Source organism: Gymnodraco acuticeps, unplaced genomic scaffold (assembly GCF_902827175.1).
Source record: "Gymnodraco acuticeps unplaced genomic scaffold, fGymAcu1.1, whole genome shotgun sequence".
NCBI classification, from domain to species: domain Eukaryota; kingdom Metazoa; phylum Chordata; class Actinopteri; order Perciformes; family Bathydraconidae; genus Gymnodraco; species Gymnodraco acuticeps.
This window is the reverse complement of record NW_022991265.1, coordinates 1-61,055: the sequence shown is the minus strand read 5'-3', so window position 1 is coordinate 61,055 and position 61,055 is coordinate 1. Positions and strand designations below refer to the sequence as shown.

General features: G+C 42.9%; 1 protein-coding gene across 7 annotated transcripts; it reads right to left on the bottom strand.

Annotated features, from left to right (window-relative positions):
- Positions 1 to 17,186: 17,186 nt before the first annotated feature.
- Positions 17,187 to 59,647, bottom strand: LOC117562053 (NACHT, LRR and PYD domains-containing protein 12-like). Of its 7 annotated transcripts, XM_034239821.1 has the most exons (13): positions 58,641 to 59,646; positions 58,458 to 58,557; positions 44,645 to 44,924; positions 37,818 to 39,579; positions 37,558 to 37,731; positions 37,042 to 37,215; positions 36,508 to 36,681; positions 34,382 to 34,555; positions 32,718 to 32,891; positions 32,181 to 32,354; positions 31,860 to 32,033; positions 19,544 to 19,590; positions 17,187 to 18,290 (listed from the first exon to the last, which is right to left on the bottom strand). In XM_034239821.1, exons 1-13 carry the CDS (start codon positions 58,763 to 58,765, stop codon positions 17,731 to 17,733), a joined length of 4,092 nt encoding a protein of 1,363 aa, XP_034095712.1. In that variant the 5' UTR covers positions 58,766 to 59,646; the 3' UTR covers positions 17,187 to 17,730. The 7 variants fall into 7 exon arrangements, with proteins under 7 accessions (XP_034095712.1, XP_034095713.1, XP_034095714.1 ...); XM_034239822.1 differs by lacking the exon at positions 37,042 to 37,215 and having other exon boundaries at positions 58,641 to 59,647; XM_034239823.1 differs by lacking the exons at positions 34,382 to 34,555; positions 36,508 to 36,681.
- Between the last annotated feature and the right edge of the window lie 1,408 nt (positions 59,648 to 61,055).

Genomic DNA, 61,055 nt, shown 5'->3' with positions numbered 1-61,055 from the left:
AAGTGCATGTTTCAGGCTTATCAATTAATGTAATGTTATCAATTAACAAAGGAGGGGTCACAAACATAAGACCAGCTGTTAAATAAAGCTCTTCTGACCTTAGCTGGCATGTGGGTATATATATTAATGCTGCCCATTATGGGCACACGCTATTTTCACCCATTTATTAATTATATGTTTTAAATTTGAGTGTTTCCTATCCCCTAAACCTCCAGGGATGTACACAGTTTAATACTGGCAACTTCTTATTATGGGAAATACGAAAACGTCTTTTAAAACTACAACTCCCAGTAGAGACGTGCCATAGATAGAGAACATGTTGCGAAACACAATAGCTAGCATGTGTAGTTCTGGGGACGGGTAGGGGAGGGAGTGGGGACGGGGTGGGGGAGGGGGGGGGACGCGGTTGTAGAAATACTACGTCCTACGTTGTGGACCAACGTAGTTATTACACGTTTTTTTGTGAGACTGGGTTGGTAGGCCGTGAACTTTCACAGCGACCGCAATCGCCGCCGCAAACACCCGCCGTTGCGAGTCTCTACCTAACAGTCCACTACCTTCCAGGTTCGATTCTGGCCTGAGGTCCAAAAAATGTATTTTAAATAAATAATAATCGCGTCCATTCGCGACCCACCTATCACATTTCTGCGCCCCACACTTTGAGAAACGCTGCTTTAATGTAACAAGGGGAAACGGCTTCAACTGTTTCTAAACATAAGATTTATTACAAGGCTCATTGTAATAAATCTGCTGATGGTATGTGATGCCGGAGTTGTTCAACCACTGATGCCCCTTTTACACCGACGCGGTTCCCGTTCTAGCTCCGTGCTAGAGCTTTTCTGGTTCGGAACCGGTTTTTATTTTCAGCCCCGTTTTGTTCACACCGCCGAGAGCCTGACTGGTGCTGCCGCATGACGTCACCGTTTACGTCGCTGATTTTCTCTCCAACGGCGTCGGGTCAATGATCGTGTTGCTTTTAATCATACGAAGCCAGATTAAATTAAATAACTACTTCTCAACCCTTATACTTTTCTCCAGAGTGCCGTGGTTCATTGTTTATTAATGTGTTTCAGCGGCATTTACCGACCGCTGCAGTGCTGCCCGCTGTTTGGCATCACAACACTGTTATGAAAGTTTCTCTGGTATAAAATGGGTGATGTTAGCATAGCAACCAAAGCTAAACTGACTATCTTGACTATCAATCAACCAATCAATCAATGTTTATTTATATAGCCCAATATCACAAATGTTACATTTATCTCAGTGGTCTTCACAGTGTGTACAGAATATCAGTATGACAATACGATACCCTCTGTCCTTAGACCCTCACATCGTACAAGGGAAAACCCACAGTTTAAAGGGAAAAATGGGAGAAACCTCAGGGAGAGCAACAGAGGAGGGATCCCTCTCCCAGGACGGACAGACGTGCAATAGATGCCGGGTGTAAATTGAAAAGATAATACATTTGCAACATAGGTAGTGTTGAGAGTTTTCATAGTATATTTAATACTTAAAACGAAAGTTAGTTATAATCAAATATAATCAATTATATTCTTGTATAACCCACAATAAAAATGCTTCATATTTTAGGTTTTTCTATAGTTACAGTATAAACAAAACCAAGTGGTTTGTTAAGTTGAGTGTAAGGCCTATAAGAGTTATGGGTGTCTCTGATAAGAGAGTAGGCCGTTTTTTCCCTCTCCTCTGACAGCAGTTCACAGGGAGGGGGGCTCCTGACTGAAGGAAAAATACATTGAGGGCCTCAAAAAGGTGGCTATGTCATAGCCATAGAATATGTCTGTTCATGTCCTGTTTTCTACACAAACATGGGAAGGTGTGTCTTAGGCCATAGCCAATAGAAGATGTTGGTTGGGAATAGAGGAGGTGTTTGTTTTTTGGGGTTTCGATCTGGTTTTTTGAGCATAAAGAGACTGGTTTTTTGAGAGAGCGCGAGAGAGAGAGGGGGGTTTGCCCTGGTATACTCTCTCCCGGTAGGATTTGTCCTTCAGAGCTGGGTTAATAGCTCTCGGTAAGGTCCTCTCACACTTGGTAAATATCTCTCAAATTTCTTGGTTGTTGGCTGAGTGGAATGATTTGATGAGAGATGTGTTTGTGAATATTAGAACCGCCACCTGTGAGGACCTTCCTCCGAATTAATGCGGACAGGAATGGGTTTTTGAGTGTTATTCCCGCCGTCTGTGTCGGGAAAAGTGTATGAATATTAGAACCGCCACCTGTGAGGACCTTCCACCGAATTAATGCGGATAGGAACGGGTTTTTGAATGTTATTAATGTCTGTGTCGGAAAAAAGGTATGAAACTGATATGAATTGATTTGGTGAATGAAAAGTTGAATGCGCTTCTTATTGTCACCGGTCTTTTTATGAGGAAATACCTCTAAATTCTATCGGGAGAATTTTAAAATGTCACAACTGAATTGGGCAGTTGAAATTAAACATTTTGGTAATAAATGTAAGACTGTGAATTAAAGTTTCATATTTGAACATGATCACAGCACCATTTTTTTAGTATGATTATAATGTTGTAAAGAGAGAAGGTAAAAACCCTGTATTAAGTTTGGACCTATTTTTCTTCAAATAAACTGATCCTACCTTTTGGACTGGGATAATTTAAAAGACACCTGTGCTCTCCTCTCCTGCTTAAAAGGTAAGACTGCACCCTGCCACTCACACTTAGGTAGGAGCACACTCCATTTACTGATATCAAAATCCTTCGGGATCCCTTAAACAGATTAAAAAAGAGTTGTCTGAATTGAAACAGCAGTTAATTGAACCTGGTTCTTCGGGGGGTTAATAGAGGTGAGATCTTGCTGACGTTGGTGGATCTGAGCCAAGCAGTAAACCTACATAGACTCAATAACTTCGGTCAGGTCAATTAGTAGGTCAGAGTAATTTACCGGAATAAATTATCAGGACCTCGCCGACTCTAAACAGTAGTCCAAATGTTTGGAAATGCATGTGTGTATAATAGGAAGATGAATCCACGAGGATATCCATCCAGGACCTATGATCCAGGACTCAAGATCCAGGGCTCGCGATCCATGACACAGGACCGCAGGATCATCCATGACTCCGGATCCCGGCGTATATAGACACCAAAAAGAAAGAAATGTGGGGAAGCTGGGTTAATCGGAACATGAGAGTACACAGGTATAGACAGAGAGAAGGAAGAAGTAAGATGTCCCCTGACAAACTAAGCCTATATCAGCAAAACTAGGGGCTGAATCTAATCAGCCCTAACTATAAGCTTTAACAAAAAGGAAGGTCTTAAGCGCACTCTTAAAAACGGATAGGGTGTCTGCCGCCCGAACACAAACTGGAAGCTGATTCCACAAATGTGGAGCTTGATAAGAAAAGGCTCTGGCTCCCATTGCACTTTTAGAGACTCTAGGAACAACTAACAGTAGTTATACACATACCACTCTCGTCTCATTAGTATGCATAGAAAGTGACAGGTCACACCTCTCCCTACTTATTAAGCCCCGCCCACTTCCGACTAAGCCCCGCCCCTCCATAAGCCCCGCCCCTTCCACCGGAAGTCCCGCCCCACTTCCGGTTTTCAAAATAAAATGTAAAAATATTTTTAAAATGATAAAAATAAAAATGCTGCCCCTACCGGTCGCCCCCGCTTCCGGTTTTCAAAATAAAATAACATGACATTTAACAACCATGAGAAAAATAAAATGCTGCCCCTGCCGGTTTTCAAAATAAAATTTGAAAATAATTTGAAAATGATAAAAATAAAAAATGCTGCCCCTACCGGTCACCCCCGCTTCCGGCAAAATAACATGAAATGTAACAACCAGGAGAAAATAAAATGCTGCCCCTACGGTTTTACAAAATAATAATTTTATAATGAATCACATATGCATAGGATCAATGTCTCTGCCACCTAGTCACTTCCTGTGCGCCTGTATACAGCAGTATTGACTGCAACTTACAAATACTTGCAAATAACATGAAATGTACAACCATATATTTTAAAAGTAATGTCTCAGCTCTAAAGAGCAAGGTCCCGCCACCTAACCACTTCCTGTGCCCCTGTATACAGCAGTATTGACTGTAACTTACAAATACTTGCATATAACATGAAATATACAACCATATATTTTAAAAGTAATGTCTCAGCTCTAAAGAGCAAGGTCCCGCCACCTAACCACTTCCTGTGCCCCTGTATACAGCAGTATTGACTGTAACTTACAAATACTTGCAAATAACAAGAAATATACAACCATATATTTTTAAAAGTACTGTCAATCTCACTAACTCTCTCTCTCTCTCTGCTATTCTCTGCCGTGAAAAGTTTGGTGAAACAGTCTGAAGACAAGCTAGGACACGTCATAAACCCCCCCCCGACATCCTCTGCAGGCAAATGGTAGGGCGATGGGGAGGGGGGAACACACACACACACACACACACACACACACACACACACACACACACACACACACACACACACACACACACACACACACACACACACACACACACACACACACACACACACACACACACACACACACACACACACACACACACCACTCACTCACACACACACACACACACACACACCACTCAACCCCTCTTCCGTTCAGGATGTTTCTTTTCAAGTTTTTGTGAAACTGCTAAAGAAGTATTTGTTTTGCAAAAGAGGTTATTTTCAAAAGATCTTATTTAGGTTTTAATAGTGATACCTAAGGGTATTCTCTTTCAGTATATGGATTTGTGAACTAATGTGTAATTACTTTTATTAACTATAATTGCACAGGATCATTCTAAGAAGAGTGAGAGGGCTAATGAGCCAGCACCATACCTCCTCTATGCATTTTCTTGACCTGTATCTGATCATGAAAAACTTGACTCTTTTTAAAAAAGTTATTTTTCATCTATCATTTTCAACCATGCAACAAGAGATCAAATTTAAGAATAAGTAATAGTTTGTCACGATTTTACGGGAAATAGTCAGTGCGCAATGTCACATCTTAAAGACAGCTTTAACTGGATAAATGGTTAGTCTTTTTTCAAAACATACCGTACGTTCTGCATGTTAGTATATTTGGTCAATCGATTAGACCCTACTGCCCTAGACGCATGCCCTCAATAGGGAAGTCACGCTTTGGGAAGAGGTGTTTCATTTCACAGATCCACCTTGATTTGTTGTTGTGAGGGGTGAAGGAAGAGGGACGGGGGAGGAAAATTCAGAGGATGAAAAAGCAGAAAACATAACTTGTTTTTGTAAAACGGTCAGCACGTCAGTTTCAAGAAAGACGTTTGCATACATAAAAAGTGTATCTTACAGTTCCTTTTGTGAGAGAATTACACACAAATCTGCAGAGTGTCACTAAAAAGTTGTAACACAGGGACTGACATTCTGTATGGGGTTTCACACGGACACAAAGTCTACTTCATTATCTACTTTGTCAGCTTTTATACACAAAAGTGTATCTTTCAGTAACTTTCTCAGAGAATTTAAGCATAAATCTGTCAAAGATTCTTAACGAAATCTACTTCATTATCTACTTTTCAGCTTTTATACACAAAAGTGTATCCTTCAGTAACTTTCTCAGAGAATTTAAGCACGTCAGTTTCAAGAAAGACGACAATAATTAGTAGTTAGACATTTTGGAGAAATGTTCTCTGTCGTTCTTAATGCAAAAACAAATCATCTCTACTCCCTTTGGGTGAAGTCCAGGAATGTTCTCGGGGGGAGTGGACACTTGCTGTTACATGGCATAAAGCTTCTGCAGTGTGCCAATAAATGTATAGTTTCCCTAAAGCTCCATACATTTACACATATTGACTAATGACTCAGCACATGAGGGGTAAATACAAAACAAATCTAAATATCACCAATTATTCCAGAATGTGACTAGAATAGAGTCTAGAGAATGGACCCAGGCTTTGTCTTCAGCCATCAACTAAATAAGGGCGTGCTTTTTTTTTTTGAATCACCAGTATGTTACTCACCATTGAAGACAGTGTTGAGGGGGCAAGCAAAGTGTACTCAGCGGCAGATTGCATGGAAGCAGAAAGGCCTGGCTCAGACACCATGTCTCCAAAGGTTGACGGGGAACTTCCAACCAGTTCCATCACCTGTTTAGCTTGAGGGAATTTAAACACCATTAAAAATATGGATTACAGAAAAACAATATATGTAGTAAATCGGGTAATCATTAATAAGGGGAAAATGTGCAAGTCTAACCTGAGTCTGGCATGAGCACTTGATCAATAAGGTGGATGACAATGTCCTTCTTGAGCACCATCTTGATGCCATTGACTGTTAAACTCTCGCCATCACAGCCTTGAAATCAAAGTAACGCTTCTAAAAACATATATTTTAGAAAAGTAATGTTAGTCATGTCAAGTTATCAAGACTGCTGTGTTTCATCGAAACAGTGTACAGAGCAGAAAGGGGAACATTTGTCGCCACATTAACATACCGACTCCTCTATCAGTTTTTGCATACATAAAAAGTGTATCTTACAGTTCCTTTTGTGAGAGAATTACACACAAATCTGCAGAGTGTCACTAAAAAGTTTTACACAGGGACTGACATTCTGTATGAGGGTTTCACACCTGAGCTGCTGGGGGGAGGGCGTTGAAAAGGGGGTGAGTATGTTTGGCTCTCTGGTGTGTTAAGAGTCACAGTCTTAAAGAAAAATCTGGTCAGAAAAAGTACTTAACTTTCTACCAGTTGTAAATTGTCTTACATATAAAAAAGTAAGAGACTTACTGTTTCCTTTGTGAGAGAATTACACATAAATCTGCAGAGTGTCTGTAAAAAGTCTCAAAATCACAAACTGCAGACGCCTCAAGGAGAGACTTGAAAAGATCCATGCCGAGTGGGGGGAGAAGAAGAAGACTAATAACCAGCAGTTGACTGAAGCCAGGGACTTTTTTCTTTAAAGTAAAATAAAAATGGGAAACTACTATGCAAAACGCTCTGTATATATTGATCAGAATGTAGTCAATACCCTTTTAATAAGTGTGGTGATGAGGACGATTGAAAACAGAACGAGTAGTGACCCCTGTGTAAACAGAATGGCTCCTGGTCATTGGGAAACGATTGTAAACGAAACATTTAAAGTGGTCCTGGAATCTTCATTTCCGAAACATTCTGTAACATTATCTCAGAAATGAAACAAACATCAAAAGTGTATCATGTGCTCTCAGTGTATGCTCTGTTTGTAGATGTAATGCATCTCTGTGCAGAAAGCAGCATACACATGAATATTCTGACTGAAGTGAAAAAACTCCATCACGATATCTCCAGTCATATGGGGAACTCTAAGCTGGAGACGGTCCTGCGGATGTTGCAATCAGTATAACTATTTGATTTTTGGGTGTGAAAAATAAAAAAGTGTTTTTTACATTTAAAAACTGTTGTCTTCATTATAGCAAGGGGGGAGCGTGTCTCATACATGTGTATTACAGTCCTTCTTTTTGTGTTTTTCAGTGTTTTTCTGTGTGTCTGTACACACACAAAGCACAAATCATTTCAAACAAACCCTGAATCAAATTTAGAGAGGACCATTAAGAGTCAGAATCTTAACAAAATCTATGGACACAAAGTACTTCATTATCTACTTTTCAGCTTTTATACACAAAAGTGTATCTTTCAGTAACTTTCTCAGAGAATTTAAGCATAAATCTGTCAAATGTTTCAAAAACAGCCTTGTTTCACTGAAATAGCCTCAAAATCACAAACTGCCATTAAGAGTCAGATGCTTTTACGGAATCTAATAAAACAGAGTATTTTCTACAGATGACTCCTCCCACTCAACGCAATAAGTACCATCCCACTCAGCAAATCATATAAAACTAAGGACCCCCACTAAGACGACCGTTGAAAGTAGCCATGAATCTGAGAAAAACCAAGTCTGATATAGCCTCCCCTTCTTATCACCAGGATAACGGATATGGGCTTAATGACTGGATGTTACAAAGTAAGGGAGAGGATGTTCCCGAAGAAGAGCCCTCCTCTATATCATATCCATGTAAGGTCTTTAGGACAAAAGAGGACCACGATAACATGACATATGAAGAATATCTTTCTTTAAAAGAGGGTATTATAGATAACCTTTATAGAAACAGTATATCTCATACCACTCGCCAAGATCGCAAACGACAATTAGCAGAAAAGAAAAGAAAAAGTAAAGAAAAACGAAGAAAAATGAAAAGGAGAAGAAAAATGAAAAGGAAACGCAGAATGCGAATGAAAAGAAAAGGACGGAAAACCAAAAAGACAAAACGAAGGAAGGTGAAAAGAAAAAGGAACAAAGTGAAGAAATGTAATGGTGTTGTTGAGTCATTACCGGATCATAATAATCTTATAGATCATCTACCGCTAACCGACTGCTGCGAATGTGTTGAACAAATACCAAAAGCAATGGCAGAGCTTTGCTTCAATATAATGAGAGAAAAAGCACGATACTGTGGAATTGCCCAAATTGGTGACAGTGCCAGAACATGCATTAAAAGAATGTTGGAGGATTTCTATTCTAGTATCGGTTGTCATTACATCGAGGGATATGCCAAAACGTGTGACGACATAGACAAAGCTTTTGAAGACAATTATATGGTACCTGTCCTTACAGCTAAACAAATCCTACGCCAGGTATTCAACAGACCACAAGAAGCACAAGAAGCCCCAGAAAGGATTACATTCAGAGCTAATAACGGTGAAACCGAAGAAGAAGCAAAGCAGATTATAATCGTTGCGGGTGAAAGGATAGAGAATTTGCATGTGATGTTAATGCATTTATCTGATATAAAAAATGCATTTGTTTACTTCCAAGAGACCCCTAAACATCTACTGGGGCAATGTGAATTGAACGATAAACCGATCACTGTCAATGAAAGGCGGAGAGAAGCAGCAGTGCAAATCGTTAAGTCTATTACCTTGTATGCACTACGGCATTAACTTGGTCAAATGTAATGTGTTTTTATGAAAGTGTGTTGAATGTTGTGTTTTCAATTAAACAACCATTACAAAATGAAAATATGTTTATTTATTTTTTTGCTCTCATATATAGTAATAGTATTGTAAACGAAACATTTATAATAAATCTTCGACAGGCTGCCACACAGCCTACAGTCCGTCACCCCGACCCTCAGTATGTGCACTAAAGAATGGGCAAAGATTACGGCTTTTTTCGGTTTTCTAACCTCCATTAGGCGTCTAAAAAGAGTTGGTTTTACTGAGGCACCATTTTTTGCACGTAATGGATGTCCTGTGGTGCTGGTCAGTCAGAGTTGAATAGGCCTGCGTCAGGGGTTCACACCAAAAGCCATAAGGAGTCTTTTTGTCATTGATGAGCGAGGTCATCTCTCTCCTCCACTGGCCAATAAACTTTCACATTCTCCACTTTTTTATGATTTTGTTTAGCTCACGGACCCCAAACAAAAGTGCAAAGAATTGAATTAATCACAGGGAAATGAATAAAGGATTAATTTGCATTGATTTTTGCTCCACCACAAATGGAGTCATTTTCTTGACCATAAGGACCTGAGATGTGCACCAACCTGGTGACCAAATACAAGAAGCATCTGACCTATGTGCTGTCCAACAAGGGTTTCTCCACCAAGTACTAAGACATGTTTTGCAAGGGGATCAAATACTTATTTCCTCCACTATATTTGACTCTTCACTTGCTGTAACAAATATGCATTTCCTCTCTGTGGGACGAATAAGGGTATTCTGATAATTCCTCATACATACTCCTTTAAACCATTTTTTAAAAGTTAAGACATTCAATGGTAACCTTGTTAACAGAAGTGGCAATAACAGAGTGATTTATTTATTATGCACTTTTTTTTCCTGCAGGTGTGGCTTGAGGAAGGAACACAACGGCGGAGGAAAATGCCACAATGTCAATGGGGGTACATGAGCCAACCACCTTAGGTATAAAGGCAGGGTTGGGCGTCAGCAACACTCTCGTTTGCCCCGGGGCAAACTGAGTGCACGAAGGATGTACAGGCAATAAGGCTGTAAAACTCCTGAGCTCTGTGAAGTGTTTTTACTTATCTTTTTTATGTCTTGAGTATATTGTATGTTGCATTATTGGAGAAGCTTAGGACCCAGGGTTAGGTTTAGGGTTTTCATTGCCTAAACAACGCTGTTGTGCATACAGTATGTCAATACAACTTGGTATGTTGAATTGAAACTTGTGTCCAACAGTATAATCAACCAGTGCTGCTATAAGCTGCCATCACGTCTCCCCCTGCCACGGAGCTTATAGCAGCACTGGTTGATTATACTGTTGGACACAAGTTTCAATTCAACATACCAAGTTGTATTGACATACTGTATGCACAACAGCGTTGTTTAGGCAATGAAAACCCTAAACCTAACCCTGGGTCCTAAGCTTCTCCAATAATGCAACATACAATATACTCAAGACATAAAAAAGATAAGTAAAAACACTTCACAGAGCTCAGGAGTTTTACAGCCTTATTGCCTGTACATCCTTCGTGCACTCAGTTTGCCCCGGGGCAAACGAGAGTGTTGCTGACGCCCAACCCTGCCTTTATACCTAAGGTGGTTGGCTCATGTACCCCCATTGACATTGTGGCATTTTCCTCCGCCGTTGTGTTCCTTCCTCAAGCCACACCTGCAGGAAAAAAAAGTGCATAATAAATAAATCACTCTGTTATTGCCACTTCTGTTAACAAGGTTACCATTGAATGTCTTAACTTTTAAAAAATGGTTTAAAGGAGTATGTATGAGGAATTATCAGAATACCCTTATTCGTCCCACAGAGAGGAAATGCATATTTGTTACAGCAAGTGAAGAGTCAAATATAGTGGAGGAAATAAGTATTTGATCCCCTTGCAAAACATGTCTTAGTACTTGGTGGAGAAACCCTTGTTGGACAGCACATAGGTCAGATGCTTCTTGTATTTGGTCACCAGGTTGGTGCACATCTCAGGTCCTTATGGTCAAGAAAATGACTCCATTTGTGGTGGAGCAAAAATCAATGCAAATTAATCCTTTATTCATTTCCCTGTGATTAATTCAATTCTTTGCACTTTTGTTTGGGGTCCGTGAGCTAAACAAAATCATAAAAAAGTGGAGAATGTGAAAGTTTATTGGCCAGTGGAGGAGAGAGATGACCTCGCTCATCAATGACAAAAAGACTCCTTATGGCTTTTGGTGTGAACCCCTGACGCAGGCCTATTCAACTCTGACTGACCAGCACCACAGGACATCCATTACGTGCAAAAAATGGTGCCTCAGTAAAACCAACTCTTTTTTAGACGCCTAATGGAGGTTAGAAAACCGAAAAAGCCGTAATCTTTGCCCATTCTTTAGTGCACATACTGAGGGTCGGGGTGACGGACTGTAGGCTGTGTGGCAGCCTGTCGAAGATTTATTATAAATGTTTCGTTTACAATACTATTACTATATATGAGAGCAAAAAAATAAATAAACATATTTTCATTTTGTAATGGTTGTTTAATTGAAAACACAACATTCAACACACTTTCATAAAAACACATTACATTTGACCAAGTTAATGCCGTAGTGCATACAAGGTAATAGACTTAACGATTTGCACTGCTGCTTCTCTCCGCCTTTCATTGACAGTGATCGGTTTATCGTTCAATTCACATTGCCCCAGTAGATGTTTAGGGGTCTCTTGGAAGTAAACAAATGCATTTTTTATATCAGATAAATGCATTAACATCACATGCAAATTCTCTATCCTTTCACCCGCAACGATTATAATCTGCTTTGCTTCTTCTTCGGTTTCACCGTTATTAGCTCTGAATGTAATCTTTCTGGGGCTTCTTGTGCTTCTTGTGGTCTGTTGAATACCTGGCGTAGGATTTGTTTAGCTGTAAGGACAGGTACCATATAATTGTCTTCAAAAGCTTTGTCTATGTCGTCACACGTTTTGGCATATCCTTCGATGTAATGACAACCGATACTAGAATAGAAATCCTCCAACATTCTTTTAATGCATGTTCTGGCACTGTCACCAATTTGGGCAATTCCACAGTATCGTGCTTTTTCTCTCATTATATTGAAGCAAAGCTCTGCCATTGCTTTTGGTATTTGTTCAACACATTCGCAGCAGTCGGTTAGCGGTAGATGATCTATAAGATTATTATGATCCGGTAATGACTCAACAACACCATTACATTTCTTCACTTTGTTCCTTTTTCTTTTCACCTTCCTTCGTTTTGTCTTTTTGGTTTTCCGTCCTTTTCTTTTCATTCGCATTCTGCGTTTGCTTTTCATTTTTCTTCTCCTTTTCATTTTTCTTCGTTTTTCTTTACTTTTTCTTTTCTTTTCTGCTAATTGTCGTTTGCGATCTTGGCGAGTGGTATGAGATATACTGTTTCTATAAAGGTTATCTATAATACCCTCTTTTAAAGAAAGATATTCTTCATATGTCATGTTATCGTGGTCCTCTTTTGTCCTAAAGACCTTACATGGATATGATATAGAGGAGGGCTCTTCTTCGGGAACATCCTCCCCCTTACTTTGTAACATCCAGTCATTAAGCCCATATCCGTTATCCTGGTGATAATAAGGGGAGGCTGTATCAGACTTGGTTTTTCTCAGATTCATGGCTACTTTCAACGGTCGTCTTAGTGGGGGTCCTTAGTTTTATATGATTTGCTGAGTGGGATGGTACTTATTGCGTTGAGTGGGAGGAGTCATCTGTAGAAAATACTCTGTTTTATTAGATTCCGTAAAAGCATCTGACTCTTAATGGCAGTTTGTGATTTTGAGGCTATTTCAGTGAAACAAGGCTGTTTTTGAAACATTTGGCAGATTTATGCTTAAATTCTCTGAGAAAGTTACTGAAGGATACACTTTTGTGTATAAAAGCTGAAAAGTAGATAATGAAGTACTTTGTGTCCATAGATTTTGTTAAGATTCTGACTCTTAATGGTCCTCTCTAAATTTGATTCAGGGTTTGTTTGAAATGATTTGTGCTTTGTGTGTACAGACACACAGAAAAACACTGAAAAACACAAAAAGAAGGACTGTAATACACATGTATGAGACACGCTCCCCCTGGCTAGAATGAAGACAACAGTTTTTAAATGTAAAAAACACTTTTTTATTTTTCACACCCAAAAATCAAATAGTTATACTGATTGCAACATCCGCAGGACCGTCTCCAGCTTAGAATTCCCCATATGACTGGAGATATCGTGATGGAGTTTTTTCACTTCAGTCAGAATATTCATGTGTATGCTGCTTTCTGCACAGAGATGCATTCCATCTACAAACAGAGCATACACTGAGAGCACATGATACACTTTTGATGTTTGTTTCATTTCTGAGATAATGTTACAGAATGTTTCGGAAATGAAGATTCCAGGACCACTTTAAATGTTTCGTTTACAATCGTTTCCCAATGACCAGGAGCCATTCTGTTTACACAGGGGTCACTACTCGTTCTGTTTTCAATCGTCCTCATCACCACACTTATTAAAAGGGTATTGACTACATTCTGATCAATATATACAGAGCGTTTTGCATAGTAGTTTCCCATTTTTATTTTACTTTAAAGAAAAAAGTCCCTGGCTTCAGTCAACTGCTGGTTATTAGTCTTCTTCTTCTCCCCCCACTCGGCATGGATCTTTTCAAGTCTCTCCTTGAGGCGTCTGCAGTTTGTGATTTTGAGACTTTTTACAGACACTCTGCAGATTTATGTGTAATTCTCTCACAAAGGAAACAGTAAGTCTCTTACTTTTTTTATATGTAAGACAATTTACAACTGGTAGAAAGTTAAGTACTTTTTCTGACCAGATTTTTCTTTAAGACTGTGACTCTTAACACACCAGAGAGCCAAACATACTCACCCCCTTTTCAACGCCCTCCCCCCAGCAGCTCAGGTGTGAAACCCTCATACAGAATGTCAGTCCCTGTGTAAAACTTTTTAGTGACACTCTGCAGATTTGTGTGTAATTCTCTCACAAAAGGAACTGTAAGATACACTTTTTATGTATGCAAAAACTGATAGAGGAGTCGGTATGTTAATGTGGCGACAAATGTTCCCCTTTCTGCTCTGTACACTGTTTCGATGGAACACAGCAGTCTTGATAACTTGACATGACTAACATTACTTTTCTAAAATATATGTTTTTAGAAGCGTTACTTTGATTTCAAGGCTGTGATGGCGAGAGTTTAACAGTCAATGGCATCAAGATGGTGCTCAAGAAGGACATTGTCATCCACCTTATTGATCAAGTGCTCATGCCAGACTCAGGTTAGACTTGCACATTTTCCCCTTATGAATGATTACCCGATTTACTACATATATTGTTTTTCTGTAATCCATATTTTTAATGGTGTTTAAATTCCCTCAAGCTAAACAGGTGATGGAACTGGTTGGAAGTTCCCCGTCAACCTTTGGAGACATGGTGTCTGAGCCAGGCCTTTCTGCTTCCATGCAATCTGCCGCTGAGTACACTTTGCTTGCCCCCTCAACACTGTCTTCAATGGTGAGTAACATACTGGTGATTCAAAAAAAAAAGCACGCCCTTATTTAGTTGATGGCTGAAGACAAAGCCTGGGTCCATTCTCTAGACTCTATTCTAGTCACATTCTGGAATAATTGGTGATATTTAGATTTGTTTTGTATTTACCCCTCATGTGCTGAGTCATTAGTCAATATGTGTAAATGTATGGAGCTTTAGGGAAACTATACATTTATTGGCACACTGCAGAAGCTTTATGCCATGTAACAGCAAGTGTCCACTCCCCCCGAGAACATTCCTGGACTTCACCCAAAGGGAGTAGAGATGATTTGTTTTTGCATTAAGAACGACAGAGAACATTTCTCCAAAATGTCTAACTACTAATTATTGTCGTCTTTCTTGAAACTGACGTGCTTAAATTCTCTGAGAAAGTTACTGAAGGATACACTTTTGTGTATAAAAGCTGAAAAGTAGATAATGAAGTAGATTTCGTTAAGAATCTTTGACAGATTTATGCTTAAATTCTCTGAGAAAGTTACTGAAAGATACACTTTTGTGTATAAAAGCTGACAAAGTAGATAATGAAGTAGATTTCGTTAAGAATCTTTGACAGATTTATGCTTAAATTCTCTGAGAAAGTTACTGAAAGATACACTTTTGTGTATAAAAGCTGACAAAGTAGATAATGAAGTAGACTTTGTGTCCGTGTGAAACCCCATACAGAATGTCAGTCCCTGTGTTACAACTTTTTAGTGACACTCTGCAGATTTGTGTGTAATTCTCTCACAAAAGGAACTGTAAGATACACTTTTTTATGTATGCAAACGTCTTTCTTGAAACTGACGTGCTGACCGTTTTACAAAAACAAGTTATGTTTTCTGCTTTTTCATCCTCTGAATTTTCCTCCCCCGTCCCTCTTCCTTCACCCCTCACAACAACAAATCAAGGTGGATCTGTGAAATGAAACACCTCTTCCCAAAGCGTGACTTCCCTATTGAGGGCATGCGTCTAGGGCAGTAGGGTCTAATCGATTGACCAAATATACTAACATGCAGAACGTACGGTATGTTTTGAAAAAAGACTAACCATTTATCCAGTTAAAGCTGTCTTTAAGATGTGACATTGCGCACTGACTATTTCCCGTAAAATCGTGACAAACTATTACTTATTCTTAAATTTGATCTCTTGTTGCATGGTTGAAAATGATAGATGAAAAATAACTTTTTTAAAAAGAGTCAAGTTTTTCATGATCAGATACAGGTCAAGAAAATGCATAGAGGAGGTATGGTGCTGGCTCATTAGCCCTCTCACTCTTCTTAGAATGATCCTGTGCAATTATAGTTAATAAAAGTAATTACACATTAGTTCACAAATCCATATACTGAAAGAGAATACCCTTAGGTATCACTATTAAAACCTAAATAAGATCTTTTGAAAATAACCTCTTTTGCAAAACAAATACTTCTTTAGCAGTTTCACAAAAACTTGAAAAGAAACATCCTGAACGGAAGAGGGGGTGAGTGGTGTGTGTGTGTGTGTGTGTGTGTGTGTGTGTGTGTGTGTGTGTGTGTGTTGTGTGTGTGTGTGTGTGTGTGTGTGTGTGTGTGTGTGTGTGTGTGTGTGTGTTCCCCCCTCCCCATCGCCCTACCATTTGCCTGCAGAGGATGTCGGGGGGGGGGTTTGTGACGTGTCCTAGCTTGTCTTCAGACTGTTTCACCAAACTTTTCACGGCAGAGAATAGCAGAGAGAGAGAGAGAGTTAGTGAGATTGACAGTACTTTTAAAAATATATGGTTGTATATTTCTTGTTATTTGCAAGTATTTGTAAGTTACAGTCAATACTGCTGTATACAGGGGCACAGGAAGTGGTTAGGTGGCGGGACCTTGCTCTTTAGAGCTGAGACATTACTTTTAAAATATATGGTTGTATATTTCATGTTATATGCAAGTATTTGTAAGTTACAGTCAATACTGCTGTATACAGGGGCACAGGAAGTGGTTAGGTGGCGGGACCTTGCTCTTTAGAGCTGAGACATTACTTTTAAAATATATGGTTGTACATTTCATGTTATTTGCAAGTATTTGTAAGTTGCAGTCAATACTGCTGTATACAGGCGCACAGGAAGTGACTAGGTGGCAGAGACATTGATCCTATGCATATGTGATTCATTATAAAATTATTATTTTGTAAAACCGTAGGGGCAGCATTTTATTTTCTCCTGGTTGTTACATTTCATGTTATTTTGCCGGAAGCGGGGGCGACCGGTAGGGGCAGCATTTTTTATTTTTATCATTTTCAAATTATTTTCAAATTTTATTTTGAAAACCGGCAGGGGCAGCATTTTATTTTTCTCATGGTTGTTAAATGTCATGTTATTTTATTTTGAAAACCGGAAGCGGGGGCGACCGGTAGGGGCAGCATTTTTATTTTTATCATTTTAAAAATATTTTTACATTTTATTTTGAAAACCGGAAGTGGGGCGGGACTTCCGGTGGAAGGGGCGGGGCTTATGGAGGGGCGGGGCTTAGTCGGAAGTGGGCGGGGTTTAGCCGGAAGTGGGCGGGGCTTAATAAGTAGGGAGAGGTGTGACCTGTCACTTTCTATGCATACTAATGAGACGAGAGTGGTATGTGTATAACTACTTTCTCACCCACACCAAGCCATGGCACCATATCACCCCCACCCTCATCCACCTACATTGGCTGCCGGTCAAGTCCCGGATTCAATACAAAACACTCATCCTCACGTACAAGTCCCTCCATTCCCTCGCCCCCCAGTACTTATCGGACCTCCTCCATCCCTACACCCCTTCTCGGAGTCTGCGGTCCTCAGACACGGGCCTGCTCTCCATCCCCCGCTCTCACCTCCGTACTGTTGGTGACAGGGCATTCAGTGTTGCGGCCCCCACCCTCTGGAATGCACTTCCTGCCGAGATCCGTAATGCTGCCTCCCTGGACATCTTCAAATCATCGCTAAAAACACACCTGTTCACCCTGGCCTTCGGGCCCTAGCCCTTTTCTGGTCCCTTGGCTTCCTTTATTTATTTCTTTGGTTTGCCCGTTGATTGTCTGTTTGTTTTGTTTGTCCACCATGTACAGCGACCTTGGGTCCCTTGAAAGGCGCTATATAAATATCATTTATTATTATTATTTATTATTATTGCTCTTAAAACTCATTTCCCTGCTTCTCGTGGTTTCCTCTCTCCATGCTTCCCTGGTGGACTAAACGCAGGGAAACGACGCAAGTGAGGGACGCAAGGAATCCATTTAACCGACCTGAGATGCAGCCAGAGACACTGAGGAGTCATATGACCAGAGCACGAACCCAAAGCCAGCGTAGAGAGGTTCAGTGAATGTGGCTCTGAAGGTGTGGAGGTGGATCAGTGTGTCAGAGGAGACTCTGTAGAAGGAGAGAGAGCCAGCAGGGTGATCCAGATACACTGCTACTCTACCAGAGGAGGAGGAGGAGGAGGAGGAGGAGATGTCTGTTCTTCTCTTATTGTGCCTGACATAGTAACCACCATCATCAGAGCAGATCAGACTCCAGGACTGATCATTATATCCAAACTCACAGTCCCCACCGGCTCCTCTCCTGCTGATTCCTCTGTAAGTCACTGATATGAGAACCCTTCCGCTCCACTCGACCTCCCAGTAGCAGCGATCAGTCAGAGCTTCTCTGCACATCAGCTGAGGCCAGGAGTCAAACCTCTCTGGATGATCAGGATATGGCTGCCTCTCCACTCTCACATATATCACCTTCCTGTTGTCCTCAGACAGTATGAGGTTTCTGTGTGCTGTGTTTGAGTCCAAGGTGAGTCCACAGGAATCTGATGAGAGACACAGACAGCAGTTTATCATCAGACTCACCTGAAGGCTTTACTCTCTGTTAGTGATCTTTCTATAAAGCTTCAAGATCAGTCATGTTCTAATGAATAAATACCACCTCCATCATCTTAGTCTTTAGAGAGAAGCTGACCTGGGGCGGTTCTAGGGGGGCAGGGGGGGCCAGTGCCCCCCTAACACTGACTTTGGACCCCCCTGTGGCCCCCCTAAAAATAAAAATAAATGAAAGTTTATGATTAAACGATTTCTTGGCTGACTGAATAGGCGGAAGTAACGATATTTGTCATTCTAGTCGGACCCATTAGAGCAGGGGTCTCCAACACGTCGATCACGAGCTACCGGTATCTCGCAAGCCCTCAATAGCCCCCACTTTACAAATATGTTTTTTTTTAACGCAAGCCGTCATCGCCACGGAGGAGCACACAGCCTCTGTGAGAGAGAGAGAGAGAGAGAGAGAGAGAGAGAGAGACGAGAGAGAGAGAGAGAGAGAGAGAGACGAGGAGAGAGAGAGAGGAGAGAGAGAGAGAGAGAAGATCGAGATGATTAGAGAGATCCTATCGAGATCGCTCTCTCTATAGAAGAGCATAGCGATCCTCTAGACTCTCAGATCGCTCTCTATATAGAGAGAGAGAGAGCAAACCCTTTATCTATTTTATGTGTTGTAAAAAATCAAGAAATCATTCCAATGTGTACTATACTATAGGACAGTAATAAAAAAAACAGTTTGAAAGGGGAGTGATTAGTAAAATATGCATAAATAAAAAGAAAGAATGCTAACTAGGTAACATAAGATAAGAATAAACAAGTTTAAATGATTTGTTATTGGTTGTGATCATATTCTAAAGATGTTTGGATTATTGAAAAGTATACGGCTCCCTTTCATCTGAGTGTTGAGAGCTGTTTCCATAAATTCATTTTGTGCTCAAAGTGCTCCAGATTGATGCTTTTCACTTCAAAATTTTAAAAAAAAAATCATCCCGGGGCTGCATGCCCCCGGACCCCCCTAGAGAAGGTTCACCCCCAAATAAAGCAAGTTAAAATAATGAAATTGAATACATTGTCTTTCAGTAAACACTGCAAACGGGTCCCGCAGACACAAACAGCACACAAAGGTAAGCGTATAATAATGTGTAATGAAACAAATACCAATAACTGCATTTATTGTGCCCCCCTCAGGAAATAACTGGCCCCCCCAGTCAAATTGATCTAGAACCGCCACTGAAGGATCCACACTTACACTTCCTCACACCTGGTTTCAACCTCTGCTCTCCACCATGGTCCAGCCTGGAGGAAGAAACACATATAACAGCATATTGTTAGAATAACGTATTTATCAATGTTCATAATAATAATAAATAATCCTATGTGTCCGAAGGGAGCAGGAGGAAGCAGATGCTTATTGATCCCCCTTACTTACTGCTGATCAGTGTTGGGCAAGTTACTTCCAAAATGTAAGACATTACATATTACTTATTATTGTCTTTATTAAGTAATAAGTTTGTGAAGCTGACCGTTGAGCGGCCCGACCAAGCAAGGAGGCAGAACATCCAAAAATATAACCCGACGTGGGCATTTATTAAAATCATGTGCACAAAGTTCACAGCCTCAATCCTGCTGTTCTCCTTGAACACATCCTGCAGCCACAAGGATCACTCACACACCCAGTTACAAGGAAACAGCACCTAAATACACACACAGACTAACAAGACACAGGTGAGGGGGGAGGAGACAACACAGGGCACCAGGTGCACACAATCAGCAGCCCCAGACATGGGGAAGTGATATGTCAACTTCACACAATTAATGCAACTTAACGTCATGATTAATACACACTCAACATATTATTTGCACCCTGATTACTCTCAACCGCTGTCACCCTTACACCAGCATAACTCCTCTCGGCGCTCTCGCTAACTCCCCTATCTTTCCAGGCGGAGCCGAGGACCCGACCGGCACCTGCCAGACGACATTCCAATCAATACGGTTTAATCAGTTAATAAATACTACCTCAATAATTAGTATAACTTTTGTGCAAATATGTAATACCAACTGTACTGTGCAATGACGCTAATAAAGTGCAAACTGTTCACTAAAGTGCTGAGTTACAAGGCCGTCAGTCCACAGTGACAAAGTTACCTTCGTCACAAAGTTACATTACAATATTACTGTCTCTGAAATGTAATGAGTTACACTACTGTTTATTGTAACAGGTAATATATTACCCACATTTCATTAGTAATGCGTTACATTACTTTGTTAGAGCAAAAAGTAATACATTACTGTAACGCGTTACACCCAACACTGCTGCTGATCAATGATTATCCTTTCAATCATTTCTGCAAGTTATTCCTACTTACATATTTACAATCATTTCCTCTTCTATCTCCTTTCTTTATTAGTTTCTGTTTACAGCATTGCACTATAGTTTGTTACGGTGAGTGAAGCAAGCAGGACCCAAATGCAGATAACGCTGAAAAATGCCTTTATTTCAAGGATAAATTCAAATAACTTGGACAAAACAGAACTCTCCCCGGTGAACTCCGTCACCAACAAAAGACGAATCAACACTGAACACAGGAAGAGACTAAATACAGGGAGGGGTAATCACGAGACGAGACACAGGGGAGGAGAAACACAAGGGCCACAGGTGAACACAATCAGACAATTAGACACCAGGGAAACTAACGACAGGAGGAAGACACAGGAAGAAGGACCAGACAATATACAAGGAGGAAAACACCCATAACCAGACATACAAAACTACAAACGTGACATAACATGAGAATCCTGACATAGTTCTTCAAGTCTTTATTCTTCCTCTTCCTCTTCATATTTCAGCCAATATTTTGGCTCACAATAACTTCAGCATACTTTCAGCTAAAGAAACCATTCAAACTATTCAGCCTGTTCAGCACATGATGGGAAACTTTCAACGTTTTCAAAATATGTTATACTTTTTGAAATATTCTGCTTTTTAAACTCTTTTTTGGAACTCAATGGGAGGAACCTTCAAATCCTCTTTTACCTTGCGCCAAATGCTTCTCCTTCCACATACTTTCAGCTAGAGACTTCATTCCAACTTTAAAATGATCACAAGACCTTCAGCTATACAACTTTTCTTTCAGATTTTTTATATATTTTACACTTTTTGACTTATCAACGTTTAGGTACATTTTCAGGCCGTTTTCGATTTTATACTGGGTGTATATGGGACGACTCTTCAGAGCTAGAGTGCGTGACATCATCACTCAGAGCCAAAATATAAACTCTATTCAAATAATTTCAAAAGATTAGCATAATTAGTCTGGCCTGCTCAATTGCCTTCATCATATCATCACCCTTCTGGCCCAAAAGTGATCTGAGTGACAACAAGTCCACCTAGCTCCCAATAGACTCCCATGTTACATTTTTCCGGATCTTTCTTCAGAACAGAGAGAAGTAAACTTTAGACAAACTGCTCCCATCTTCACATTTACCACACAAAACCTAAAAAACAAACATATATTGGGGTTCCCTTTACTACTTCCCTGATGGCTCCCACAGGATTGTTGACATCCTCGTGGATTCATCTTCCTATTATACACACATGCATTTCCAAACATTTGGTCTACCTATGTTGCAAATGTATTATCTTTTCAATTTACACACGGCATCTATTGCACGTCTGTCCGTCCTGGGAGAGGGATCCCTCCTCTGTTGCTCTCCCTGAGGTTTCTCCCATGTTCCCTTTCAACTGTGGGTTTTCTCCGGAAGTTTTTCCTTGTACGATGTGAGGGTCTAAGGACAGAGGGTGTCGTATTGTCATACTGATATTCTGTACAAACTGTAAAGTCCACTGAGACAAATGTAACATTTGTGATATTGGGCTATATAAATAAACATTGATTGATTGATTGATTCCCTGATGCTCATGGTCTGCTCATTTTTTTATAGGAGCCATAGTTTTTGAACATGTGGCAAAATTGTAAGATATAATCGTCAATGCATTCTTAACCTGTTAAGCCCTGAGCCTGTTTTTCAGGTATCAGGCTCGAAAATGACATTCCCAGAACAAATGACCATATCTTCTAAAAGGGTTACATTTTTATCAAAGTAATGATAAACCTGTGAGTTGGACGTAGAAAAGTCAGAATCAATATAGATGTTTTTATTTTAAAGTAAATTCAGATCCAACGTAGAACATATAATAAGTACCCTGTATCAAGATTAATGCGAAACAAGTGACATTTGATCTTTTTAGAGGTTTAGCAAAAAAAAAACTCCACCTCTGAGGTGATTTGGGTGGAAATGGGGGTTTTACCGTTTCTCTGGAACCCATTGGTCGATTTTGCTGATTGACATCTCTTTCTGACCGTTAGAGCCAATAGAATCGAAGGGGAATTTCCTCACACACACACGGTAAAAAAAAAGGTGGGGGCTTTGCACATGCAGTTTTGCATCAGAGCGAACCTATCTCCTAATTATTGACCACTATTGCGGTAAGCATGTTGTAACTTCCGGTTGTTGTCATCTCCGAGTATCCCGTGTGCCCGTTCTGTTGCTGATAGCTTATTATCTTAACTTAATCGATCGTTTTAAAACTCTTGATCACGACAACTGCCTGACGTTGTAATCACACGTTACTACAGCTTAAGCACTCACAACTCTCCTTCTCTTAGCGACTGTAACTCCACAGTTGCCTACACTCTTTTCGGGTTTGCTAACGGTAGCTACTTTAGCTTGATAGCTAGCCATGGCTCTTTCCCCACTCTCGGGTGCTATTTCCTGCTCTTCCTGTCTCATGTTTGGTTACTTCCCTACCTCCTTTACTGGTACCGGTACATGTGTTAAATGTAGTATAGTTGTTAGGTTGGAGGCGGGAATCATAGCCATAGAAGCCCGGCTCCGCATCTTAGAAAGTAACTCAGCTACAGTAAAGCCCATGTTAGCCGGTGCGGACCGGCAAAAGGTAGCTCCTATTAGCCGTCCCCCGGCAACTCCCGAGCAGCAGGGAGACTGGGTGACTGTTCAGAAGGGGCATAACGCGAAACCCGCAGGTCCCCACCAACCCGTTCACGTATCTAACAGATATTCCCCACTCAGCGAGACACCCGCTGAGAAGCCAACTCTGGTTATTGGTAGCTCTATTATGAGACACGTGAAATTAGAGACCGAAGCCTCCACAGTCACATGCATTCCGGGGGCCAGAGCGGGCGACGTTGAGGCGCATCTTAAACTGCTGGCTAAAAATAAACGTAAATACAGTAGGATTGTTATTCACGTCGGTGGTAATGATGTTCGTATACGCCGATCAGAATGCACCAAACTTAATGTGGAGTCGGTGTGTAGTTATGCTAAGACAATGTCGGACACCGTAATCTTCTCTGGTCCCCTCCCCAATCTGATCAATGATGACATGTATAGCCGCATGTCATCATTTCAGCGCTGGTTGTCTTGGTGGTGCCCAGCAAACAATGTGGGCTTCGTAAATAATTGGACAGCCTTCTGGGGAAAACCTGGTCTGATTAAGAGAGACGGCATTCATCCTACTTTGGAAGGTGCCGATCTCATTTCGGCAAACATTTCAGGGCTTTGTGGACTTAATCCATGACAAACTGGAGTTGAGACCAGGAGGCGGAGTCGCAGTCTTACACGCTTCTCTGCGCTCTCTCCTAGGCAGTCATCCATAGGAATCCCGAACCCAATAAAATACCCAATATTAGCGGTGTGTGTGTCTGCCCAAGGACAAGTTAAGGTAAAACCTAATAGAGGTGTCATACATAATAACCTAATCAAAGTAAATGTAACAACTACTACAGTGCAACAAAACAGGAATATTAAATGTGGTCTCTTAAACATAAGATCTCTAGCATCTAAAGCAATATTGGTAAATGATTTAATATCAGATTATAATATTGATATATGCTGTCTCACTGAAACTTGGTTGAGACATGAAGAATATGTCAGCATAAATGAGGCCACTCCACCCAGCCATATCAATACTCATATTGCCCGAGGCACGGGCCGAGGAGGTGGAGTTGCAGCAATCTTTGACTCAAGTTTACTTATCAATACTAAACCAAAATTAAATTATACCTCCTTTGAAAGTCTCGTTTTTAGTCTTACGCATCCGACCTGGAAAACTTTGCAGCCAATCTTATTTGTTACAGTGTACCGTGCACCAGGTCCTTATTCAGAATTCTTATCTGAATTCTCTGAGTTTTTATCAACTTTGGTTCTTAAAACAGATAAAGTAATTATCGTAGGTGACTTTAATATTCATGTTGACGATGATAAAAATAGCCTTACTGTTGCATTTAACTCTATATTAGATTCTGTTGGTTTTTGTCAGAGTGTAAATAAACCAACCCACTGCTATAATCACACTCTCGACCTTGTTCTGACTTATGGTATTGAAATTGAGCAACTATTAGTCGAACCGCATAATCCTGCTTTATCCGACCATTTCTTAGTAACTTTTGAAGTACTGTTACGAGACTACAAAGCATTAGTCAAAAGCTCCTGCAGCAGAAACCTATCTGTTAGTGCTATAGCCACATTTAAGGAAGAGATTCCACCAATACTTAACTCGATAGCATGTCTGCATGTAAGGGAGGAAACTTATACAAAATGTACACCACCCCAAATTGATCATGTTGTTGATAGTGCTACAGATGCGCTGCGAATAAAATTAGACTCTGTTGCTCCTTTGAAAAAGCAGAAAATAAAACAACATAGATTAGCTCCATGGCATAATGCCCAAACCCGCAAAATAAAGCAAAAGTCGAGACAACTTGAAAGGATATGGCGTTCCACTAAACTTGAAGAATCTCGTTTAATTTGGCATATTACTCTCAATGAATATAAGAAAGCATTGCGTAAAGCGAGAGCAGCCTACTACTCTTCATTAATAGATGAGAATAAGAATAATGCAAGATTTCTTTTCAGCACTGTAGCCAGGCTGACAGAAAGCCACAGCTCGATTGAGCCTTCTATTCCCATAGCACTCAGTAGTAATGATTTTATGTGCTTTTTTAACGATAAAATTGTTACTCTTAGAAACAAAATGAATGACCTCTTGCCTTTGACCAGTATAGTGTTATCAACAGCTCCCGGAAACGTAAGTTCTAATATTACACTAGATAGTAAACTAGAATGCTTTTCAGCCATAAACCTTGAACAATTAAATTCAATGATTCTCTCTTCTAAACCATCAACGTGTATGTTAGACCCAATTCCAACTAAGCTGTTGAAGGAAGTTTTTCCATTAATTAGCACTTATTTATTAAATATTATGAATATGTCTTTATTATCAGGCTATGTTCCACAATCATTCAAAGTAGCAGTGATAAAACCGCTTCTTAAAAAGCACAACCTCGATCCAGAGGTTTTAGCCAACTATAGACCTATTTCTAATCTTCCGTTCCTCTCAAAGATTCTTGAGAAAGCGATCGCAAAACAGTTGTGTGATTACTTAAAAAACAATGATTTATTTGAAGATTTTCAGTCTGGCTTTAGAACACATCATAGCACAGAGACAGCTCTGGTTAAAGTCACAAATGACATTCTAATAGCCTCTGACAAGGGACGTGTCTCTATTCTTGTTTTGCTCGATCTCAGTGCTGCATTTGATACTATCGACCATGATATCTTATTGCAAAGACTAGAGCACTTAGTTGGCATACAGGGAACTGCTTTAGACTGGTTTAGGTCCTATCTATCTGAACGCTCTCAGTTTGTACGTGTCAATGATGAATCTTCCACGCAAACCAAAGTTAGCCATGGAGTGCCACAGGGCTCAGTGCTCGGACCTATTTTGTTCACATTATATATGCTTCCGTTAGGCAATATTATAAGGAATCATTCTGTAAACTTTCATTGTTATGCGGATGATACTCAACTATATTTATCAATCAAGCCTGATGAAATTAATCATCTAAATACAATTCAAGACTGCCTTAAGGACTTAAAAACGTGGATGACCTTAAACTTTTTGATGTTAAACACGACCAAAACTGAAGTTATTGTACTTGGCCCGAAGAATCTACGAAACAAATTATCTAAGGATATACTAACTATGGATGGCATTAATTTGGCCTCCAGTGAGACTGTAAGGAATCTTGGTGTTATATTTTATCAGGATTTATCCTTTAACGCCCACATAAAATCAATTTCAAGGACCGCCTACTTCCATCTACGTAACATTGCAAAAATCAGGCATATCTTGCCTCAAAACGATGCAGAGAAACTAGTCCATGCATTTGTTACTTCAAGGCTGGATTATTGTAACTCTTTATTATCAGGGTGTACCAAGAAGTCAGTCAAGTGGCTTCAGCTGATTCAAAATGCTGCGGCTCGTGTACTAACCAGAGTTAGGAAAAGGGACCACATTACTCCTGTTCTGGCTGCCTTACACTGGCTCCCTATAGAACACAGGATAGAATTTAAAATTCTTCTTCTCGCCTACAAAGCCCTTAATGGGCAGGCGCCATCTTACCTTAAAGAACTCATTATACCCTACTGTCCTACTAGGGCATTGCGTTCCAAGAATGCAGGGTTGTTGGTTGTTCCTAGAGTCTCTAAAAGTACAATGGGAGCCAGAGCCTTTTCTTATCAAGCTCCACATTTGTGGAATCAGCTTCCAGTTTGTGTTCGGGCGGCAGACACCCTATCCGTTTTTAAGAGTGCGCTTAAGACCTTCCTTTTTGATAAAGCTTATAGTTAGGGCTGATTAGATCCAGCCCCTAGTTTTGCTGATATAGGCTTAGTTTGTCGGGGGACATCTTACTTCTTCCTTCTCTCTGTCTATACCTGTGTACTCTCATGTTCCGATTAACCCAGCTTCCCCAAATGTCTTTCTTTTTGGTGTCTATATACGCCGGGATCCGGAGTCATGGATGATCCTGCGCTCCTCTGTCCTGGATCGCGAGCCCTGGATCGCGAGTCGTGGCTGTGGTCCTGGATCATAGGTCCTGGATGGATATCCTCGTGGATTCATCTTCCTATTATACACACATGCATTTCCAAACATTTGGACTACCTATGTTGCAAATGTATTATCTTTTCAATTTACACACGGCATCTATTGCACGTCTGTCCGTCCTGGGAGAGGGATCCCTCCTCTGTTGCTCTCCCTGAGGTTTCTCCCATGTTCCCTTTAAACTGTGGGTTTTCTCCGGAAGTTTTTCCTTGTACGATGTGAGGGTCTAAGGACAGAGGGTGTCGTATTGTCATACTGATATTTTGTACAAACTGTAAAGTCCACTGAGACAAATGTAACATTTGTGATATTGGGCTATATAAATAAACATTGATTGATTGATTGATTGATCTCTCGCTCTGACATCTGGAAACGGGAAAGCAGGTTTATTGCTTATGGATGATCAGAAATCCTTTCAAAGGGACACAGACACATTGGATGAACCTATGGATTAACTTCAGAAGCGTTTTTATCGTTTTAATGCCATTGAAGACCACTTTTGACCAGACTACGACACAGGTAAGCCATGTTAGCGTTTTTAGCTACCTAGCGCCACATGTTTTGATGTCTGTTTTTGTTTATAAAGTCGCGAGTTCTTATCATATAGTGATAATGTATGTACCCTTCGATTCTGTGTCATCTCACGATGTGAATCGATGTGTTGGATGTGCAGAAAGGATAAATAATAAGGTTTCATGAGTGAGTTTCGGTGCAGTAATCTGTTAGCATTTTTCGCTCATTGCTAATTCAGACACTCAGCGTTAGCATTGTGGGGGTTTTAAAAAAAAAAAAAAAAAAAAGAGTTTCTTCCCGTTACATGGATATAAAACATTCATAGTTTATTAAATGAACATAACCTCAGACACTGTTTCCTGCAAGATGTTGCGGGAGGGCCCCGGTACCGGGGTCTCTCAGGCTTAACAGGTTAATTGGACTCAGTGCTGCAGTTGGTAACCATGGTGTTGCTGGGCAGATCGACATCACCTAATCAGAGCAGACACGCCCACAGACAGACTGGAGGTTTGTATTATTTTTTCAACAAAAGTTAGAAATGCAAGAGGTTTATTTCTCATTCAGAACAATGGAAAGGCTCTCCTTTCACTGCACATCTCCATGGAAACCTTTGATCTCTGGGCTCACGTACACATGTGTTTGATAACGTTGTCACCATGGTAACCTTTGATCTCTGGGCTTACACACACAGGTGTTTGTAAACATTCATTCACTACTACTTACATCTGATATGTAACTCCTTCAGCCTACTTTCAGCTACAAACCATTCAACTATTAACTTATTCAGCTATTTCAGGACAATGAGGCTATACATGTTGTTGTTATACCTTTTTTTAAACCTTTTCTTTTAAATATTAAGCTTCTTCACTGTTTTTCATACTCTTCCAGTTTAACATTTCACTTTCTAGTTTTCAACAAAGTAATTGCAATGCATTTGAGCGGTAACAATTTGATTCAAATCATTTTGTCATCATCATCAGTTCAGCAACACACTTGCTTGGTCTCTGTAGCTAAAAGCAGCTACCATTCAGCTAATAACATATTCAGATTTTTCTGCATGTTCAGCTAAATTCAGCCACAAATGTTCACAGTTTACAGCATTCACAAGCATTTTCTGCAGGAAATGCATTTTCTAGCTCTCATAGTTTTCCAAAGAAGTGTTTCTGTGCATCCTTTAAAGTGAATGATATGTGTGCTTTGTTTGAACTCCTGCTCCAAACCGTTCCATAAAGTCACCCCACAGATTGTTCTGCTCTTCTCAGAGTTCTTCTGACCTTGAGTTGTTTCAAATGTAGATTTCCTCTCAGACAGGGACGTGCACAGGTACGGGCTAATGTTGCCCGGGCAACGGCCCGTTTGGCCTTTTTGGCTGACCTGCCCCTCTGGAGAGAGCGAGAGTTTGTTTTTGTTTGTTCTGTTGTGGCCGAATCAACATGATAAACCCACAATTATTGTAGCGTCTCGCTGCGGGAAACACACTTTGTCAGCGCTGTCATCTGCCGGTGCGTTAAGACCACCTCAGTGTCGGATTTTGAAAACTTGATTTTGAGTTGTCTCATGGCAGTTAGGGTATAAGGGACAAACCAGGGGACATCCTCTTGATACCGTCGGTTATTTACAAACAAACACCTAAATATAGCCTACTTGTTGTTATTGTGCTTCTGTCTTTCTGTGTCTTCTCATCTGTAAACTCCCTCAACGGGGCCGCTCGCTCTCTTTTCTTGATCGCCCTCTCACGGGTGAACAGTTCAATGTCCCGCTTCATTGTAGGATTTCTGCCATGTCTCTACCACTTTAGTTTGACCATCTCTGTTATTAAGTTATGGAATACTAAATAAATAAGTAATTGGATACCTTACTGTTAAATGTATTTGTATTATATATTTTTGGGCTAGAAAAGTGACATTTCTGGGTGATTTTGTCAGTTTATGGAGCTTAGCCCACAAATCCTGGAGGTTCCAGGCCAAGTTTGGGTGCTCATAGGCGGCCTGCCATGCGCCCCCAACCGTGGAAAGAAGAAAAAAGTGAAGAAAACGGTTAATATCTTCTTAAAATAATCAAAAATGAAGTTTTAAAAAATTGTCGAAAAAATGGCTAACTGCCCACGGGGAAGGGGCTCTAGAAATCTCAACCCTTCGGCGCCGAAGCTCCGGACACTTTTCCACTTCTCCGTCACAACTTACAACGGAGTAGGGGAAAAAACGTTTCACCAAAAATATTCATTCATACTTTTCAGACTACCGTCTGCACGAAATCGGAAACCCGGTTTTTGGGTGCACTCAGAAAAAAACTGACTGTCTGAGATCCTGGAGGAATGTATCCGCTCCATGTGCACTCTGGCTCGGATAGATTTTGTGCCTGAAGACCCCCCAGCCTGGTTCTAACAGAACTTTAACTTTGAAAATGTGCCTGTGGAGGAATGTAAGGGGAGTTTGAGTGGACTCTACCATCATTATGAGGCACTATTTTCGGATACATTTTTACCCCTTTTGCCTGGTTGTCAACAAACTTACTCTGACAAATTGTGACTCTGGAGGAACGAGAGGGGAGTTGACAGAGGACTCTACCCGCATTTGAGGCACTATTTTGGGACACTTTTTCTCATTTTCACCCCTTTTCCCTGGTCCTCACAAAAGTTAACTCTGGCAAATTTTGACTCTGGAGGAATGTGAGGGGAGTTGACAGGGGACTATACCCGCATTATGAGGCTCTATTTTCGGATTTTTTTTTTCATTTTCATGCATTTTTTCATGGATGAATTTAAAGACATTTTTTTACTTTTTGGTCTGTTTCACACAGTTCTGGCCACCGCGTTACCTGGAGGATAGGACCGAGAGATGACAGACTCTCTGGCCGCCTCACAAATCACTATTGTCGGACACTTTCTTTGCTTTACCCCGGTTCTATCATTCTTTCCTCCTTTGACCATACAACCCGTTTCCTGCTGGGGTGGTGCCTGGTGGCACCCCAAACCCTCTCATGGTCGGGGCACCATGAATTGATGCATCGGACCCAATGTTGCCATCACCAGCCCCGCGTTGGTGCGGAGGTGGGACCATCCAACCCGGTGGTAACCCAAGCCCTCCCTTGGTCTGTGCACCATGAATTGATGCATCAGACCCAATGTTGCCATCACCAGCCGCGCGTTGGTGCGGAGCAGTGTTTCCGCCAGACCAGGGCTGAGAGGGCGTCCACCCCGAGAGCGGAGGGGGGGGTTCTTGAATTTTGACTTGAGCCGTCCCTTATAGATACTGTCTTTTTACGTTAATGATCATTTGGCTTGGCTCTCTTAAAGTGCCGGCTGTTTCGGCTCTTCATGTTACCACAGTTTACCATGGAGCCTCAGTTTCGCCGCTGCGAGGCTCTCGTGCTCGCAGCTCACGCGCGTGCTCCACTAGCGTACTCCACTAGCACCGCTCATCGCGTCCAAATCGCGCACCTTCCGTGTTGTCCTGTAGCAGGCACCGCCGATGTCGGGGAAACCCCGGGCTCGGCTGCCCTGACGGCCCCTGGCTCGGCTACCCCGGGCTCGGCTACCCCAGCGGCCCCGGGCTCGGCTACCCCAGCGGCCCCGGGCTCTGCTGCCCCAGCGGACCCGGGGTCGGCTGCCCCGGGCTCAGCCGCACCCGGCGGAGCGGCGTGCCGTCTCTGTGGACATGCAACACGTTTGTGACCCGACTCCCCGCACTCAAAACACTTTACGTTCCCTGAGCTCGCATAAAGCAAATAAAAACCCTCTTCGTGCCTCACCCGGAAGGACACATAGTGTCTCAGTGGGACAATTCAGAAACATGAAAACCTGTCTCCGCAGAGACTGGACATTTTTACTTTTCATCCTTACACCCCAGAGCAACAGTACGGAGATTACTGGCAAACTTACCGAAACGCTTAATTTCCCGTTCCAGCGCCTCATTCGGGATGAACGGAGGAACGCCAGACACAGTGATCCACGTGGACCAACCGCACTCCGTGTCTCAGAGACACCGGCGGCGCCCCGAAGGATGCCATCCCCGCCGCGAGGCACGGATAAACACTAATGAAAAAGTATTAAACCGTACTTGTGCAGTCTGTGGGTCCATACCTGAGAGTGTCCAGTTTCCAGAGTGGATCGTCCAGTCCAGCAGAAAGCCGTTTCTCTCCTGAGTCTCCTGGATGATTGTAGCTCAGGTCCAGCTCTCTCAGATGGGAGGGGTTGGAGCTCAGAGCTGAAGCCAGAGAAACACAGCCTTCCTCTGTGACCAGACAGCCTGACAGACTGGAACCAGGGAATACAGTAAACTCAGTGCTTTAAAAAGTCACATGAGCAGGAAAATCATACAGAGGTGGACCATCTTCATCAACATGAACAAAAAGCTGGATGAAAATAATTGAACTGCTTGAAAATAAAATGCAGAATCCTAACCTGAGAGTCTCCAGTTCACAGTGTGGACTCTCCAGTCCAGCAGACAGCAGCTTCCCTCCTGAATCCTGCAGGTCGTTGTTACTCAGGTCCAGCTCTCTCAGACTAGAGGACTGGGAGCTGAGGACTGAGGACAGAGCTGCACAGCTTCTCTCTGACAGGTCACAGCCAGTTAACCTTGAAAGAAATTAATACATAAAAACATTCCTTTAATATTAAATGTGATTGAGCGCAAGGTTTCAATTATACAATCTCTTCTAGTTCCTTTGTAAAATGATACCATCTGTTTGTCTTTGCAAGTTTGTGTTTGACAATCAGTCAGATACATTGAGATGTAGATAAGTGACGCCTTCTGTCTTCAAATATAATCAGATTGTTATCATGGTTTTGTGGTTTATTGTTTTGAAGAACAAAAATAAACAACAAGCAAAAGGAGAATCGAAATGTATTATTATTCTAATTTGATAAAACTGGAAATGAGTCAATAGAAATGGCTGAACAAAACCAATCTGACAGTTAACATATCGGCTGAACTCTGACCTGAGAGTCTTCAGTTCACAGTGTGGACTCTCCAGTCCAGCAGACAGCAGCTTCACTCCTGAATCCGGCAGGTCGTTGTTACTCAGGTCCAGCTCTCTCAGACTAGAGGACTGGGAGCTGAGGACTGAGGACAGAGCTTCACAGCTTCTCTCTGACAGGTCACAGTAAGTTAACCTTGAAAGAAATTAATACACAACATTCCTTTAACCTGTTTAGCCCTGAGCCTGTTTTTCAGGCCTCAGGCTCGAAAATGACATTCTCAGAACAAATAACCACATCTTCACTTCTAAAATGGATAAATTAATAATCTTTGTTCTCAAAGTAATGATAAACCTGTGAGTTGGATGTAGAAAAGTCAGAATCAATATAGATGTTTTTTATTTTAGAGAAAATTCAGATTGAACATAGTAAAAAAAAAAGATTATAGTGTCCGTCCAAAAAAAAAACATGACTTATAGTGAAAACCACCCTTGAATGATGGGATAGACTAAAAGCTTTAAGAATCCAAACTATAACATATAATAAGTACCCTGTATCAAGATTGATGCAAAACGAGAGACATTTGACCTTTTTAGAGAGATTTAGAAATAGAAAAACACTTCTGGGGTCATTTGGGTGCATTTTCCATATCTCTGGCCCCCCTCGGTCGATTTTGATGATTGACAACTCTTTTGAACCATTAAAGCCAATAGAATCGAGGGGAAGTTCCTAAAATCCATATAAACATTACCCATTGGTGAATGAGTGCTGCTCAGCCAGAATGCCCTGAACCGGAAGCTGTCATACACTCTGGTAGCTATCATAGCAGCTATATATGAAAACTCAGTTTTTGACATAAATATGATGATGGATTGTCAGTAATCATTTCAAAGTGACACAGACACATTGGATTAACCTTCAGCCCTGTTTTTCTCATTTTAATGCCATTGAACACAACTTTGGATCGATAACAGCTAAGGTAAGACAATGTCCCGTGTTTGCTCCGTAAAGCTATGTGGTGTGATGTCTGGGTTTGCTTCCCCTTTCACAAGTTTTGATCGCTCAGTGATGATACTTATATTTCTGGAATCTGTGGAATCTCAGCTTGCTAATCAATATCTTGTTATTGCAGATCCGATAAGTAATAAAAGTTATTTTACCGTGAGTTCTGTGCTAAGTGTGTTAGCATTTTTTCGCTCAGGGCTCATTTAGACGATTCTTGTGAGACTTGTGTTTTGTTTCGGTAAAAATTGTTTGTATCGTCAGTTAGCTGAGTTTCTTCCCGTTAAGTGGGTATGACAGATTAATAGGTTTTCAAATGTTAAGAAGCTCTGAGACACAGTTTTGTGAGAAAAAAAACCTGCAGCCACGCGGGCGGGGGCCTTCGGGCTAAACAGGTTAAAAATAAATGTGATTGAGCGCAAAGTTTCAACATACAATCTTTTCTAGTTCCTTTGTCAAATGATACCATCTGTTTCTCTGTGCATGTTTGGGTTGGTCAATCAGTCAGATATATTGAGATGTAGATAAGTGACGCCTTCTGTCTTAAAATATAATCAGATTGTTATCATGGTTTTGTGGTTTATTGTTTTGAAGAAGAAAAATAAACAACAAACTGGAAATGAGTCAATAGAAATGGTTGAACAAAACCACTCTGACAGTTAACATATCGGCTGAACTCTGACCTGAGAGTCTCCAGTTCACAGTGTGGACTCTCCAGTCCAGCAGACAGCAGCTTCACTCCTGAATCCGGCAGGTCGTTGTTACTCAGGTCCAGCTCTCTCAGACTAGAGGACTGGGAGCTGAGGACTGAGGACAGAGCTTCACAGCTTCTCTCTGACAGCTTGCAGCCAGTTAACCTTGAAAGAAATGAATACACAACATTCCTTTAATAATAAATGTGATTGAGCGCAAAGTTTCAACATACAATCTTTTCTAGTTATTTTGTCAAATGTTGAGATCTTCATATTAGGTTGAATAATTAAAACGAAAGTTAGTTATAATCAAATATAGTCAATTATATTCTTGTACAACCCACAATGCAAATGTTTCATATGTTATGATTTTCTATATTTACAGTATAAACAAAACACAAGTGGTTTGTTCAATTCAGTGTGAGGCCTATTATGATTTATGGGTGTCACTGATAAGAGAATAGAGACAGTTTCTTCCCTCTCCCCTCACAGCAGTACACAGGGAGGGGGGCTCCTGACTTAACACATTGAGGCCCCAAAAAGGTGGTTATGTCATAGCCGAGAATAATATCTTGCAAGTCCTGCCGAGTAGGGGTCATGTCCTTTTTACACAAACATGGGAAGGTGTGTCTTATGCCATAGTCAATAGAATATGTCTGGTCATGTCCAGTCCTGTACATCAGAGGCCATGCCCAGTTTCCACAAATATGGGTATGGAGGAGGGGTCTTTGGGTTTTTATATCCTGTTTTTTGAGCATAAAGACACTGGCGGAGAGGGAGCAAAAGAGAGAGAGAGTGGGGGGGGGGTTCCCCTGGTATACTCTCTCCCGGTAAAGCTCTCTCCCTGAGAGCTGGGTTTTCGCCTCGGTAAGGTTCTCTCAAACTTGGTAACTATTTAAATCTCTGTGGATTTAATGCTGAGTGAATGGTTTAGATGAACGTTTTTTAAAACCTTCGATCCATGAGGAAATCCCTTCGGGTTCTGTCAGAATTCAATCTGAATGTTTTGAGGAACTGACCTCTTACATGTGTCGGACCATAGTGTGTGGATGATTAACCCCGTAGATATGTGAGGAAACTCCCTTTGGATTTGGTCGGAAGACTTTTAGATGTATGAGTTATGAATTGTGGATGTTAGAACCTTCGATCCATGAGGTGATCCCTTTGGGGAGAGCTGGGTTTTCGCCTCGGTAAGGTTCTCTCAAACTTGGTAACTATTGCTTAAATCTCTGTGGATTGCATGCTGAGTGAATGGTTGGATTAAAGAATGGTAAAACCTTCAATCCATGAGGAAATCCCTTCGGGTTCTGTCAGAATTCAATCTGAATGTTTTGAGGAACTGACCTCTTACATGTGTCGGGCCATAGTGTGTGGACGATTAACCCAGTCGATCTGTGAGGAAACTCCCTTTGGATGAACTATGAATTAAGGTTTTAGATTAAAAAATAACCCCAGCATGATAGGTTTAGTATGATTATAATGTTGTAAAGAGAGAAGGTAAAAACCCTGTATTAGTTTGGACCTATTTTTCTTCAAATAAACTGATCCCACCTTTTGGACTGGGACAACTTAAAAGACATCTGCGCTCTCCTCTCCTGCTTCAAAGGTAAGATTGCACCCTGCCACACTCACACTTAGATAGGGCCACACCTCATTTACTGATATCAAAATCCTTCAGGATCTCTTCAACAGATTTAAGAGAGTTGTCTGAATTGAAACAGCAGTTAATTGAACCTGGTTCTTCAGGAGTTAATAGAGGTGAGATCTTGCTGCCGTTGGTGGATCTGAGCCAAGCACTAAACTTACAGAGACTCAATAACTTCGGTCAGGTCAGTTAGTAGGTCAGAGTCATTTCCCGGAATAAATTATCAGCTCCTCCCGACTCTTACACAAATGATACCATCTGTTTCTCTGTGCATGTTTGGGTTGGTCAATCAGTCAGATATATTGAGATGTAGATAAGGGAAGCCATCTGTCTTAAAATATAATCAAATTGTTATCATGGTTTTGTGGTTTATTGTTTTGAAGAAGAAAAATAAACAACAAACTGGAAATGAGTCAATAGAAATGGTTGAACAAAACCAATCTGACAGTTAACATATCGGCTGAACTCTGACCTGAGAGTCTCCAGTTCACAGTGTGGACTCTCCAGTCCAGCAGACAGCAGATTCACTCCTGAATCCGGCAGGTCGTTGTTACTCAGGTCCAGATCTCTCAGACTGGAGGACTGGGAGCTGAGGACTGAGGACAGAGCTTCACAGCTTCTCTCTGACAGGTCGCAGCCAGTTAACCTTGAAAGAAATTAATACACAACATTCCTTTAATAATAAATGTGATTGAGCGCAAAGTTTCAGTCATACAATCGTTTCTAGTTCTTTTGTCAAATGATACCATCTGTTTGTCTGTGCATGTTTGGGTTTGTCAATCAGTCAGATACATTGAGATGTAGATAAGTGACGCCTTCTGTCTTCAAATATAATCAGATTGTTATCATGGTTTTGTGGTTTATTGTTTTGAAGAATAAAAATAAACAACAAGCCAAAGGAGAATCCAAATGTATTATTATTCTAATTTGATAAAACTGGAAATGAGTCAATAGAAATGGTTGAACAAAACCAATCTGACAGTTAACATGTCGGCTGAACTCTGACCTGAGAGTCTTCAGTTCACAGTGTGGACTCTCCAGTCCAGCAGACAGCAGATTCACTCCTGAATCCTGCAGGTCGTTGTTACTCAGGTCCAGCTCTCTCAGACTAGAGGGCTGGGAGCTGAGGACTGAGGACAGAGCTTCATAGCTTCTCTCTGACAGGTCGCAGCCAGTTAACCTTGAAAGAAATTAATACACAACAACATTCCTTTAATAATAAATGTGATTGAGCGCAAAGTTTCAACATACAATCTTTTCTAGTTCCTTTGTCAAATGATACCATCTGTTTGTCTGTGCATGTTTTTGTTGGTCAATCAGTCAGATACATTGAGATGTAGATAAGTGACGCCTTCTGTCTTCAAATATAATCAGATTGTTATCATGGTTTTGTGGTTTATTGTTTTGAAGAAGAAAAATAAACAACAAACGGAATGAAAATCGAAATGTATTATTAACCAATTCGATAAAACTGGAAATTAGTCGATAGAAATGACAGTTAACATATCGGCTGAACTCTGACCTGAGAGTCTCCAGTTCACAGTGTGGACTCTCCAGTCCAGCAGACAGCAGCTTCACTCCTGAATCCTGCAGGTCGTTGTTACTCAGGTCCAGATCTCTCAGACTAGAGGACTGGGAGCTGAGGACTGAGGACAGAGCTTCATAGCTTCTCTCTGACAGCTTGCAGCCACTCAGCCTGGGGAAAGATCAGCAATGAACACAAAGAGTTTTATTCTCATGTCCCAACCTGTTCCTAGTTAATGTAGTTGTATCTCCACTTACAGAGCTTTCCTGGCGGCTTTGACCACTGGCAGCAGCCTCAGAAGAGCCTCCTCTGAAGCAGAGTATTTCTTCAGGTCAAACACGTCCAGATCTTCTTTTGATGACAGTAAGATGAAGACCAGAGCTGACCACTGAGCAGGAGACAGATCCTCTGTGGAGAGACTTCCTGACCTCAGGTACCATTGGATCTCCTCCACTAGAGAACGATCATTCAGTTCATTCAGACAGTGGAACAGGTTGATGCTTTTCTCCGGAGACGGATTCTTTCTTATCTTTTTCTTGATGTATTTCACTGTTTTCTGGATGGTCTGTGAGCCACTTCCTGTCTGTGTCAGCAGGTCGTGTAATAAGGTCTGATTGGTCTCCATTGAAAGACCCAGGAGGAAGCGGAGGAACAAGTCCAGGTGTCCGTTTGGACTCTGTAAGGCCTGGTCCACAGCCCTCTGGTAAACATGTTTAGGTTTTTGTCTGAAGACTTTAGACCACCAGGGGGCCATGAGGTTGAATCCAGAGTTGATGAAGGTCAGATGGACATGAAGAGCAGCCAGAAACTCCTGAACACTCAGATGGACGAAGCAGAACACCTTGTCCTTGTACGTTCCTCTCACCTCTCTAAAGACCTGTGTGAACACTCCTGAGCACACTGAGGCTGCTCTGATATCGATGTCACACTCTCTCAGGTTGGACTTATAGAAGATCAGGTTACCTTTCTGCAGCTGCTCAAAAGCCAGTTTTCCCAGAGACTCCATCATTTTCATCCTGCTCTCTGGACTCCTGTGTTGATCTGTCTCGGCCCCATCATCATACTTGACGTTCACTTTGGACTGAATCACCAGGAAGTGGATGTACATCTCAGTCAGGGTCTTGGGCAGCTCTCCTCTCTCAGTTTTCAACATGTCCTCCAGAACTGAAGCAGAGATCCAGCAGAAGACTGGGATGTGGCACATGATGTGGAGGCTTCGTGAGGTCTTGATGTGGGAGATGATGGTGCCGGCCTGCTCCTGATCTCTGAATCTCTTCCTGAAGTACTCCTCCTTCTGTGGGTCAGTGAACCCTCGGACCTCTGTCACCATGTCCACAAACTCAGTGATCTGATAGGCTGCTGCAGGTCGTGTGGTTATCCAGAGGCGAGCAGAGGGAAGCAGCTTCCCCCTGATGAGGTTTGTCAGCAGCACATCCACTGAGGTGGACTCTGTGACATCAGTCAGGATCTTAGTGTTGTGGAATTTAAGAGGAAGTCGACACTCATCCAGACCGTCAAAGATGAACACGACCGGGAACTGATCAAACCTGCAGATTCCTGCGTCTCTGGTTTCAGAGAAGAAGTGATGAACAAGTTCCACCAAGCTGTACTTGTTCTCTCTCACCACATTCAGCTCTCTGAAGGTGAATGGAAATATGAACTGGATGTCCTGGTTGGCTTTGCCTTCAGCCCAGTCCAGAGTGAACTTCTGTGTTAAGACTGTTTTCCCAATGCCAGCCACTCCCTTTGTCATCACTGCTCTGATTGGTGTACCTCTTTCAGTTGAGCCTTTAAAGAGGTCTTCTTGTATGATGGGTGTTTCTGATCTGTCTGGTTTAGTGAATGCTTGTTCGATCTGTCTGATCTCATGTTCCTTGTTGACCTCTGTGGTGTCTCCCCTGGTGATGTAGATCTCCGTGTAGATTTTAAGTAGGGATTCAGATTTTTCCATAAATGTGATATTTTCAAATGTTTCCTTCAGGTTTGATTTGAGTTCACCTTGGCACTTCGTGAGAATATCTGAATAAATGAGAAATACATTTACATGAAAGACACATCAACATATTTCCTTCTAATTGGACCCATTTCTGACCAAATAGCAGGTTATTTTCCTCATATCAAGTCACTGGATCTTGTTGCATAATTATCTGTACATTGTCCAGTATAAGTTCCACCCCACAGAGAACCATCAGTTTTCCCACAGAGAACCATGGCCCTAAACCTGACTGACTCTTATTCCTGCTGCTGGGAGACGAGGCACGATACCAGCAGATCCCAACACCCACTGAGGGTGTGGACACAGCTCTCTCTCCGGTTTACAGGAAGTGGATGGCTCTTAGTGTGTCCCAGTATACTCCTGCAGTAGCCTACCATCTACAAGACACCCTGGGGGGTCACAGTAATAACCCGTCCCTTCCTCACCAAGTCATGTTCGACGGCAAATGATACCTCCTTCCACCTGTAGGGGGCTGGGCCGTTAGTAATGACTAGGACAGAATCTGTAGTGAGCAATCCCAGTGAGGCTGAGCAATATGCTCCTCTGATGTTTAGAGCTTACCCTACAGTCCCCTTTAAAACATGACCCTGTCTGCCTCCGTGCAACATTGATCACAACTGGTCAATGTTATGTCAGGACAAACCTCCACAGTGTGTCCCTGTGGCCCCTTCTGACCACCTGAGCAACAACAGCTGTTCTCCAAGCCCTCAGCTCTGCCTCCTGAACTCAGTGTGCATCAGTCCCATTCAACATCCTGAGACTGAGTCAGCAGCTAACCTACACTGTGGAAAACAGCCGGAGTTCATCCATGACTCCCCCTCCTGAGATATCTGACAGTTCGGCAGGACAAACCTCATTCCGAAAAAAACAGAATTGGCCGTTTCCTGGGTAAACGTCGCACTCAAGGACTCACTGCCATTTCAGACACAACTGATGACTTTCTGGTCACTCCTCTGATCCATCCCATCCCCAACACTGGCTTTTAGCATCACCCACTTGTATTACATATCTCCAATGTCCCACCAGGAGAAACTCGTTAATATAGCATTGGTGGTTCAGTGGTAGAGTTCTCGTCTGGACGCCCGGGTCCGATTCCCAGCCAATGCAGCAGAGTGTTTTACTGCCGCATTCTGTAGGAATTTGTGTTGGGAAACGAAGGGTGCCGGTTGAAGTCCCGATCGGACTAAAATTATACGGAGTGTAGACTGGTTCATGGAGAGGTGCCAGTTCACCTCCTGCCCTCGAGCAAGGCACAGAACCCCCAACTGCTCCCTGGCGCTGGACAGACTGGCCGCCTGTTTTGTTCAGACCTCTCTCACCTGTCCTGTGTGTGTATTGTACTGTGTGTTACCACAACCGAATGAACAACTGGGCTGAATTTCCACTTTGGGATGAAATAAAGCGTTGTCTCCTTCTTAATAACATCGGCTGGCGCATCATAATGACGTTGGATAGTGTCAGTGCGGTCGGATTCTCAAAGCACAGCAGTCTCTTTTCCTAAGTCCTGATGAATCCATCCATCCATCCATCTTCTCCCGCTTATCCGTGGTCGGGTCTCGGGGGTAGCAGTTCCAGCAGAGAGCCCCAAACTTTCCTTTCCCTGGCCACATCAACCAGCTCTGACTGGGGGATCCCAAGGCGCTCCCAGGCCAGCGAAGAGATATAATCCCTCCACCTGGTCCTAGGTCTACCCCTTGGTCTCTTCCCAGCTGGACGTGCCTGGAACACCTCCCTAGGGAGGTGCCCAGGTGGCATCCTAACTAGGTGCCCGAACCACCTCAACTGCCTCCTTTCGACGCGAAGGAGGAGCGGCTCAACTCCGAGTCCCTCCCGGATGACTGAACTTCTCACCTTATCCCTAAGGGAGACACCAGCCACCCTGCGGAGAAAACCCATCTCGGCCGCTTGTATCCGCGATCTCGTTCTTTCGGTCATGATCCATCCTTCATGACCATAGGTGAGGGTAGGAACGAAAATGGCCCGGTAGACAGAGAGCTTTTTCTTCTGGCTCAGCTCCCTTTTCGTCACAACGGTGTGGTAAAGCGACTGCAGTACCGCTCCAGCTGCTCCGATTCTCCGGCCCATCTCACGCTCCATTGTTCCCTCACTCGAGAACAAGACCCCGAGATACTTGAACTCCTTCACTTGGGGTAAGGACTCATTCCCTACTTGGAGTGGACAATCCATCAGTTTCCTGCTGAGAACCATGGCCTCAGATTTGGAGGTGCTGATCCTCATCCCAGCCGCTTCACACTCGGTTGCGAACCGATTCAGTGAGTGCTGAAGGTCGCAGACCGATGAAGCCATTAGAACCACATCATCTGCAAAAAGCAGTGGTGCAATCCTTAGTCCACCGAACTGCAGACCCCCTCCCCCACGACTACGCCTCGAAATCCGATCCATGTATATTACTAACAGGATTGGTGACAAAGCGCAGCCCTGGCGGAGGCCAACCCTCACCGGAAATGGGTCTCGAGTACAGAGATTGGATGGCCCTGAGTAGAGACCCCCTCACCCGATACTCCCGCAGCACCTCCCACAGTAACTCCCTGGGAACTCGGTCATATGCCTTCTCCAAGTCTACAAAACACATGTAGACCGGATAAGCGTACTCCCAGGCCCCCTCCAGGATCCTTGCGAGAGAAAAAAGCTGATCCGTTGTTCCACGACCAGGACGGAATCCGCATTGTTCCTCCTCAATCTGAGGTTCGACAATCGGCCTGACCCTCCTTTCGAGTACCTTAGAGTAAACTTTCCTGAGGCTGAGTAGTGTGATGCCTCTGTAATTGGCACACACCCTCTGATCCCCCTTTTTTGAAAAGGGGAACCACCACCCCGGTCTGCCACTCCTTCGGTACTGTTTCCGACTTCCACGCAACGTTGATGAGACGTGTCAACCATGACAGCCCCTCAACACCCAGAGCCTTCAGCATTTCTGGGCGGATCTCATCCACCCCCGGGGCTTTGCCACTGTGGAGTTGTTTGACGACCTCAGTGACCTCCCCCCGGGAGATTGGTGTTGATCCCCCGTCATACTCCAGCTCTGCCTCTAACATAGAGGGCGGAGTTGTCGGGTTCAGGAGTTCCTCAAAGTGTTCCTTCCAACGCCCTAACACTCCATCAGTTGAGGTCAACAACGTCCCATCCTTACTGTACACAGCTTGGATGGTTCCCTGCTTCCCCCTCCTGAGGTGTCGGACAGTTTTCCAGAACAACTTTGGTGCCGCCCGAAAGTCCTTTTCCATGTCTTCTCCGAACTTCTCCCACACCCGCTGCTTTGCCTCGGCCACGGCTGAGGCTGCTGCCCTTCGGGCCTGTCGGTACCTTGCAACTGCCTCGGGAGTCTCCCGGGATAACAAATCCCTGAAGGCCTCCTTCTTCAGTCGGACGGCTTCCCTGACCACCGGTGTCCACCAGGAGGTTCGAGGGTTACCGCCCCTTGAGGCACCTAAGACCTTGAGACCACAGCTCCCTGTGATTGATTGATTGATTGAGTTGAAGGCCTCCTGAACTTGGGCCTCCTCCAGACGTTCCCAGTTCACCCGAACTACACGTTTGGGCTTACCAGGTCTATCCAGAGGCTTCCCCCGCCACTCGACCCAACTCATCACCAGATGGTGATCAGTTGACAACTCCGCCCCTCTCTTTACCCGAGTGTCCAAAACATACGGCCTCGGGTCCGATGATATGATAACGAAATCGATCATGGACCTTCTGCCTAGGGTGCTCTGGTACCACGTACACTTATGAGCATCCTTATGTTCGAACATGGTGTTTGTTATGGCCAATCCATGACTAGCACAGAAGTCCAGTAACAAACCACCACTCCGGTTCAGATCAGGGGGGCCGTTCCTCCAAATCACGCCCCTCCAAGTGTCTCCATCATTGCCCACATGTGCGTTGATGTCTCCCAGCAAGATTAAAGAGTACCCTTCAGGAGCCCCATACAGGACTCTTTCCAGGGTCTCCAAGAAGGCCGTATACTCTGAACTGCTGTTTGGTGCATAAGCACATACAACAGTCAGAGTTTTCCCCCCCATAACCCGCAGGCGTAGGGAGGCAACCCTCTCGTCCACTGGGGTAAACTCCAACAATGAAGCACCCAACCAGGGATTTGTGAGCATCCCGACACCCGCCCGGCGCCTCACACCTTGAGCAACTCCGGAGAAGAATAGAGTCCAACCCCTATCCAGAAGTAAGGTTCCAGAGCCGACGCTGTGCGTAGAGGTGAGCCCAAGCAGATCCAGCTGGTAACGCTACACCTCCCGCACAAGCTCCGGCTCCTTCCCCCCCAGAGAGGTGACGTTCCACGTCCCCAAAGCCAGCTTCTGTCGCCCGGGTCTGGTCCGTCGAGACCCTCTGATTTCACTGCCACCCTTCTGGCAGCGCACCTGACCCCATCGCTGTTTCCCGTAGGTGGTGGGCCCGCGGGACGGAGAAGCGGAGGTGTTGCCCACGTTGCCTTTTCGGACTGTGCCCGGCCAGGCTCCGTGGCAAGCCCGGCCACCAGACGCTCGCTGACGAGTCCTCCTTCTGGGCCTGGCTCCAGAAGGGGACCCCGGGCTTCCTCCGGGCCGGGTATCCTCACTTCTTTGTTGTTCTTTCATGAGGTCTTTTGAACCAATCTTAGTCTGGCCCCTTGCCTGAGACCAATTTGCCATGGGAGACCCTACCAGGAACACAAGGTTCCAGACAACACAGCCCCCAGGTTCATCAGGGCACACAAACCTCTCTACCACGGTAAGGTGCTGGTTCTTCAGAGAGGTTGATGAATCCTTCTACCATTAACCCAAATATGTTTTGGACAATTTTACCGAAACCCAAACTTCCTAATCCAGGAAAGGTAATTGGATTCCTAAAATGCTGATCTATAAAGGTTCTACAACCCCTCACCTGGAACCAACACGGTGACCTTGCCAGAATCTAGTGACCCTGACCTCTCTGCTTTCAGGGGTACCTCAACCCCAACACCATGTGGAGGTGACGGTTCTCTGAGGGGTATATCAGGAGTCTAAAAACATCATGCATGGCTGTGAAAAATAAAATAAAATATATTTATATATAGTTATATTTTTGACAATGACATACCTTCAGGGTCTGATGGGAATTTTGATAATTCCTCTTCTAGATCATTCCTCGGGATCTTCTTCAAAACTTCTCTGGTCACTTTGATGGTGTTTATGTCGTAGTCCCGAAGCATCAGATCCACTGTGTCCCCTCGGTCTGCTTCCTCTAGTTCACTCTTTGGGATTCCTGGGAATCCTAGGACCTTCCCCTGCAGGTACCACTTGAAGTCTTTAAACTCACTTTCCCCAAAATCTTTTAAAGTTTTGAATAGGACTTCTCTAGGTGTCTCCATCTTTTCTCCCTGCAGAGCAAAGATACAGAGAATGAAAATCTTTATCTCAGAACTATATATTGTTGTTTTGTATTTTTGTACTTTTGAAAACCACAACAGGCCTTCAGGATCCAAAGAACAGCTGCCATGTGACTTTGGATGGCTTCAATTCAGATGTCGAGTTAGCAAATGCCCTAATCGTTTCTAAACTTGTTTTAATACCTTAGACTTCACGAAAGACATTCAGGAAGTCAATCCTAAACTTGAAGACAGTCAGCACAGTCAGTTCTGTCTTTTTCTTTAATGTCTTGGTTTGGTAACCTGACTTTAAAGAGCAGAAACTGTCTCAGTCAGATCATAAAGTGGTCTAGCAGACTGATTGGTGAGTCACAGCTAAACCTGGAGTCCCTGCTCATCAGACAGTTACAGAGACTGTCTAACTCCATGTTTAATGAAGACTCCTGATGGAGGCACATCAGAAAAAAAGCTGGAAAACTTAATAAAATGTAATCCTTTCTCAATGTTCCTCACAGCAGTGGATGAAAGGGAAGTAGTTGATATAGAGAGGCGAAGTCCCTCCCCTTCCGGGGGAGCTCCATGGGACCTTATTTCGGAAAAATTATGAAGTCAATGGAGAGAGAAAGATTATATTTCGATCCCGTTTGAATTGTGCCACGAATTACACATATGATGTTTGTCAATTTAAAAGATAATTTTGCAAGTAAAAAAAAACAAAGTGTCGTAAAACTGTGAAGTAACACTTTGTTTTTGTGTGAAACGCTCAATGAACTACATCTCTGGTCTCGCAGAACAACACCCGTCACCAAGATGGCCATTACTACTGTGGACTCGAGTCACATGACTTGGACTCGAGTCAGACTCGAGTCACAAATTTGATGACTTGAGACTCGACTTGACAACATCACAAAACACTTGCGACTCGACTTGGACTTGAACACCAATGACTCAGGACTTGACTTGGACTTGAGCCTTCTGACTTGAGGTGACTTGATCATTTAATTCAGAGGTCTCCAACACGCCGATCGCGAGCTGCCGTTAGAAGAGCAGACTTTTGTCATTTGTCATTTTGCTCAGGGGGTGCTGCCAAAAGTGGGGAGGGGGCCGCTTAAAAAAAAAAAAAAAAAGGCGGCTGTCAGCGATACGAGCCACATAAATTGTTTGTTAAAGGCGAGACACGGCAGGCAAAAACATCGTTTTTCATACACTGGTACATTTTGAGATGTTGTGCTATTTTGATTCCATAACATGTTTTCTTTCAGGCTTTTGGAAGGAAAACGTACAAAATACACATTTAAGTGTTTATTTGACTATAGTTTGTCTATTTGCGTCTGTATATTTCTCCTAAATTCACCAAAAGTTAGCATTCTAACGTAACATAAAGTATCGCGACCGCTGTTTGCACCATGTCAACAGAGATATCGTTGGAAAGCTCCGTTACATTACATTACATTGCATTTAGCTGACGCTTTTATCCAAAGCGACTTACAATAAGTGCGTTCGACCAACAAAATACAAACTTGAAGAAAACAGAATCATAAAGTACATCAGGTTTCATAGAGCCAAACATTTCAAGTGCTACTCAACTGGCTTTAGATAAGCCAGTCCTTTATTAGTATAAAAGTGCTTCGTTAATAGTTCTATCGCTCGAAGTGGAGTCGAAAGAGATGAGTTTTCAGTTTGCGCCGGAAGATGTGCAAGCTATCTGCTGTCCTGATGTCAATGGGGAGCTCATTCCACCATCTTGGAGCCAGGACAGCAAACCCACGTGTTTTCGCCGATGGGAACTTGGGTCCCCCTCACAGCAAGGGTGCAGCGAGTCGTTTGGCTGATGCAGAGCGGAGTGCACGCGCTGGGGTGTACGGTTTAACCATGTCCTGGATGTAGGAAGGGCCAGATCCATTCGCAGCATGGTAAGCAAGTACCAGTGTCTTGAAGTGGATTCTAGCAGTTACCGGAAGCCAGTGAAGGCAGCGGAGGAGCGGAGTGGTGTGGGAGAATTTAGGAAGGTTGAAGACCAGACGAGCCACTGCATTCTGGGTGAGCTGCAGAGGTCGGATGGCACATGCAGGTAGACCAGCCAGGAGGGAGTTGCAGTAGTCTAGGCGTGAGATGACGAGAGCCTGGACCAGAACCTGAGTCGCTTTCTGTGTCAGCTGGGGACGTATCTTCCTGATGTTGTAAAGCGTGTATCTGCAGCAACGGGTTGTAGCAGCGATGTTTGCAGTGAAGGACAGGTTGTTATCTAGGGTCACACCCAGATTCCTTGCAGTCTGAGTCGGGGAAACAACTGAGGTGCCGATGTTGATTGTTAGGTCAAGAGTGGGACAATCTTTTCCCGGGAGGAAGAGCAGCTCAGTCTTGTCAAGGTTGAGTTTGAGGTGGTGAGCAGACATCCACTGAGAGATGTCAGCTAGACAAGCAGAGATGCGTGCGACGACCTGGGTCTCTGAGCGGGGAAAGGACAGAATTAATTGGGTGTCGTCAGCGTAGCAGTGGTAAGAAAAACCATGCGGGCTAATGACTGATCCGAGCGAGTTTGTGTACAGGGAGAAGAGGAGGGGACCAAGAACAGAGCCCTGAGGTACCCCTGTAGTTAATTGACAAGGGTCGGACTCAGACCCTCTCCAAGTCACCCTGTAGGTACGGTCTTTCAGGTATGAGGTGAGGAGGGAAAGTGCAGAGCCTGCACAATCGCATCGGATCCAAATATGGTCATTTCCTTTGTATCAGCAACCAATCGTGAAAGTACAAAAGGGTCTTAAACCAAGAAACGAAATCTCATTGGCTGGTGTCAACTTCTGACAACGTGATTCGTTCAGATGCGTCATGTGGTGTGCTAAAACACTTCCTGGTTAGCTTTCCGCTAGAAATTGAAATCTCAAAATGGCAAAAGAACGGCGAAAAAAACGTTCACAGAGAAGACGACAACAATTGTCACTTGCACGAAGCAAGGTTATACAAAAAAGAAATGACCCCGAACATGAAATACCTTCAAGGAGTGCGTCGATGCGCAAGCTGTCATCCAAAGAACAGGAGGGTTTAGCTAGCGCCTCACTGCAATCTTTAAAGGTCCTTTTCTCAAAATGAGTTTTTCTCCTACTCTGAGTCCGACATTTCCACTTCAGTTGCACGTACATACACCAAACCTTCCAGTTATATTCCTATCAATATTATGAAGGCTTTTACTGAAGGGTTTGTTCATATATCATTCATAGCCTGAATTATATAAGTTTTTATACCTAGTAGAAACATGGCAAAAATTGATATTTTAGGGCTGTTGACAGTATTTTCTGATTTATGGAATGATAAAAAGAGATATCCAAAATCCCTTCTGTGAAAGCCTTAGATTCTAATATGACTACAAAATGAAACGAGAATTTTGAACCTGGATTTATCCAAAGTTCAGATTTCGGTTCCTGAAATGTGTTAAAATATGCGCAAATGTAATGAGATAATGGCTCATTTGCATATTCAGAAAACTTGTAATACAAGAAACAATTGCCTCATTGTAGGTAATTAACTGGAGACATTTCCAGCTGATATCTTTAAGTTAAAATAAATTACCCTATTCACCTGGTGTCTCGCCTCTGTTAGGCTTAATACACCATTATAGACCTACATCACTTAGCAACAGCTGCACATGCCCACATGCTAACTATGGGTCTTACGAACCTACATAACATTACAAATAGTCAGGAAATATTATTTACAATATTAATAAAACTATGAATTCAATTTTAACTGATTGACAAGGCAAAACACTGCACAGCATTAAAGGAAATATCGTCTTCCCTTGTGTTGGGGCTTCACAAAACTCCAAATGTAGCCTGGGGTGGCACTAATGAAGACCCTCATTAGAGCAGATACATCCACATCGTCTAAAATGTTACTGTGGACATGCATCAAAGTCAGATGTGTCAGTCTCTTCTGTGTCATATTACTCTAGTTGTAGAGGTGGTGGGCTGAGGAGTAGCTGGTGGTCCACTCTTTTTATTGGGTTGTTTGTTGGAGAAAAAAATCCAAAATCCTTTTTTGCGCCATTCTAGAAAGTTGTCACTCTGCAGTGTGTGTGTCGCGTCAATTACGTCACTCTCCCACGACCTACGACCTAGATGACTCGGATTTTATTTATTTGGAAAATAAATTCAAGCCACCTGACTGATACAAATATATACTATGACTATTATATGCTACTGTATACAGCTAATTTAATTTTTAAGTGAAATCATAACTATTTGATGTAGTTTAATCATTTTTATTTAGGTGGTCACTCAGTTTTTCAAATGTACACCACTCGCCAACAGGGGGTGCTGCAGCACCCCCAGCACCCCTACGGCTATGCCCGTCGGGGAGAGCAGAATCTTCAGCCACTCCTACTCTTGCTGAAAATCCTTGCAGGCAGGGGCGGGTCTTTATTTAGCTGGGCCACCATGCGGCCAATCATATGCGAGGACACACTAGGATCATACCATTATGTGAAAGAAGGGTGGGGGGAACAACATGTGTAGTGGTACAGGCCAGCTGCACAGAGCCGGATTTAAATGCAAGCGCGTCGGAAAAAGTCAAGAAATGAGCGAAAACCGAAAAAAGAAGCAGCATCTGCTGCTTTTCAATGATATTGGAGAAAGTAAAGCTGAGTGCAGGATGTGTAAAATGAAAATAACCTTCAGAGCAGGGTTTTTTTTTGGTAACCACCTTTATTGTCAGAGGTGGGAGAAGTTCAGACAATTACAAAAAGTTACAATCAGGGTTCCCGCGGGGTCTTAACAAGTCTTACATTTGTTAATCTGAATTTAAGGCCTTAAAAAGGTTTGCTAAAAATTAGCGTTTGTTTTGCTAATGCAGCGTTAGCTGGTGGAGCGGTAGCTAATGTAGCGTTAGCTAGTGGAGCAGCAGCTAATGTAGCGTTAGCTAGTGGAGCAGCAGCTAATGTAGCGTTAGCTAGTGCAGCAGCAGCAGCTAATGTAGCGTTAGCTAGTGGAGCGGTAGCTAATGTAGCGTTAGCTAGTGGAGCAGCAGCTAATGTAGCGTTAGCTAGTGGAGCAGCAGCTAATGTAGCGTTAGCTAGTGCAGCAGCAGCAGCTAATGTAGTGTTAGCTAGTGGAGCAGCAGCTAATGTAGCGTTAGCTAGTGGAGCAGCAGCTAATGTAGCGTTAGCTAGTGCAGCAGCAGCTAATGTAGCGTTAGCTAGTGCAGCGGTAGCTAATGTAGCGTTAGCTAGTGGAGCAGCAGCTAATGCAGCGTTAGCTGGTGGAGCGGTAGCTAATGTAGCGTTAGCTAGTGGAGCAGCAGCTAATGTAGCGTTAGCTAGTGCAGCAGCAGCAGCTAATGTAGCGTTAGCTAGTGGAGCAGCAGCTAATGTAGCGTTAGCTAGTGGAGCAGCAGCTAATGTAGCGTTAGCTAGTGCAGCAGCAGCTAATGTAGCGTTAGCTAGTGCAGCGGTAGCTAATGTAGCATTAGCTAGTGGAGCAGCAGCTAATGTAGCGTTAGCTAGTGGAGCAGCAGCTAATGTAGCGTTAGCTAGTGCAGCAGCAGCTAATGTAGCGTTAGCTAGTGCAGCGGTAGCTAATGTAGCATTAGCTAGTGGAGCAGCAGCTAATGTAGCGTTAGCTAGTGGAGCAGCAGCTAATGTAGCGTTAGCTAGTGCAGCAGCTAATGTAGCGTTAGCTAGTGCAGCAGCAGCTAATGTAGCATTAGCTAGTGCAGCAGCAGCTAATGTAGCGTTAGCTAGTGGAGCAGCAGCTAATGTAGCGTTAGCTAGTGCAGCAGCAGCTAATGCAGCGTTAGCTAGTGGAGCGTTAGCTAGTGCAGCAGCAGCTAATGTAGCGTTAGCTAGTGCAGCAGCTCCCGCAACAACACCGGGGGACCTCCGGGCGAAGTTTGGGTCTACGTCAACCCTAAAAGCGGAGGTGCTGTAGACGCTAAATACCGCAGCTAAACACCAATCATACAACAGCAACGATGAAATAGTGTAGCCAAAGCAGCAGAGCTCTGAATATAGCACTCTCACACTCACACACACAATTTGAACAGTATCTTTTTAACTGTTGATTACCCTGAACGTATAATTCAACTGAAAAACCAATACAAAAATTAATTAAATAAATGATACATTACTAAAAAGTTAATTAGATCAAATATGTTGTAGTGCACTGTCACAACCTAGCAAAGCAAAATAATCGTTTTTTTCGATTATGTTGTTTTCGTAATTGTGGCAGGCCAAAATCGTAATTGCGATTAAAATATGATTAATTGCACAGCCCTAACACACACACACACACACTCAAGCACACACAGACACACTTTTTGTCTAACACGCGTACAGTTCTGTACTGTTATGCTGTTATGTTCAGTCACTGTTCTTATGTTGAACATGAATACATTTACTTTGTAAGTGATTATTATACAACTCAGTGAAAGCACCACTGATTATGGGACGTATTTCTTCTTTCATATCAATTTTCCTTCATTCTTTCACACACAGTGACGTCACGAGCTACCCACAATGCAACGCGCGCCATATATATATAAATACGCCATTTTCCTGGAGGTGCAAATATCCTGGAGGTACAAATATAAACAGCTAGCTAACGTAGCCAGGCAGAGCGCACTAGGTTTTTTTTCTGAATAAACGACCGAAGAAATCGCTGCATGTCTTCGGATTACATCTCTGGACTTGAGGGGTGTGCTTTAGGTCGTTACCAGCGTAAACTAGAGCTGTGTGGGTTGTCCGATTGCCCTTACAGACTGCCTGCAGATGTATGGAAAAACGACTCTCGAAAGTGGCCTTCGTCGATTTTGGCAACATCTACGTCTAATTTCTGGAAACACCTGGGGGGTATACTACGAAGCAGGATTTTCGCTTAGCGGCTAAATTCAGGGAAAACTCCGGCTTTTCGGTCCTAAGAAGCTGGTTCTCTTTTTAGCGGGCTAGATCTCCATGGTAACTTATGCTGAGCGGCTAACCTGGTCCGGAGCAGGTTAGGTTGCAGGCTAAGAGCTCAACTCAGTGAAAGCACCGCCTGCTGACCAATCAGAGCTCAGTGTGCGGAGTTTAAAGCGATCAAGTCATATTACAGGAGAAAGGAAATACAGAAAAGCTGCCGTCGCAGGAAAGACGGCCGGCAAAGATCAGCGACTGTGTGAACGTGAACATGAATAGAATATCAGCTCCATCTTCAGAGCAATCTGACTATTATAACATTAGCGTTAAGAAAGATTACTGAAATATCTGCCACAACATAAGTAACCGGATCAGAGTCACATTAAGTACAGTCCATATCACTTCATAATGTATCATATATCTCCTGATCTGAGTCAGCTGAGCCATATCTGGCCGTGGAACACTCACAGCGTCACAGACTGGATGCAGAAGCATTATTTTAAGCAACACATTAAGTTGAGGAAACACTGGAGTCAAATGTAATGAAAGTCAGATGGTGTCTTAGACGGCAGTGATATCATAAAGCTGTTAATGTACGCATTCAAACACTTGTTCTGTTCCCAGCTGTGTTCACCTTGCAGGAGCAGCTCTGTGGCTTTGATCCTGGATCAAGTGTTTACGTCATGGATGTTTAAAGTTTAACTTCTTCATATGTCTAATATTATAGTTGACTTTTCATTCAGGAAGTATGACGCTGCGCTGTCAGTACGCTTCTCCATGTTTGTGATTGGTCGAATGCTCCAGATACCACCCCTCTCATGTGAACACCTAACTAGATAGGACACGGCTGGCCTGAGCGATCCACTTGATAACCCGCGTCGTAGGACCGCTTAGCGAGAGCGCGTATGTTTTGGATTAGGCCAACCGGCTAACTCAAACATATCCAGGTTAGGTTGAACCAGCTTCGTAGTACAGGCCCCTGGTGAATACCCCACTGGTCACAATAATATTATCATGCCAATGCATATATGTGGAATTTTAGAGTTGACTATATTGATTAAGGCAATAGACTATGATATTCTGGTTGCACCTCGCGTGAAATGGCGGATACCGGAAGTACGGTGTCGCCCTCGGCCCAAAACCCGTATGTGTGTGTGAAAGAATACTTTATTGCCGTGAAATAGGTCTTAAATTCTATTCTTAAATTAAATCTTAAATTGTTTCTTTTTGGCTTTGTCTACCCTCCCTCCCAAATGTAAAGCGTCTTTGGGTTCAAGAAAAGCGCTATAGAAATAAAATATATTATTATTATTATTCAAAGTGGTCTAAAAAAGGTGTTAAAAAGTCTTAAATTTGAGTTGGCGAAACCTGCAGGAACCCTGTACAATAAAAAGTCCTGCATTCAAAATGTTACAAGTAAAAGTAGAAAAGTATTAGCATCAAAATATAGTTAAAGTACCACCTGCAGAGGGATCTAGATGTAGGTGTTCTCTTCCCCATAGAGACCGCCTGGCTGCACATTATCCCTTGCATAAAGATAGATTGTGGGTCCCTTATAACATGTTGTACACAGTGGAAATAAACATTGACATCCCTTAACATCAGGGATCTTATACATTAAACTCCTTCTGAATCAAACCGTCACGGTAGCCTTACCTTACTGATCCCTCTTAAATTAGACAAACACACGTTACTTTACCAGCAGAGAGAAAATGGATTATTAAATTATTAATGTGACTAATAAAGAGCTGTTTGATTATTAAGTATTATTCTGTTGATCGATGTCATTACATTTGTTGAAAAGCACATAATGACTTGTTTAAGACTCGTTTTGTCAAAGTTTAGGACTTGGACTTGACTTGAACTTGCCCATCCTGACTTGAGACTTGACTCGGAATTGAGCGCAAAGACTTGAAACTTGGCTCGGACTTGCAAAACAATGACTTGGTCCCACCTCTGTTGACTACCCTCACTATCACCCTCTCACCCTCACTATCACCCTCTCACCCTCACTATCACCACAATGAGTCCAGAAGAACGTCATGCAAAGCTGCCTGCCTGCCTGCCTTTGATTCTCTCTGAACTGCCTGGTCTTTTTAATGTTTAATGTCAACCATTTGTGCAGATAGCATGAAGTAGAACAGATCGCAGATGCTAATGTAGCGTTAGCATTTCTCCCCCGGGCTTAGATGGTGTATTATAGAATGATCACACCGGTGACAGTACTCTTCAAAGGGTTCATGAGATATGACTACAACTCTTACTGTTTAACATTTTGGGTTACTTAATGTTACTTCATGTTAAGGCTAATAAAAATGACAAGGCTAAGACTGTAATGCTAACTAACGTGCTAGCTACTAGCTAGGTAGCTAACTTGATCCAGCCACTCCTGGTCCTTTCATCAGACGGGAAGCGAAAGAACGAGCAAGACCCATTGCTGGTATGATAACAACCTGGTACTAAGCACACAGGCATCTTCTTAAAGTTATCTTATCTTAGCTAGCTTAGCTATCTCTTATATTTAGTGGAGGAAACCAGTTGTGACATCACTCACGCGACTCTGGGATTTGTAGTCTTTCTAATTGCGTATTTTTCATAGTCTTATATTTCAACAGTTTTACGACAAACTGACTTTTTTGACATGGAAATGATTTTTTAAGATTGACAAACATCATGTGTGTAATTCATGGCACAATTCAAACGGGATCGAAAGATACGTTTTCTCTCTCCATTGACTTCAATACATAATTTTTCCAAAATAAGGTCCCATGGACCGGAAGTAGATGGGCGTGACTTCGCCACTCTATTGTGATGAAATGTAAAAACTAAAAATCTACAGATTGTGATGACATTGACATGACTGTATTAAAAAAGGTTATAGATGTTATTTCAAAACCATTCACACACATACCTATCATTCCAAACTGGTGCATTTCCTAACAAAATGAAAATAGCAAAAGTCATACCTTTGTTCAAAGCTGGGAACAAACATCACTTCACAAACTACAGACCTGTCTCACTTCTACCACAATTCTCAACAATTCTTGAAAAGCTTTTCAATAACAGACAATTTCATAGAAAAACACAAACTTTTCACCGAAAGTCAATATGGATTCAGAGCCAATAGATCAACCAACATCGATGGCTTTAATAGGCTTTAATAGACTCACTCTGCAGGTCTCCCTTGAAAAAGAGATCTATGATCTCAATGGGACCAATCTGGTTAAATAAAGGTTTGAAATGAAATGAAATGACTTGAAGAAATTACTAGCTCAATTGACCAAAAAAAACATGCCATTGGAATATTCATTGACCTAAAAAAATACATTTGACACAATTAATCATGACATATTAATAAAAAAACTGGAATGTTATGGAATCAGGGGTGTAGTTTTGGAATGGGTAAGGAGTTATTTAACCAACAGGCAACAGTTTGTGAAGCTGGGAGAGTGTTGTTCTTCATATTTGGACATTACATGCGGTGTCCCCCAGGGGTCAGTATTGGGGCCGAAACTATTTATTATGTATATTACATTACATTACATGTCACTTGTTAGACGCTTTTATCCAAAAGCATTCCCTCTCTTTACTGTTCATTGGTTTGACCTTATTTAAGTTACTTTAAGGTTTGGGCCAGTAATTATGAAGCTACAACACAATCCCTATTTATTATGAAAAAACAGCAATAAGTCGGCTATAGGGATCATACAAACTCATTATTCTGAGAGCTAAAATTATTAAAACTGTCAGATCTTGTTAAATTCCAAATCGCACAAATCCTGTTTAAGGTGTTTTTCCCCCGGAGACGTTGCGAAGAGACGGAGTGGTTCCACTTGTTGCTGCCTGCGATCTGCGATCTACGGAGGCCTGCTCCCACCTGTAGAGTACGGCTGTACTGGAGAGGTTTTTACCCCGGAGTCGTCACGGAGAGACAGAGTGGATCCACGCTTCAGGCTTGGCCTGCTTTCACCGGGCGTGTGCTGCTGTGCGGAGGAGGATTTTACCACGGCTGGGGCCTGCTATCCACATTAGTTTCCAAATCTATCAGTAAGCAATTCGAATTTTTAGCCTTAAATATAGAAGTGGCAAAGGGGAAACAGGTCATGGTGGTGGGCTGCTACAGACCCCCCTCAGCTGGCAAGGACTCCTTGTCTTTGCTAGCAAATCTTATATCGCAGCTAGACTACAAGGAAATAGTGCTACTTGGAGATTTTAACTGGGACTGGTTAACTGCCGTGTCAGAGGATTTAAAAAACCTTTGTATCTCTTTAAATGTTACTCAGATTATAGACAGTCCTACTCGCCCTAACATTCCATCCATACATCCATCCATCTTCTCCCGCTTATCCGTGGTCGGGTCGCGGGGGTATCAGTTCCAGCAGAGAGCCCCAAACGTTCCTTTCCCCTCATCAACCAGCTCTGACTGGGGGATCCCAAGGCGCTCCCAGGCCAGCGAAGAGATATAATCCCTCCACCTGGTCCTAGGTCTACCCCTTGGTCTCTCCCAGCTGGACGTGCCTGGAACACCTCCCTAGGGAGGCGCCCAGGTGGCATCCTAACTAGGTGCCCGAACCACCTCAACTGGCTCCTTTCGACGCGAAGGAGGAGCGGCTCAACTCCGAGTCCCTCCCGGATGACCGAACTTCTCACCTTATCCCTAAGGGAGACGCCAGCCACCCTGTGGAGAAAACCCATCTCGGCCGCTTGTATCCGCGATCTCGTTCTTTCGGTCATGACTCAATGGGACCAATCTGATTAAATAAAGGTTGAAATGAAAATGAAATGAAGGTAAAAACCACGTTCAATGACCTGGGAATATTCAGAATAATGTTCAATGAGAGACAAGGGAATTATTATTTACGTGGTTCATTTATATTCACTAATGTTAGGGTGCGCACAACAAAGAGACGTGTTTGTGTTTGTGGGGTGACGATCTGGAACAATGTGAGTGAGGAGCTAAAGGGATGTCCAAACATCAAACTATTAAAAAAGAGGTATAAAGACACAATTCTCACAAGGTACAGGGATGAAATTGTGTATGTATTTGTATGTGTACATATGTATATATATAAATATATAGAGACCATTCTCCTAACTTGCCAGAACATATATTAAGATGTAATTATTTTTTTTCTCAATAGTTAGATTTTGGGAGAAGGGGTCGGATTAAATAAGTGTAAACTTCTTCCGACCCCTTTTCGGACGTGTAATTAGCTAAAGCTATGTTGTTTATTGATATCGGACAATGATACTACAGAATAGATTATTCAATTATTAATTAAATGGTTGGTGTTGTTATTGCATTCATTTGTATAGTACTGTATCATGTCTGTATCACCTTTTGTTTCATTTGTATTTTCTTTAGTTTTACACGCTCTAAACTAAACTCCCACCCCCTGCGACCTGAACTTCAGCTTCTTCCTTCGGGCCGGAGGTTCATCTTCTTAAAGGTGTAGAACCAAGAGGTTTAAAAACAGCTTTGTGGATGTTCTGGAATCCGAGGGACTTTTCAAAGATGTGTCTGTTGTAGGGGTGTAACGGTTCGGTGCGTACCTCGGTTTGGGGGTCAGGCAAAAAAAAGTCCCAAATTCCAGGTTTGTTGTTATTTATTTTGAACAGCAAGTTTCAGTTTAAAAATAAGGAACTCTAACATTTTGAATAATTCACTTTATTACACAGTTAAAAACAAACCACAAACAGTACCACACACACTCAGATGGCCATATTATCTATAATGGCTGATTATAACAAAAAGGTTCATCAAACTGTAAAACTAAAAAGAATGTCTTGAAAATATTACAAAATAAATAATAAGAAAGTGTTTCCAGGGCGCAAAGCAATCCCTTTCAATCACAATCACTGAAAGCCGGGGTCCTCTACTATTGCATAAGGGCGCAGCATAGCTGTTGAAATATATATGCCAAAAGCTTCCGTTATTTCGTTTGGTCTCTCGGCTCTCATGTCTATTGGCTTCTTAAAAACAGCGGGGATCAGCTGCTGCTGTCTTTTGGGCTCCGGTGATTGGAAAATCTGGCTGATGCCTTCTGATATGATTTAGCATGTTGGACGTGTTACCAGATTAGCATACCGCACCGCTGTCGATCAACGCCGACACACCGTCCTCGCCCGATCTTCCACTCGCACTCCATCGTTATTTAGTCCACAGGGAACCCGACATGTTCCCACACAGCTGATTTAAAAGAAGCAGGTGGTTCTAGCTCCTGTGTGTTATCTGAAATCACCAAACTAACTTTTCTTCTTCTTATATTTTGTTCGTTTTGTTGTTGTTTTCTTCTTGTTCTTCATGTGTTGTTTAAGGGCGGCTGGCAAACAGCTTTTAGGCGCAATACCGCCCCCTGGATTATAAATAGTGTAATGGATGCTGCCCTGAAGGACAGACTTTTTTCCCCACTCGTAAAAAAAAAGGCGTATTCGTCGTGTGACTGCATGTGCCGAACCGTGACGTCCGAACCGTGACGTCCGAACCGTGACGGTACGGGACGAATACGGATACCGTTACACCCCTAGTCTGTTGTCTATATTGTATGAAGCATGTGTCACAATGGATACCTTTTCTTACTTCTGCAAACCAAGTTGACCTACTGGAACAAATAAGTACCATGAGAGAAATAAGAGTGACTCAGCCGGCGACCACACACCTGGTTCTGGTCTCTGGCAGTAAGTTGGTTACTGGACACAGAGCTGGGTCCAGGTCCAGGTCCAGGTCCAGGTCCAGCAGAATGAGGTGTTTGCTCTGGGCTGGAACACAACACAAACAGAGCTTTGAGTGCCTAATGAGTGCTGAGCTGTGACATTGTGTGATGGACAGGTGCAGATCTCACCTCTGAGCTTTGGTCTGGCTCTCATGTTCCCCAGAGCTTTTAGAGGGGGGGGCTTCCTCCTCTCTGTCCTCACACTGATCCATAGCAGAGCCCCCACCTTCACACAAACACAACAACATGCTCATTCATTACCACAAGCTTCACATCACAGGTAGTGCCCCTCCTCTCAGATATCCAGGAACCTTGTTGGAGCCTCAACAGGACCGGATCAGCCCAGGATGTTCCCCACAGCCCCAGAACCACACAGAAACTCAGTGTGTTGCATGGCGTGAACAACGACCAAGTGCAGCTGGTGGTTGAAGCAGTGCACATATGGGATTTCTCTGCCCAGTTCATCTTGAAGGAGTCTTTGAACCCCACCGTGTCTCCCCGACATAAGACTTTCCCCAACCTATACCTGGTTGACAATTGTGTCTGTGCTCAGGCCAGCTTTGCATATTTCATCAATGAGTGTCTGTGTGAGGGTTTTTGCATAACCTGCAACTGCTGTGGCGATTGTCAAGAGCCTTTCTTTTATGACATAGTTCTCATCAACAAAACGCAGTACAATTGAAATGTTTTCACAGCCTGTCCATCCATGTTGACAGTGTCAAAGGAGTCGCCTATTTCCTCAACAATATGCTCCCTTACAACTTATCAGGTCAATTATGTCGTTTTGTATATCATGGCTTATGTAGTTAGCATTTTTGGGAATGGTGGGGGCAATTTTCGCGAGTTCTGGGTCTTTTTGGTATACTCAAACAATGACAAAAAGAACCCACTACCAGACTTGGACATACACTCTAAAGCAGTGCTTCTCAAAGTGTGGTCCGCAGACCACTGGTGGTCCGTTAGCGCCCCCTAGTGGTCCGTGAGTATATTGGTAAAATTTCACATTTGAAATAAATAAATACATTTAAGTTTTCCGCACTCTCACGGGAATATATCCGCAATGGAGCAAGCTTAAGTTTCAATTGCATGATATAGCCCAGCGCAACACCTTCGTCAAACATTTTGCCACTTGTTTGTACCATTTTCAGGCGATTTGTAATCTGTTCTAGAAAAACGATGTGAATTTGGATATCTGTGGAGTTAGGTGGTCCGCGAGTGTTTTTTTATTGGTTAAGTGTCCTTGGTATGAAAATGTTTGAGAAACACTGCTCTAAAGCACATGTGTCAAACTCAAGGCCCGGGGGCCAAATCAGGCCCTTGGTGGATTTAATTTCGGCCCGCAGGATAATTTCTAATTACTATTAGATCTGGCCCGCCGGTATATGGCACGCACACCTTCACTCCATCCTGAGGATCTCCTCAGCTCAGAGCCTGAGCCCAAACATTGATGACCTTGCACCTAAGATGAGATGCCAAGTATCTGAACTAGCATCACAGAGCAGCACACTGAGTTCAATGGATGCTTCCTTCTGCACTTTCTCTCTCACGACAGCAGGGCATGTTTGGTTTCTCTTTGAGGGAAATAGTTTTGTTGAAGCTGTTGTTGGCCTGTGGGGAAATGTACTCATAAGAGATGACTCTGGAAAAGCTGCAGATAGAGCCATAAGAAATGAATGCAGCTGATTATTTAATGTTTAATGTTGTTTTTATAGGCAATCATTTAAGCTTTGTTAGTTCCAGGTTTAATATGTGCAATAAGTTCATTTCAATACGTTTTGCAATAAACATTGAACCAGTCCGGCCCTCGACTTGTACCCATTTTCTTATTTTGGCCCACTGTGTATTTGAGTTTGACCCCCCTGGCCTAAGGAGTGCGTTCAGGTCGAGGGCTATTCAGTTAGGGGGTTTTAGTCTCCCCCCCATGGTGGGGCCAGGGAAGATAAACTGCACCTCCTCTGCCCGGTGCGTGCGCTAGCATGGCATGTGGAGCGCACGGCTGCCCTTAGACGTACCGAACAGCCGTTTGTGTGCGTCGGGGGCTATGTCCAAGAAACACCTGGCAGGCTGGCTCTGCGAGTGCATTGCACATGCCTACGGACAGGCGGCGAGAGTCTGCCCCACGGGGATTCGTGCGCACTCCAGCTTTAGCCCTCCACACTTTAGTCCACACACACTCTGCACGGGGTCAGTGTTTGAGTGTGGGGCATGGGCACTTGCACTCTCCCTGTGATCCTTAGGGACTCAGAGAGGTAGGTGCACAGTGAGCCCATACAGGGCTGGGGGCTCTCCCCATCCGTCTATGGGCGAGGGGGCCCTGTTTTTTGAGCACACTTTCTGCGAGGTAAGCGCAGCAGGGTGTGCTCTGTCCGCCGCAGCCCAGACTTCTCCACGGTCACAACCGGGTTAAAGGAGAATGTGGGGCAGCAGCTGCTGACCAGAAAAGCCGGTCAGGGGCAGCAGGGTGGAATGATGTTGTTGGACGACAGTGCGCGTATACATCGGGGCTCCACCCACTGTACCCATAGAGTCCAGTAGAGGGCTCAG

Coding starts and splice junctions, on each gene's coding strand:
- LOC117562053 (XM_034239821.1), bottom strand. CDS start 58,765: ATGAGCATGTTGTTGTGTTTGTGTGAAGGTGGGGGCTCTGCTATGGAT. Junction 34,556..36,507: donor TGTGAACTGGAGACTCTCAG/GTCAGAGTTCAG, acceptor ATTTCTTTCAAG/GTTAACTGGCTGCAAGCTGT. Junction 32,892..34,381: donor TGTGAACTGGAGACTCTCAG/GTCAGAGTTCAG, acceptor ATTTCTTTCAAG/GTTAACTTACTGTGACCTGT.